Genomic DNA, 72089 nt, shown 5'->3' with positions numbered 1-72089 from the left:
ATGCTGCAGAATATAACAAAATCTCAGGTTGTGAGTCGGCACAAGAGATCTGGAAGAAGCTGGAAGTCACCTACGAGGGAACAAACAAAGTAAAAGAATCCAAGGTGAATCAGCAGATGAGACTGTACGAGCTGTTCGAGATGAACAATGATGAGGGCATTTCAGACATGAACGCAAGGTTCACCAACATCATTAATGAGCTCAAGAGACTTGGGAAAATCTTCACTGAGGAAGAACAAGTCAAAAAGATACTCAGGAGTCTTCCAAAAGACTGGCAAGCAAAGAAGACAGCAGTTGAGGAAGCTCAGGATTTAACCACCTACAAATATGACGAACTCATCGGTTCATTGCTGACCCATGAGATATCCATGAAAAACTTTGAGGTGAAGGAAAAATCTGATGACAAGAAGCATAAGTCACTTATCATGAAGGCTGACTCCACTGACGGGAGTTCAACTGATGATGAGGAGATGGCCATGTTCACAAGAAAGATGAAGAGGCTGTTCAGGAAGAACGACAAATATTCTAAAAAGCCTTACAAAAAGTTTGATAAGTATAAGGCTGACTCAAGCGACAGCAAATACAGAAAGGACAGCTCAAAGCCCATTACATGCTTTGAGTGCCACCAAGATGGCCATATTAAGTCAAACTGCCCCACGCTGAGGAAAGACAAGAAAAGTGGGAAGAAGGCAATGGTGGCTACTTGGAGTGACAGTGATGAATCTTCATCAACAGAAACTGAGGCCACCGAGTCAGCGAAGATATGCTTTATGGCTGACGAACTTGCTGAGCCATGCATTTCTGAGCATGCTGACCAATCTGATGAGTCAGATAATGAAGAGCAATCTAATGAGGTAATCTCACTCTCTCAACTCAGAAATGAAATGGGTAACGCCCTGAGTGATCTCTATACACTTGTTAAAAAGTGTAATAGGAAGATTAAAGCACTCAGCCGGCGCTGTGATGAAGTAGAAGAGGTCAAACTGAGTGACCTCAGATACCTTCTTCAAGACAACTCAGTTTTGCATGAAAATATGAAAATCATTCATGAGTCTGTCTCTGAAGTCCAGTCAGTTTCAAAGAAACTGAGGAAGGACGTCACAACCATTCAGAACCAATTAAAGGTTCCAAACAAAAACAATTTTCCGCTGAGAACTCAGTATCAAGGTACACAATACCAAGGTACTCAGCAGAGAAGAAATCCCCAGCGAAAATTCCAATGTGATTTTTGTGGGAAGTTAGGACACACTACTAAAGTATGCTGGCACGCTCAGCACTGGGGTGCTGACAAGTCAGTAAAAAATCCTAAACAGAAGGTCAGTTGTGACTTCTGTGGAAAGAATGGCCATACTGTCCATGTATGTCGTCATAAAATAAAATATGATGCTATACCTGTTGCACCTAACAAGTCAGGACTCAAAAAGAATTGGGTACCTAAAAGTAACTAGTTACAATGCAGGTAAGCCTGAGATGTGCCGAGAAGTCAAAGATGTGGTATATTGACAGCGCATGCTCAAGGCATATGACGGGTGATGAAACTCAGTTCATCACGTTTGAACGTAAACGAGGAGGGAGTGTAAGTTTTGGAGACAACAAGAAGGGTAAGATAGTAGGCTCAGGAACCATCGGAGGTAATCCTACTATTGAATCTGTCTCCCTAGTCAGCGGACTCAAATATAACTTACTCAGCGTAGCTCAGCTATGTGACAATGGGAGAAAAGTTATATTTGATGCTACTGGATGTAAAATATACGAGGGTAAAACTAATGAGTTAATCTTAACTGCCCCTCGGATAGACAATGTCTTTATGCTAAACCTCGAAAAGAAGTTTTCAAAAACTGTATGCTTAGTCACAAAGGAAGAAAATTCCTGGCTATGGCACAGGAGACTTGGTCATATAAGCATGGACCTCCTGGCCAAATTAGCAAGAAAGCAATTGGTTGAGGGACTGCCTGAACTTAAATTTCAAAAAGATCAATTATGTCATGCCTGCCAAGCTGGAAAACAAACCAAGCAATCTTTTCAAAGTAAAAACATTGTCTCAACTAAGCGTCCGTTAGAAATGCTACACTTGGATCTCTTTGGTCCAGTCCAGCCGCTGAGTCTGGGTGGAAGAAGGTTTTCCTTGGTTATTGTAGATGATTTCTCTCGGTACACATGGGTTATCCTGCTGACCAGTAAGGATGAGACCTTTGAGACATTTTCAAATTTGGTTAGAAAAATTGAAAATGAAAAAGACCTAAAATTAGCTCATATCCGTAGTGATAACGGTGGAGAATTCAAAAACCAAAAGTTTGTTGAATTCTGTGAAGCCAGCGGCATTGACCACAATTTTTCTGCTCCTAGAACACCTCAGCAAAATGGGGTTGTAGAAAGGAAGAACAGAACTCTGGTTGAAATAGCCAGGACAATGCTGGATGAGCATAGGCTTCCAAAGTATTTTTGGGGTGAGGCTGTTAACACAGCATGCTACATTCTTAATAGGGCTCTAGTTAGACCTATACTCAAGAAAACCCCCTATGAACTTTGGAAAGGACGAAAGCCCAATATTGGATACTTTCGTGCCTTTGGCTGTGGATGTTGTATTTTAAATACCAAAGATAGCTTAGCAAAGTTTGATTCGAAAGCTGATGAAGCTATCTTTCTGGGCTACTCAACAAACAGCAAAGCATACAGAGTTTTTAATAAGTGAACTCAAGTTTTAGAAGAGTCAATATATGTAGAGTTCGATGAAACTGACCCTGCAGGTAGATACCAGCCGCTGACCGAAGATGATCCAAACTCAGTAACCATCGCTGACTCAGAACCAGCTACTGAGTCATTCACGAAAAGGCTGACCAAGAGTAAGAGTGAACCTAAGATTACTTTTACTGACCCATCTACTTCTGCAGAGATTGTTGAAACAGGAACAGCACAAGACATGAATCTACCCAAAGAAATAAGGATTCCTAAAGGGCACTCCGAAAGTGCAATCCTTGATTCTGATGGGAATACCCTGATGACGAGGAATCAACTCAGGAAATACCTCAGCAATGTTGCTTTCGTCTCAGTACAAGAACCGAAGAATTTCGCTGAAGCTGAGTACGATGAATTCTGGATGAACGCAATGCAAGAGGAGCTCGATCAATTTCGAAGAAATGATGTATGGGAGTTAGTGCCTCATCCAAAGAGTCAAAAGACCATCGGAACAAGATGGGTCTTCAGGAACAAGATGGACGAACAAGGAAACGTAGTCAGGAACAAAGCAAGGCTTGTAGCTCAGGGCTACAGTCAGCAAGAAGCTTGCGGATATCTTCACGAAGCCACTGGCACGTGAGCAGTTCAGCATACTGAGAGAAGCAATTGGTATGTTTAATCCTCTTCAGTAAATTCCTGTGCTAAATGAATATTGAATGCTGAGTGAATTACATGCTGAATGATTTATTGTTTGCTGAGTATCTCCTTGAAACTGACTGAATATACAATACTGAGTAAACTTGCACACTGAGTAAATTAGTTTAGAACTTGAACTTAAAATCATCCTTAAATAATGCACTAACCACTCAGAATATCAAACGCTTGACATTCTAAATACTGAGTGATTAATCTGTTAGCATAAATGCCAAGCACGCGTATAACCTAGGATGACGTATTCGCCGTAATGTGTCATAAATGCCAGGATCCTTGTCGGTACATGATCCCAAGGCAAAACTGACACATGGATTTGGTTAAGATCCACACCGTTCAACTTGTCTATAAATTATGGGCATTTCCCATTTTTTACTCTTTACGCTTAACAAATTCTTAAGGCTAAGAAATTACTCAAATTTCTCTCTCTCAAATACCTCTATTCTCTCCATCTTAAAAGAATGACTAAGCTATCCTTCAACGTCTCCGGTGCCGGCCACCAAAAGTCCAGCTCCGATGAACCTTCATGAAACCCCTCTACACCGAGCAAGGGTAAAACTGGCCAAACCTCTGGCCAAGGGAAAGCTGTTAAGATCAGGACCTACTCAAAGGTCTTCGACAATGTACGTGAATGGAAGGTAGAACCCTCTAGATGGGTTTCAGAGCACTTTGTACAGAACGAACAGCCATTTGCTGAGTGGATTTCCAAGAATGAATGGACTGGGCTGTTCTCGGTCAGGGATGAGACATATCCTGACCTAGTGAGGGAATTTTACCACAACCTCAAGGTTGCCAGTGACTCCGCCGACTACCTGAGCACTGAAGTAAAAGGGAAAACCATCTTCATCAACCCTCTGTACATAGGAAATCTCCTCCAGCTCAAAACTGAGGGAGTAAGGCTGAGAAAGTCAGGAGATCAGGACAAGACCGACTACGTCCATACCTTCTGCAAACCTGAGGGTCACTCAGGAGAGATCTCAGCATCTTCAATGGGACAGCATCAGAAGATGGCTCACTACCTGCTGAGCTATTTCATTTACCCAAAGATCAACTGCACTACATCAGCAACCAACTTTGAACAGTGCTTCATATGGCACATGCTGACGTACACCCCCATCAACATGCCAGTTTTCTTAGTTGCTGGGTTCCTACGCAGCACGGGTACAATGAGGTTGGGATCAATCATCACCAGGATCCTCATCGACCACAAGATTGACCTCGAAGGTGAGGAATCTTTTAGAGGAACTAAAATCACAGCTTCCTCGTTGAGGGCACTTAAATTTGGACAGCCCTTGAAGAAAGGAAAAGCTGCTGCTGCTGCTGGCCAAGCTGATCAGACTGAGGAGACTATTCCTGAGCCTAAGAAAGGGCGAAGAACTAAGGCCCCAGTTTCTCGCAAGAGAAAATCTGCTGAGGCACCTAATGTTGTGTCTCCAGCAAAGAGGCAGAGGTCAGTTGGAAAGTCAGCTGAGAAGAGAAGTAGGCAAGATGAGCCTGACACTGAGGAAGCTGCTGAGCTATCTCAGAAGAAGCAGAAGTCTTCAACACTGGCACCTCTCGACGTCATGCCGACAGATTTTATTGTACCAGGTGCTTCTCATTTCACTCAATGCCAAGGTACTGATGCTGAGGAACCTGAGGTCCAGTTAGATGACCACTTCATCTCCCAAGTTGAGGAAGAACTTGATGGAGATAATACTGAAGAAGAAGAAGAAGACGATGAAACCAGCGGTCAGGATGACGCTGAGGAGTCTGAAGAGTATGACATCGAAATTGAAGCTGAGGACGCTAACACTGGGTTAGCTGGTGGAGCTGTGCAGACTGACACTGAGTTAGCTGCTGGAATTGAGCAAGTGGATCAAGCTGACCAGACCCATAATGAGGAAAAAGAACCTACTCACTCAGAAGAACCTGCTCATCATACCTCTCCACCACGTAGAAGGCGAAAGCTGGTTAAGGCCAGTGAGAAAATGGTCAGTGAACCCCCTTTGCAATCACCATCTATTCCTGAACTTGTCCTCTCCAAGACAACAAAGGATCCTTCTACCGTCCAATTAAAATTTTTCAAACGGCCCTCAACTTCCTCTACTACAACGCCGTTGGAAAAACAAGCCTCTGTTTCTTCTCAACAGGAACATGCCGAGCATCATACTTCCACTACTTCAACCAGTCAGGTTGAACCGACCACTGCTCATGCTGTCTCCTCAAGCATGGTGCTGACTCCCCATCCTTCTGCCGTCAGCACAGACAGTGTTCGAGTTAACACCTCTACAACCAATCTCTCTGCCGATCACACAACAATTCCTCCATCTCAAGTGCAGATTGAGCAAACTCATCCTGTCACTGACCAGGGTACTCCTCTCACACCCTTCTCTTCTGGTCATACGGATGTACATAGGGATGCCACTGAGTCCGGCAAGAAGCTCATCGACTCAGTGCAAGCTCTCATCCAAGATCTTCAACAGTCTGCTTCACCTGCTGCTGGATCCTCATTCCCAGAGACAACTCAGCTCTCCCAAGTCACTCTACTTCTCAATGAAGTCAAGGGACTCAAGGACCTGCTGAATGTCGTCTTATCATTTCAAGCCCAGCAAGCAAAGCAAGACTCACTTGCCAAGTTGGCAGAGATTCAACTGTCCACAATTCAACATCTGAACTCGCTACATCAGCAAGTCCAGAGGTTATCTGCTGTGAACACTGACTACGCCACTTCCTCAGAACTGAAAATGCTTTTTGCTCAGCTGCATACTGAGCAACTCAAGACAAATGAGCAAATGGTGTCCTATAGTCAGTGCTCAGTTGAGCAAATCAGTGAGGCTGTCAGGCTACTTAACCTGAACAAGCAAGAAATGGATACTGACGCGTTGAAGCAGAATGAATTGTTGTCCCTCGCACAACAATCCTTCAACCATATCCGTCATAATAATATTCAACGACATCACTATGACTCAGCACCTCTGAAGACATTCCACCAAGTCTTCGCTGGCCTCTCTGAAGCTCTCATCTGGCAAGCCAAAGCTCAAGCCTTCAGTGTAAATATGCTCAGTGCTGCTGATCTTCATATACCAGTAGAAGTCTCAGCTGATGGGGTTGCCATTTTTGATGGCGTGAACGAAAGTGCTGACAAACTAAAAGAGCTTTCACAAGAACTTTCTCGTGCTGTCTTAACCGATGCGTTCAAGCTCCCTGAAGTTGACAAAACGGGGGAGAAAGCGCAAGCTGCTAGAGCTCAGCATGAGCGACATCAGTACGAGCGAAGTCAGTCACAGGGCAAGAAAAAGAAATAGATAGACTAGCATGCTTAAGCCACATCTGTGTAACCCATTTTTGTCTAGTTTACTTCTTTTGTCTATATACTTGCTGACTTCTCTCAATATATATATCATACTTTATTTCCTGATTTCAATACTGAGTTATGATATATGCTTTTATAGTACTGAGTTACTTTGTATCTTCATCAGCCATACTTAACACTTATAATATTTATTGACTAAATGATATGCTGATAACATGTTTGACATCATACTATGATCTTATGAAACATTCTGATAAAGAACTCATTGAACAATAATTTTCTCAGCGCACTCTGTATATCTAAAACTTCCGCTTAACACTGAGTAAATAGAATATGTAATATAGCTGACCTACACCTAAAAACTGACCTTAGACTCGCTCATTTAAATTCTTAAATGATGCAATTAAAACTAAGTCAGTAGTGCAACCCTTACGGGGGAGTTTGCTGAATGATATAAGGTCAACTATCATGGGGGAGCTCATACTGAATGCCTTGCTGAATAGTTTTGCCAACATCAAAATGGGGGAGTTTGTTGAAATACCTTTCCACATAATTTTGATTTGACAAAATTGTTTAAATATAAATTATAACACATATCCTAAACACACTAAGTTTAAATGCTTTGATTTATTCTACTAATGTGTTTGTTCAATGTTGAGTTTATAAGTCATAAGGATTGGAAGGCCCAAGCCCAATACGGAAACCAAGGCCCAAGTTAAACAACTCAGTACACTCGACCCGCGTATGTCAAGACACTGCCGTTTTTGTTCAAAACGCAACTCAGCAATCGGAAGGATCTAGAAGACCTTCGGGAACAACTTCAAAATGAAGCTGCTGAGTAGTCTCGACAAAGCGTACAAGACAGCAGCTGGCAAAGGAAAACTTCCAGACAAAGTGTTTCCTCTTACGACACAGTATGCTGTCCAGTTGACTTTACCATAAAAGGAGAGACCATCTGCTGTGCTGACCGAGGACAGAAGATACACGATTATGATTGGCCGAGAGCTCTGTGCAAGTCAGGATGACAACGACATATAGCTGTTTCCCTCTAACGGTTATTTCGAAATTCGAAATGACCGAATGACCAGACGTTTCTATAAATAGTGCCATCACAAGCTTCACAACACACAGAACTTGATCAAGCCATTACGCTGACCAAATCTCTACAAGTTCTGCAAGCAAGAAGCAAAGCAAATTTCTTACACTACATTTTCATATTTGTGTAAAAGTCTAGAGTGATTGTAAATCGTCTAAAGTGTCTTAGCACATCTTTGTATTAGGATAAAAAAAACACTTATCATTTCTAAAAATAGAAAGGAGAGACTGAGTACTCGGTTTTAAGTACTCAGCGGAGAGATTAGGATTGGGTAGAAGTATAGAGGAAGGTACTCTTGTCATACTCAATTGCTGATATTGTAAAAGGTTTGAGGCTCTACCTTTAAAGAGCTCAGTAGAGGATTCGAAATCTCGGAAGTGTTCCGGGGACAGGACGTAGGCTTAGAAGAAGCCGAACCTGGATAAATCTGCTGAGTGAAGTATTTCTAAACCTTAACTCCTAATTTATATTGCTTGCTTTAAATAATCAAAACTGACCAAGTAAAGAGGTCAAGTTGAGTTGTGCGCGTTGAACGTCTGAGTTCAGGAATAGACTCCAAGTGCTATCTCCTGACTCAAGTTGAGGAACTGACCTAGTCACCTGTTGACTAAGCCAGTATCTTGCTGTTTACTCAGCGCCGCTGTTCAAACCTTTTTCTTTAGAAAAAGAAGTCTGCCTAAATTGCGAAAAAAGTTTAAATAGTTCCTAACCCCCTCTTGGAACTATACTTGCAACTAAACAAGGGACCAACAGAACTGCAGTCTCTTAAGTGTTGCTTGGACCCCAGAATGGCCTCCCAATGCTGAATCATGCATCAACTTCAAAAGTTTGACCTTTAGAGCTTCACTATTCCCAACCACTAACCGCCCCTTTCTCCTTAGCATAGTGCCATTCCAAGTATATGGACTGTTAGACTTGGGTCCTGCATCCTGCAATCCCTTGATGATCTCCTGCAGCTTGGTGTCAGTAACCCAACTAGCCTCTATCTCAGGTAACAAACTCCCCTCAGGAGTAGAAAGTGTCAATGCAGCAAATTCAGCCACAGGTAACCTTCACAATGCATCTGCAGCTACATTCTCATTTCCTTTTTTGTAAGTGATTTCAAAGTCATATCCCAGCAGCTTAGCAATGTACTTCTTCTGTTGAGTGGTAGTGATCCTCTGCTCAAGCAAAAACTTAAGGCTTCTGTGATCGGTTTTGATAACAAATTTCCTGTGTGCAACATAATGGTCCCACTTCCGGACAGCATAGACCACTGCTAAAAGTTCCTTCTCATAGACAGATAAGGCTTGATGTTTAAGAGACAGAGCCTTACTAATATAAGCTATTGGATGTTTTTCCTGCATCAGAACTGCCCCAATCCCCACATCACAAGCATCTGTCTATTATAAATTGTTTTTCAGGATTTGGTAAGGCTAGGACAGGAGCAGAGGTAAGTGCCTCCTTGAGTTTGTGGAAGGCTTCTGTTGCTTTTTCTCCCCAGTGAAACCCATCCTTCTTTAGCAAGTCTGTTAGGGATTTACTAATCACTCCATATTGCCTAACGAATCTTCTATAGTAGCATGCCAACCCTAAGAAACCTCTCAACTGTTTGATGTTAGTGGGCATTGGCCAATTTGATACGGCCTCAATTTTCTTTGGATCCGTCGAGACCCCCCTTTTATGGATCACATGGCCTAAATAGTCAACCGAGGTACTCCCAAAAGAGCATTTGCTCCTTTTAGCTAACAACTGGTGCTCTTGCAACTTAAGAAAGACTGCTTTGAGGTGGTGAATGTGTGTTTTCATATCAGGACTATACACTAGAATGTCATCAAAGAAAACTAAGACAAACTTTCGTAGATAAGGCTTAAATATTTCATTCATGAGACTCTGAAATGTTGAAGGGGCATTGGTCAAGCCAAATGGCATTACCACAAATTCATAGTGGCCCTCATGGGTTCTAAAGGCAGTTTTGTGTATGTCTGTTGGGTCCATCCTAATTTGGTAATAGCCAGAAGTAAGGTCAATCTTAGTAAAAACTGATGCTCCATGTAATTCATCGAAAAGTTCTTCAATCACAGGTATAGGAAATCTTTCCTTGACAGTCCTTCTATTTAACTCTCTATAATCTACACACATTCTCCATGTATCATCTTTTTTCTTGACTAGCACCACCGGGGATGAATATGGACTGACACTATGCTGGATTGTGCCATTGTCAAGCAATTCTTGCACCATTTTTTCCACAACATCTTTCTAGTGTTTGTAGGGACGAAGGTTGACTGGGGTAGATCCCTTTTCAAGGGGTATTTTATGATCATAACTTCTGTGTGGGGGTAGGGAAGTGATTTTTTCAAAGAGGAACTGAAATTCATCAATTAAAGGGGCCAATGCATCAGGGGTTACATGGGTGCTACTTTGGGTAGTATTTTTAGAGATTTGTTGTATCTGGGCTAAGAAAGCTGTGTGGCCATGCTTTAACATTCGAAGCATATTACCTTCAGAGATAAACTTAACAGAAGTATTTGTCATACCTTGTAATGTGCATTGAGAACCATTTCTATCAAATGACATGATCAATTTTTGGAAATTCCAATGAATGTCCCCTAGTGAGGTTAACCATTGTACTCCTAAGACCATTTCACATCCTCCCAATGTCATAACTAAAAAGCTTGCTACAAATTCTTGACCCTGCATAGTCCAACAAAAGTTAGCTACAGTGATCCTTACAAGATCTATCACCTTCAAAACACAGCCTAATGCTTTAGCCAGGGTAAGATCTAGAACATTAAAGGTGCTACCTGAATCAATCAGTATGTGTAAGGCCTTCTTCTTGTAATTCCCTTTGAGCCTCATAGTTGCAGGAGCTGATTCAAGCAAACTGCCCATTGCACACAGGGAAATAGTGGGTATCTCCAGTTGGCTGCCCTCCACTTCTTCTCCTCCTTCAGTATCTCCTTCTTCAGGGCATTCCTGAACTACGATCATGTGCATGTATTTCTTTTTGCACTGATATCCGGGAACGAATTTTTCATCGCACCAAAAACACAGGTTCTTAGAGCGTTTGTCCGCTATTTCTGCTGCTGTCAATCGCCTAGTGGTATGAGTATTTGTAGGTCGAGGGTTGGTGTTTGGTGGTGGTTTATAGGGGCCATTTATGAGTAATTTTGGGACTCCTGGGGTAGGAAGGAGGGGTGGCTTGGAATGGTTACCTTGAGTAGTGGGTGGGGATGATGGAAAAAGTAATCAATGGTTTGTTGTTAATGGATTTGCTGGGTCTGGTAGCTGTAAGGTAAGCATCTTGCAGTCGAGCTAATGCATAAGCATGTTGCACAGTTTTAGGGCCCTGCATCTGTAAAGGATAGCTATACTCATCCTTAAGTCCGCTTAGGAAACAACTCAGCACATACTCTTCCGGAAGGTTCACCTTATGGGAACAAGTATCAAAAGCTTCTATATACTCCAACAATGATCCTGTTTGTATTAGCCGCTTGAGATCTGCCATGGGATCTTTATAAACGCGCTCCCCAAATCGCCCTTTAACTGCAACTACATACTCTTCCTAGGGTGGCTCATCCACTTTTCCTCTATTCTTCAAATAAGACTGATGCCAGTCAAGTGCCTTGCCTTCTAGATGCAGAGATGCAAGCTTAACACGGGTGCTAGCAGGGGTGGTATCAATCTGAAAAAATCGGTCGCAACGGAAAAGCCAGTTTTCCAGATCAGTGCCGTCAAATCGAGGAAACTCGACCTTGGTGAACCGGGTTGCGAGATGATAAGGATTTGAGTTATGCTCTTGATGGTGTTGGTCTGAGTTTTGGTTCAAGTTAACAGAGGAATTAGCATTAAGGGTGGTGGTGTTCATACCTATAATCAAGGTTTTGAGTTCGCTGATGATGGTGCCCTACTGCTTGGAAATGAGTTCTGAGAACGTTTGCTCTTGTTTTTTGTTGTTTTCAACTATCATGCCTTTCACCATAGATTTGATGTTTTCTTCCATTTTTTTAAGCTCTTGAGCTCTGGTTTCAGTCATTTTGAAGGTTTGGATATGGCGGGATTGAAATCATAGGGGAGGAAAGAAGCTCTGATACCAAATGATACCCAGAGAATTTCAGAGAGAAGAATAGAGAAGAATTCAAGAGAGAGAAGAAGGATTCTGCTATTTCATTTCTTAATTTGGGACAACACCCAACCCAAGGCTAAATAGCCGTTGTACAAAAGTGACGCAACACAGCTGCTACGTGTACAAACATCTCTCTCCTCTAACTAACTTAAGAAACAGACAAAATAACAAAACGATAGTTCAAAAGCATAAAACGCAACAACAGTAAAATATTAAAACTTGACAAATAAACTCAAACAACAGAAGAATTGGTAGCAGCAATGCTGCACACAACAAGTGTGTTTCACCATGTGGCACGAGAATTCCCAACACAATGTTACGTCAATTACCAATGTATTTATGTTTTTATTGAACAAATTTCAATATATGGTAGAATAATAACTTAAAATTTAAAAACGAACAATTTTAGAACAAAAGTTGTAAAAATAAATTATGGTTTACCAACAACAAATTTAAGTTAATACAGATTAAATAAATTTTTTTAATAGATTGGGATCTTTTCAAAATTAAGTTTCAACTTAATCTCAACCATTAATTATAAAAAATTTAATTTTTATATTCTAGAAATTAATTATTCATTTATTGAATAATTAAATTTCAACAATTGCTTTTATAATTAATGGTTGCATGATCTCTTAAGTTGAATTCAAAACTTGAGAAGTTCCAAATCCTTCTTTAAGTACTCTTTCCGATCTTTAATACACATTCATTTAAGGTTCTAAACCAATAAACTATTTGTTAGAATTAAGGGATAAGGTGCAAAAATACCCTTAATGTTTGGAGTCAAGAGCAATAATACCCTTAACGTCGAAAATGGCACAATTAAGAACCTAACGTTGGAAACTTGGTCCAATTTTAACCAACCTAACAGCTTTTCTTTAACACTGTTAAAATTTACCAAAATATCCCAATAATCGCAGATGTCGCCATGGCAGAAAATTTACCAGAAACAGTGTGAGATATATTATAGAAGTTGCTTTTGAAGTCCATAATCTAGCACAAAGTGGGTCTGAAAATCATCCTATTCTCAGATTATAAATGCTAATTTAATTTCAACTCACCTTCAAAAACAAAGAAAAAGAATCTCCTGACTTTTTTTCCGCCTCAATGGGATGTTTTTGCTAAAAATGGAAGATTGTTATTGTTTTTTGACAATCAAAATTACTTTTGATCCATGTTACTCCATCTTCCTCTTGATCTGATACCTCTTGCTCGTATGATATCGTTGGGTCTCTCAACGGTTTAATTTGTTTCTCTCTTGGTTTATGTTGTGTTTACCGAGTTGTTAAGTTGGGTATCTGTGAGACTTCAATTGGAAATTTTGTGTCAATTTATGCCCCTTTCCTCTTGAGTCCTGCTGGTTGAAGGTAACCATGGCAAAATATACCTGCTATTACATAAATGGAGGTCGACGAGTGAACTGTATGAAAAGGAAAGGAATGGAATTGAAAATGGTGAAGTTAGATCGATAAGAGGTTACAAGAGGTTACAATGAATTAAGCGATTTGAAAAAAGCTTGTAGACAATCAGATTTTTATTCTTTAAGATTTTCTGAGTTAAACAGAAATTTTAACAGTGTTAAAGAAAATCTGTTAGTTTGGTTAAAATTGGACCAAGTTTCCAACGTTAGGTCCTTAATTGTACCATTTTTTGACGTTGAGGGTATTATTGCTCTTGACTCCGAACGTTAGGGGTATTTTTGAACCTTATCCCTAGAATTAAAATTACTAATTTACTCTAAATACTTCTCTCTTGAAACTTTATTTACTATGCAAAAATTCTCATTCTTCTTGAATGTTCTACCTTAATTAAAATTATTTGTACTTATAGTAATTATTATAATAAGTAAGAGTAACTTTGAGAAAGGGAAGGATCAAGGAGGTTTGGGGTTTAGGGATCTCCATTTGTTCAATTTATCACTCATGGGAAAGCAGGGATGGAAACTGCTTCATGATGACTAGTGGAGAATTTCCGATTAGCTTCCGTCCCTGTGGGGGCGTCGTTGGGTTCGACGGGGGGAAGCTCCGATGCCAAAGTCAATATAGAATATGGAGGGATAAACGGAATTGACAAAGTAGGATTGTTAGGATTGTGAGAATGTGTACCTTGATGGCTTGAGATGCAAGCTATATATAGTCATGAAGTTGTAACCTTTAGTAACTAGAAAGTCTCCATTAATGCACCATTAATGGCGGTTACTGGTTTCCTTTAAGTATGTCCGTTAGCTCATTAATAGCTCATTAATTGCCTTTATTGAGGAATTGGCTCAGCTGCTCAGCTGGCGGATCGAAGGGTGATGGCGAATCTAACGTAGGTTTGACTACGGATCTCGTGTGGCGGAGCCTCGGTGATCCACCCATCGGATGTCGTTGCTTGACACGCTATGGCCTTCTTTGACCGATTCAATACGCGGTCGTTTGGGTAAATATCTCCTTTGATCCCTCGGATAATATCCCAATGTTATCAGAAGCCCCCCTAAAGTTCCTTTAAAGTCCTTTAGGGCTTTTGAGCTTCTTCGCGCGCCGCCATTATGATTCGCATTGATGCCATACGTTGGGTGACAGGTGTCATAGGCGCGCTGCTCGAGGGAAGAGAAAACACCTTCTTCCCCTTCCCCTTCCATTTTCTCTTTCTTTCATGTCTTTCCCTTTCGTCTTCCTTTGAGCTTTTTACAGAGCTTTTTTCGGAGTTTCAGAATCCTCAAAGCCTTTAACTCTCATGTAAGTGAATCCTTTCGCTCTATTTTCTGAATGTTTAGGAGTTCTTCTTCTTCTTCTGAGTCTACTTTCGAACTGTTTAATTTGACCACTTCTTCTGAAACTGAAATTAGCTGGACTACTTCTTCGAAAAATTCCGATTCTTCCGAAGGTACTCCCAGTTGCGACCTATCCGAGTTGTGTAACTCGGTGGGTAGTAACTATAGAACTCATTTGGGTAGGACTCAGAATCTTCCCGTCGCCGTTTCTCGTATTACTCCGGTAATAGGTTCTAAGCAGTTTTCTGGGATGGAGGCTTCTTCTTCAGCTCCGTCCAGGAAAAAGGCGCCACGTGCGGAGTCCACTCCGTCTCGTATGAGCGCCGCAGATCAAGCGAATCTGGCGGATCGCTTTCCGTGGATTAAGAATTGTGAGTCCAAGTTGGCGGCTGCTCATCAGTGACCCGCCTGTCCGCCAAGTGGATATTTGTCTGTGTACAGTTGTCATGTAGAAAGAGGGTTCCGGCTTCCTCTTCCTAAGATGATGGCGGACATCTTGGCATACTTTGGGATCACTGTTTGTCAGCTGCATCCGAATGGCTGGTCAGATCTGGCTCTGGATTGTTATTTGGCTTCGAACTTAGGGATAGTATGTAAACCTCGTGTCTTTCGATCTCTTCACAAACCAACGAAGCGCAAGGCCGAATCTTTCCTCACTTTCGCTAAATTCAAAACTTATTCGCCCTTCTGCGGTAAGATGTCAAATGTCCATCTTTGGGACGAAAGATTTTTCTTTGTAAAGATAAGAGAGGGCGAATCCCTAGGATTTCCGTCGGTTTGGAATGCCAAACCTTTGCATATGGCTGGAGACATGCGTATATTGATGGACAGCGATGAGGAAGTGGCGGATATCCTGAAAAGTATCAGGGCGGATGCCTAGACATACACTGACGCCTTGGACTTTATGATGAATGACATTCCTTTGATCCGCCGGGAAGGGGACAAGATCTCTTACGTGAAGTTTACACAACTTGATGAAGGTAACTTTGTTTTTCCTTGAACCTTGATTATTTTATTGTTCCCTTGTCAGGGTGAGGCCAGTCGCGCCCTTATAGAGATACGCATGAAACAGAAGAAGGAAGAGGCTCGAAAGAAGGGGCAGGTAGCGGATCCCTGTAAGAGTTCTGAGAAACGTCCCGCTGGCGATTTGGTTGATCCTCCTCTCCCAAAGAAGAAAAAGTCTGTGTCTAGCGGTGGAGGGAAGCTACTGGCGGATGCCATAAGAGCTGAGAAACCAACGGCGAGGCTTGAAGAGGTGTGTCTATCTTATTATTTTCTCTTCTCTTTACTTGGATCTTATGTTCTGCTTTTTAATGCTTGCGTAGTTGGTGAAGCCGGACTTAGGAGGTTACTGGTCCACCAAATATGGCGACAAAGGATCTCTAAGGAATGAATCTGTCATCAATGATCTGGATGAAGCTCTTGGTCAACTAGGGGAGGTCCGGGAGAGCCAGAATAAGATCTCGGGATCTGCCCATGTCCAGATGGGAAAAACAGAGCTTCTCACGGTAAGTTCCTTCTATCCTTTTTTGCATTTTTTGGATGAAAGAGTGATCTCCTTTAGGGAGAGTTTGCTGTTTATTCTTTTGCTTGAATTGGCTTTTGCTTTTATAGGTATACACCCGTATGCGTGCTATGGAAGCGGATCTCCTTCAAGGAGTGGCGGACAAGGCAACCATAGAAAGGTTGGAGAAGGAGGTCGATGTTGCCAATGCGAACGATGCTTCCGCTATTGCCCTAAATGAGAGTAAGGATGCTGAGATCCTTAGATTGAAGGAGAAGATAGATGCGGACGCTGAAGCGTATAAGGCTGCCTTACTTGACACAGAGATCCTGGTAGGGGAACGAGCTTACTATTATGGCGAGTGGATCATGGCGTATGTTCAACTTGCTCATCCTAAGATTGATTTTATGAATCCGGAGTACGTGGTTCCTGACGTGGAGGTTTGCCTTAAGTATCGCAAAATTCCAAACGTCAAGGACTACATCCGTGATTACATTCGCAAAGTGATGAATGGATCCGCCGAAGAGAGTAAACCCCTTGTCGATCTTGAACCAGAGGACCTTGCTGAAGTGTCTCAGAAGGCGGGTGATAAGAGTGAGGAGTTGATAACTGATTGTACCATTCCTCAGGAGGGTACTATTTCTGTAGAGAAGGAAGCCCCACTGGAGGGCGCATCTAGTGTAAAAGATGCTAAGGAGGATACTCCTTTAGTTGTTTAGTTCTTTTGTAAAACTAAGTACAATTTTTAATCCTTGCTATAACCATTTACTTTACGCTTTATGTTTTTCAACAAGTAAATCTATAGGTTTTAGGATTGAGTTGAAGTAGGTGGCCAGCCATACCTCAGAGTGTGAGCCTTTGTGAAGGCTTGGAGCTTTTATTCCTTTAGAGGAAGTTAAGCTGCCTTAGGCGATCGATTGGCTTCCTGTCTTTGAGGTGAATCGATCCGCCACTAGGACTTTGGACTCTTTTTTGGAAAGAGTGTATGAGAGTGTAAAGATCTCACGTCTGAGAAATGTTTTAACTCTATCTCTGACGGGGATCAATTTGTTTCCTATCTTTGAGGTAGATAGATCCGCCGTTGAGATTGTTCTCCTATCTTTGAGGAGAAAGCATTATCCTATGTGTGGGAATGCGTTTGTTGGCCCCCCTTCTTTTTTAATCTGGAATATTTATATTGCTACAAGAAAATACTTAAAAAAGAATTGATAGGACAAAAGTTGATTTTTATTGAATGGCGATGTGCCTTATTACAGCAAGTGGGTCTTACATGTGAGCCTCATTAAAACCTTTAATAAGAAAAACCTCATGGGATAAAAACTTACTAAAGGAAAAAGAGTACTCAAGTCCTTGATTACATTCTATTTTCTGGTGAAATATTTGCGGAGGTTCTGGATGTTCCACGTACGTGGCAGTGTGTTCCCCTCCATGTCTTGAATTTTAAACGTAACGGACCCAATCTTGGTGATTATTCTGTATGGACCTGTCCAGGTGATCCCCAGCTTTCCTTTTCCTTCCACAGATTGGATTTTATCCGCCTTTCGGAGCATGAGATCTCCTACATTCAGATTTACAAGCTTTGCATCGAGACTTTCTTTCAACCTTTTGCCATTTTCATCCTCGCAATAGAATGCAACTCTGTCACTGGGGACCTATATTTCAACAGGGATTACATCTTCCACGCCGTGAGAAAGGGCGAATGGTGTCTCGCCCGTGGCCGTTCATGGAGTGGTCCGGTACGCCCATAGGACGCTCATTAACTGATCCGCCCATTTTTTATCATACTCCCCCAACCTTTTCTTTATTCCTTTAACGATCGTCTGATTCGTAACCTCGGTCATCCCATTAGATTGCGGATAGTAAACAGAGGTGAACCTGTTTTGAATGCCCAGCTTTTCACAGAAAGTTTTGAACTCTCTACAATTGAATTGCGTCCCATTATCAGTGATAATCATGTGGGGAACCCCGTACCTGCCAACGATATTATCTTTGACGAACTCCACTATTCGTTCGGCACTGATAGAGGAGACTGTTGGTCCCTAGTAATTAGTTCCAAGGGGGGGATAAGAACTAATGTAACTTTTTCGCTTTTAATTATGATGACTTAATGTTATTTTAAGAGTTTGTTAACTCAGCGTGTTGGTCAGCACGGCCGATTGATTAGTCAGACAGTTTTAGTACTATGTTGACTAAGACTGTTTGACTTGAGAGTTGGGAATTGATGCTTGGGAGGTCAGCTTCCAACTCAGCACTCAGATTTACTCAGTTTCAGTTTTAACAATTTATAAGCTGAGTAAATATCACAAGCAACACATGCACACACACACATATATATATATATATATATTGAGAGAAAGAGTTTAGAAGTTACTCAGCACGACTTATCCTGGTTCAGCCTCTCTGCCTACGTCCAGTCCCCAGTTCCTCCTGGGATTTTCAATCCAATACTGAGCTCTTTCAAGGTAGAGCACAAACCCTTTACAAGGCAGTGAGCATGCAAGAGTACGTCCTCTATTCGTCTACTCAGCTCCTACTAAGTACTACAACCCAGCACTTAGATTTTTCTACCACTGAATGCTTACAACCAAGCACTCAGCATACACTCTCAATATAACAATTGATAAAACACTTGTTCTCCTTTCAGTAAAGAACACTTTAGAAGATTACACAGAATCACTCTAGCATTTACACAGAGAATAGAAGATTTGGTTTAAGATCTTTGTATTTGAGTGCTTTGAAGATTTCTCTCTTGGATTTTTCTTTTTGTGATACGGCAATGATCCAAGGTTCTTGATTGTCCTTTTATAAATGGAAATCTGCATATGGATCATTTGAATTGTTTTAGCCGTTAACACCAAAATGGCTCTTTTAGGGAACATCTTCTGGTCAGCTTCAGTTTTACAAGCCAATCCTGTCATCTGTTTTCTTCAGGTGTCAGCCTTGTCTTCTTCCTACAGACTTGTCTTTTTGTGGCAGTTGTCTTTTACCAATAATCCATTGACCCATGTTTCTTGGAATTAGTCTTCTGTGTATTTTCGAGGCTTCAATTATTGGTGCAGAAGATTGGCAGACTTTGTCCTTTAGTGAACGGATCCTTCATGCTGTCCTGACTGTCACTCAGCTTCATTCATTATCTTCGAATGTTCAACTTCCATGCTGAGTTCCTTCTTAGTCAGCTCCATTCTGTTTATACAATTCTGAAGGAGTCTTCTAATTTAGTCAGCTTCGTTCTGGGAACTTTGAAGGAGACTTCTGATACTCAGTTCTACTTCACTTAGCTTCTATTCTTTCATGCTGAGTTTCGTTCCACTCAGCATGGCTTATGCTGACTTTTGTCCTGTCTAACTTTATATATATATTTGCACTCAATATTGAACAAACACATTAGTACAATTAAATCAAAGCATTTAAATTTAATTGCCTCTTAATCATGGATGATTTTGTCAAATCAAAATCTTGTGGAAAGGTGTTTCAACAAAGACAGCTTCGGCCTCTACCCATTTAGTAAAGTGATCCACAGCCACCACCACATACTTTCTTTGTCTTTTGGTAGGAGGAAAGGGACCAATGATATCAATTCCCCAAACTGCAAAGGGTCGACCTTCGATGATGGGCCTTTGAAGGTGTTTAGCTGTGTGGGATTCATTTGCATGCACCTGGAAATTATGACAAGACTCCACTAACTTTTGGGCATCAAGTTCTGCTGTGGGCCAATAAAATCCTGCTAACCTGGACTTCTTCAAGATGGAGGCTGACGCCTCGTGGGCTCCACATGTGCCTTCATAGAACTCTTTGAGGATCTGTTGTCCCTCTTCTGTCACGATGCATTTCAACCAGGGATGGCCAAAAGACTTTCTGTATAAGCAATCATTTATCACGGAGAAATAGGTGGCCTTCCTTACCGTCCTTCGAGCTTCTTCTTTGTCCTGTGGCAGAGTGCCATCTACCAGGTACTGACGAATAGGTGACCTCCAATCACTTTCGACGGATGTAAGTAAGGATACCTTTTCTGAGGCGAATGCCGGTGCTGTCTTGACCTCGAACGGGCACTGTAGATCCGCCCAATGCTCCTTGCTTGAAGCCATTTTAGCTAGGTGATCAGCCTCGGTGTTAGATCCTCGGGGAACATGGATCAGGTCCCACTTGGTTTCCTTGGCTTCGAGGTGGTTCAGTAATTTCTTAACCTCTTCAACATATTTGGCCAGAATGTCATCTTTCACCTCAAAATTTTTGATTACCTGGTTGACCATTAATTTGGAATCACTGTAGATTACGATCCGATCGGGAGTGATTTCCTTCAACAGGCGTAATCCCAATATTAAGGCCTCGTACTCCGCTGCATTGTTGGTTGCGAGGAAGTCCAATTTTGCTGCGTAATGCAGTTTTATATATCGGGGACCTTTGATCACGATGCCTATACCTGCGCCTTCCGCCGAAGAAGCCCCATCTGTATACATCGTCCATTCTTCGACCTTAGATTTGGGAAGATTCATACCTTCCTCAGTGAATTCATTCACAAAGTCTGCCAAGACTTGACTTTTCAGAGCAGATCGACTTTCGTAACGAACATCAAATTCGCCTAAGCGAATCGCCCACTCCATCAATCTCCCCGAGGTTTCTGGCTTTTGCAATACTTTCCTCATGAGTATGCTGGTGCGGACTATGACAGTATGTGCCTGAAAGTAGGGCCTGAGGCGCATTAAGGTGGTGACAACGGCTAGTGCCATTTTATCCAATTTGGAGTATCGGGTCTCGGCGTCTTTTAACACTTTACTCACATAATAGATTGGATACTGCTGTCCATCCTCTTCCCTTATCATGACTGTGCAAACAGCTTTATCTGTAACTGAAACATACATGTAGAGATTCTCACCTTTCAGGGGCTGACTCATCAGAGGTGGTTCCGCGAGAAATCGCTTGATCCCTTCGAAGGCTTGCTTGCAGTCCTCATTCCACTCCAATGTCTTTTGTTTTTTGATCACCTTATAGAAGGGTTGACATCTGCGAGCCGAACAAGAGATGAACCTGCCCAAGGCCACGATACGCCCATTCAGATGTTGCACCTCTCTGATGTTTTGTGGTGTTTTCATATCCAGAACTGCTTTAACTTTATCTGGATTTAGACTCACTCCTTTCTGGCTGATCATGAATCCCAAGAATTTTCCATATGTCACCCCAAAGGTACATTTCTTTGGATTCAGTTTAATGTTGTGATGTCGGAGTACACCTAGGATCTCTCTTATATCATCTGCGTGCTTTTCCACAGTGGAACGTTTGATGATCATATCATCCACGTAAACAGAAAAGTTATTACCTTTGCTTTCTTCGAATATTTTGTTCATCATCCGTTGATAGGTAGCCCCTGCATTTTAAGCCCAAAGGGCATGACTTTAAAGCAGTAGGTGGCTTGGTGAGTCACGAACGAAGTCTTGATTCTGTCAGAAGGCTCCATCGGGATCTGGTGATAACTCGACTTCACATCAGTGAAGGAATACATGGCGTGTCCCGTGGTCCTATCTACTAAAATATCAATACATGGCAGAGGGTAGTTGTCTTTGGGACAAGCTTTGTTGAGATCGGTGAAGTCAATACACATGTGGTATGATCCGCCTGCCTTTTTTACTAGCACCACATTCGCCAGCCATTGTGTGTAAAGTACTTCTTCGATGGCGTCTGCCTTCTTAAGCTTAGCAATCTCCCCTTCTACTACTTTCTGTCTTTTAGGACCATGATTCCTTCGCTTTTGTGCTATTGGGACAGCGTCCTCAGCAATATTGAGCTTATGAGTGATCACATGCGGATTAATTCCTGGGAGGATCTCATCCTTCCAAGCAAAGACATCTTCTGACTCATGGAGAACCTTTGTAATAGCCCCTTTAATCTCACCTTTTAGCCCTTTAGCAATTCGTACTTGCTTTTCATCCGCCATAAGGTACATCTCTGTTTCACCCAAAGCCATTGTGACAAGTTACTCCTCGTCCTCATCTTTAGACTGCGGGCGAATCATTAAGGATGCCGAATACGTCTCTTGAGCAACTTTTTGGTTTCCTTTGATCATTACACCTCCCTTGGCCATGGGGATGTAAATAGTTAAGTGGCATATGGAGATGAGAGCTGCTGCCTCCGAGATGAAGGGTCGTCCAAGAATGATATTGTAAGCTAATTGACCATCTAGGATGGAGAATTCCAGATCTCCCCTCCAGACTTGATCTTCATCTACTAATTCACAATCTAGTGTTACCTGTCCTTTCATTTGGATGGTGTGTCCTATTACTCCCAAGATGTCCACTATGGTGGTTTCCACTTGGATGGGATCGACCATAAGCTTGGCGAATGCCCCTCTTGTGATGACATTGCATGAACTTCCGGTGTCAATCATTACTCTTTTCATCTCCCATCGTTCTACCATCATGGTAATGACCAGAGCATTTGTATGAGAAGGAATCTCCGGGCCTACGTCCGCAAAAGGGCGATTAAGTGATGCCCTATCCAGAGCAGTGGTTTTCGCTTTTTTCAGTACAGGTTGATATCCTGGTCCGCCCGCTATGACATTGATGGTCCCTTTCGCCTTCTTTTTCTGATTGTCTCTTGATCTATCACCATCTCCCTTCTTGCTATCATTTTGGACAAACCTGTCTAGCTTTCCCCTTTCGATGAGCCTTTCTATCTCTCTGGCAAACTCACAACACGCGTCCGTATCATGACCATTTCTCCTATGGTATTTGCAATAATTTTTGGGATTTTTCCCGGTGTTGGTGTACTCCCCCCCTTTTGGTTCGGGGTATGAAATGCTCCGCTTATGCTGGTTGTTCTCTATCCACATTAGCACTTTGCTTTTAGAGTCGTTTAATGGTGTAAACGACGACATGTATGCTGATTTGTTTTTAGAGCCTCTACGCCTGCCTCTGGATGACGAATCTGGATTCTTATCTTTCTCTTTATCCCGTCGGCGAGATTCGCCCTTGTCCTTCTTAGGCGGAGATACTGACTCCCTACGAATATCATCCACCTCCATGAAATCCTTGCATCGTTCTATTAACTCTGCCATATCTCTAGGCTTCATCCTGATCAGATCTTCCTGCAAGCTTTTACATGTGGTGTTTTTCACTAGAGCTTCCACCGCTATGGAGACATCCACATCGACAATTCGTATACACAATTTGTTGAAATTGTCTACATATTCTCGAAGGGGTTCATTTGCTTTCTGTTTTAATTCAAAAAGCTTCCGCGATTTGACCACTAGAGGGATACATCCGGCGAATTTGGCACAAAACTCTCTACTCAACTGATCCCAGCTGTCTATTGATCCGGGAGGTAAAGATTGGAACCAATCATAAGCAGGTCCTCCTAGTGTGGTGATAAACATCCGGTATAATACCGCTTCACTGGCTCGATTAAGGCTAAGCAACATTCGGTACTTTCTGGCATGGGCCTCGGGGTTGTCCGCGCCCATGTAAACGGGGATATTAGGAATTTTAAAGTGTCTATCCGTCTCCTCAGCTTCGATCCACGCCGTAAAGGGCGAATCACAATTGGCGAACGGGTTATGCCTGACATTCTCTTCATTCTGGCGGCGCACCTCAGCCCTAACTAGATCTACCAGATTGCCTTGATCCGCTCTGGGACGTCTCCTATTAGGGGATCTACTCGGAGATGATGAAGAGCTTGGGCCGGATGATGGATCTGATGGCGAGCGCCCACCTCCACCTCCAAGTCCGCCAGGAGGCGCCTGTCTAGCCTCCCATTGGTTCGGTGTTGGTTGTGGCCTATCCGGACGAGGTGTCTCAACTGGTCTCTTACTTCTTCTACGACTGTAGGGCAGGGGAGATCTACCCCGTCGGGATGACCTATGTCTTGGAGGTGATGGTGATTTTGATCGCCTGCCATTTCCCTTCTTCCGCTTTTTATGCCTTCGTCCTTCCGATCCGCCTTCTGGGAGATTCGACCGTGGGTGACTAGGGGCACCTGATCCGCCCAGATTCACTCTAGGGTTTATTGGTCCCTCAGGGAAAGTTCGATCATTCCTTCGACTCCCTTCCGCTCCATCAAAAAATAGTTGCTGATTGAGTGGTGGGTTACCGGCTGCGACGGAAGTAACCACCGTAGAATCCGTAGGTTGAGAGTGAAAGAATGAAGAATCACGAGCGTTTGGTCCTATGGCAACATTTTGCCATTGGGATGCCGTAGGAGTTGGTGCTGTACGTCGAAGCGGGGGAATTAACATGTACGACCTTAAGCGGCTTTCCATCTCAGGGCCCAACTCTTTTCCTATGGATCCCGCACATATTTCAAGAAATGTATCAAGTGACATACTCCCCTCACCATGTACCGTAGGAGCTTCAATCCCTGAGGAGGGATCAACGCGACTAGCGTTCGTAACAGGATTGGCTGATGGTGTTACTAAGGGCGTTTCAATCCCTGAGGAGGGATCAGACCCTCCACTCATCATGTCTTATAATGTGAACGAAACCCTTATTTGGTTAGGGCTCCACGTTCACCGCACCAATTGATCACTAGTGGAGAATTTCCGATTAGCTTCCGTCCCTGTGGGGGCGTCGTTGGGTTCGACGGGGGGAAGCTCCGATGCCAAAGTCAGTATAGAATATGGAGGGATAAACGGAATTGACAAAGTAGGACTGTTAGGATTGTGAGAATGTGTACCTTGATGGCTTGAGATGCAAGCTATATATAGTCATGAAGTTGTAACCTTTAGTAACTAGAAAGTCTCCATTAATGCACCATTAATGGCGGTTACTGGTTTCCTTTAGCTCATTAATTGCCTTTATTGAGGAATCGGCTCAGTTGCTCAGCTGGCGGATCGAAGGGTGATGGCGAATCTAACGTAGGTTTGACTACGGATCTCGTGTGGCGGAGCCTCGGTGATCCGCCCATCGGATGTCGTTGCTTGACACGCCATGACCTTCTTTGACCGGTTCAATACGCGGTCGTTTGGGTAAATATCTCCTTTGATCCCTCGGATAATATCCCAATGTTATCACTTCATAATCCGAATTCTATGGTTAGTCACTTGTTCAAAGCTAAATATTTCCTACTACCCCTTTTTTATCCTCCAAATTAGGCAATAATCCTAGTTTTGTTTGGAGAAGTATATGGGGATCCATAGAGCTCTTAAAATTGGGAATCACGTGGAGAGTAGGAGATGGTAGGTCAATAAATGTGTGGAAGGACCTTTGGGTACCAAATGTAGAAAAATTCACCATAAATTCTATTGGAGTTGAAGGAATGGAGGAATTGAGGGTTAATGAACTGTTTATGGAAGGTACTAGGGTGTGGGATAAGGAGAAAGTGCAAGGATGCTTCTCTGATGAGGAAGTTCAGAAGGTGTGTGCGATTCAGTTACCTATTAGGGAAGTGAGCGATGTTCAGATCTGGCACCATACGAGGGATGGGAGATACTCGTCTAAGTCGGGGTATAGAGCAATTGAGAATGAAACACATAACAGAACGCCGATTGAAGGGTGGAAGATGTTATGGGAGCTAAACATTCCTCCTAAATGGAAATCTTTCGTTTGGAAGTTGTGTTCGGGCTGTTTACCAACCAGAGCCAATCTCAATCGACGACATATTCCCGTGCCATTGATTTGCGTTACTTGTGGAGAGGAGGAGGAGACTTGTCGACATTTATTCTCACTTTGTTGTTTTTGCAGGTGAATATTGGAGGGAAGCGGGCTTACTGAACCCATCGGGCAATTTTAATACAGCAATACAATGGCTGACGGAAGGCATTTCAAACATAAACAAAGAGCTCTTGTCAAAAAGAGTCATGGTTCTGCTCGTGATATGGAGGCAGCGCAATAATAAACTATGGAATGAGGTAGAAACTACAGCAGCCGAATGCATGAGAAGAGGTTACGTGCAGCTACAGGAATGGAAGGCAAAGAAACATATGATCAACGAACCAACGGCTCCAATCTCCGCGGGTGATAGTCACACAGGCGAGGAATTGATGTTCGAAGGCCAGGGGCAGACCTCGACGACCGCGGAAGCTGCACAGGCCATCGAGCAGCGGCGGGGATTTCAACCTCCTGTTCCGATGCCAAATAATTGTACAACAGCAGGTCCATCTTCTTCAGCGCATCCACAGCAGGAAATAAAGTGGCGGTGTCCACGCACAGGTTATTTGAAATGTAACGTTGATGGCGCTCTCTTTTGAGAGCCTGAGATAGGGGGCACCGGAGTCATAGTACGGGATGACACAGGTACCTTTTTGGGCTATAATAGCATAGCTCGGGAGGGTCTGTTCTCACCTTTAATGATTGAAGCTCTAGCTTTGAGAGACGGCATTCTTTGGACGATCACAAACCAATGGGTAAAAGTGGAGTTTGAATCAGATGCGTTGAATGTGGTTAACGCGATTGGTAAATTAGAGATAGATTTTTCGAATTTTGGTTCTATTATTCAGGATTGCAAGGTTTTACTTTCAGAAAACCGGGATTTCTCGGTATCATATGTCAAAAGATTAGTGAATGGGGCTGCTCATTTAGTTGCTAGGCACTCCCGTTCCAATGCTAATTCATCTTGTGCTTTTGTAACGCCTCTCTGACTAACTTCGGTTCTTGAACAGGACAAATTATCCGGTTCGTTTTATTGAAAGGTTTTCTATTTTTGATTCAAAGAAAAGAGTAACTTTGAGAAAAAATTATAAAAATTACATTGATAATATAAAACAAAATAGTACCAAATTAATAACCTTAAAATGACATCTATTTTTTTTGGTAGAATAAGTTTAGGTAAGGGTAGGTCTACCCACTCCCAAGGTCAGGGCAAACCACAGACCTCGATGAGGGTTTACAGTGGAATTTACAGATCACCTACCAATGAGGGCTAAATTTTAACGGAACGGAGAGAGATACTATTTGTCATTTAAACTTTATTATATTTTTGAAAAAAATATATAAGAAGATAAAACTCCATGTATTCTCAAGATATTGTAATCACCAAAAAATCAATTTGCACTCCACTTTTTTTTTTTTGAATTTAAGGTTTCTAGTTTTTAGAATATAAATTAGGGAAAATTACAAAACTAGGTCAAATGGGAGGCACATTTACATATTAAACCCATTTACTCAACCTACTACATATCTAGACTAATTTTGTGTGACTTTTCCATAATACCCCTAACCTTCCCACTTCCTCCCTTACGCGAACGTTCTCTCCCCTCTTCTCCTTGGTTGCGCAAAACGGTGGCAGCTCCTCCATTAATGATTCCAAGACTTTTGATCTTCCTATCTTCCTTTAAATTCCACGAAATCTGGTTCATTTCTCCAAATCACAATGAATTTCTCTTCTTCCTCTCTTCATCTCTTGATTCTGCAACTTCCTAATCCTAGAAACCGAAGTCATGGTTCTTCATCTTCCATTTCCTGCTCGTTCGAAAAAATGGTGATTCTACGTTATTTTCATCGTTTTTCCCAGTTTATCATATTGGGTTCATCAAAAAATGTAAGTATATGCTGTTTTTTCTGCATTTTCTCCCATAAATCCACTTAGCATATGCGGTTATCGCGAGGTCTTCAGGGAGAAATTTATCAATTTCTCTTCGCGAATCGTTGATTACGCGAAGTTTGCGAGGTAATTCGATAAATTTCTCTCGCAGACTCCACGAATTCAGCGTTTCGCGAAGCCAGAGCGTCACATTTCTCCTCGCAGACTCCGCGAAATCATTGTTTTGCGAAGTCAGAGAGTCACATTCCTTGCACATTTATATTCGCATACTTAGCGAATCGTCGTTTCGCGAAGCCAAATCTTCCTTTTTTCTGACTAACACGATTAAATTTTTCTGAAGGTGGTTGAATACGTAATATTCATTCCTGGAAGCTGGTGTGTTAGGGTGCCATGAGAGACATCCATTCAAAAATGCCTGGACTTCCAACCATCAGTTGTGAATAAGAGTCTACACCGTGGGACACGTCCATCCCTCTGTGGTTAATAATAGCCTATGTATAATGAAGTGATTTGTTAGGAGTTTATTGTGGCAATCTTAGTGAATAGTAGCCTATGTATTATGAGATGATTTGTTAAGAGTTTATTGTGGCAATCTTATTGTAAATTTTGATAATGTTATGATTTTAATGTTAGAATCCTTTGTTGTTTGCCATTTTTTGTTATATACCACTTCGCGAATTAGCTACAAAACATATACAGGCTTCGCATATGCGAATTAAATTCATCAAATAAATCAAACTCTAGCTTCGTAGGCTTCGCATATGCGAACTAAATTCATCAATTATTATGAACATTAGCTTCGCAGGCTTCACATAATATGGAATTTGCGAAGTCGGACGGGAGGGGACGAGACGCGCGTAAATATTGAGGGTATTATGGGAAAGTCACACAAAATCAGTCTAAATATGTAGTAGGTTGAGTAAATAGGTTTAATATGTAAATGGGTCTCCCATTTGACCTAGTTTTGTAATTTTCCCTATAAATTACCAATCAAGGAATTAACTAATAATACTTACAGGATTGGGATATACACTAATAATACGTGTAAGTCATATTTTTATAATATATTTTTTTAGAAGAAGATCGAATTGTATTAAATTGCAATAGAATTTTTACAAAAGATCTCCTGTAAAAAAAAAACAGGTGCCTGAAAATTTTCAAAACAATTAGCATTGAACTGTGCTGAGCGGACTATCATATGAGCCGCACCATTCGCTGACCGGGAGACAAAAGACAGAGAATAATAATTATAACTAAGTAATAATTCTCTAATATCCTGAATGACGCTTATGTACTCCAAATCGTCCCTACCGCCTCTTTCTAGACTATCCACGACCCCTTTTGCGTTAGTCTCAAACTGAACAGCGTGGTAAGACAACGATGGAATCTCAACTGCAATTGTGCTAAGAGCCGCCACAAACTCGCTCATGTGACTGTGCATCACCACTCCCATCCCGAACTGTTTCGTCGTTGCGAACAGAGTTGCATCAGAGTTACACTTCACCTAGCCGATCTGTGGCCTAACCCAACTAGGCTTCACCATGACAGTAGCAGGCCTTCTGACTCGACTACCCGACTTGCTGTTAAGCGTTCGCATTTAGCCATAATAATAGTGAGTTCGCCATTGCCACGGGTAGTGACTTCGACCTTGCATTCCACAGTAAATTATTCTGTTCAGCCCAAATCATCCACAAAACAATCACTACCCTGCTTGCTTCCTCACACAATACTATTTCACAAAGGTTTAAGAACCACTCCTCCACCCAATCCCACTCTGGTCCCAGGACGTTAATCCTAGCCGTAACCCAACAGCCTTATGCAAAAGAACACCCAACAAATAGATGTCATTCATATTCAATATCAGTATGATGGGTAAATTACATATGTGGTGTACAACCTTTACATGTTTTCACACTTTGGTGTACAACCAAAATTTTTTCACACTAAAATATACAACCTTCTGCTGACCTCCCACTAAAGTGTACATCTGATAAAAATGACCGGTCAATGTTGCCAAGTCAGTATTTTGACCACTTTAAAAGTAAAAAATTCACACCCCTAATATGGAATTACTAAAATGCCCTCAGCCCTTCCAAATTGAAAAAAGTAAACTCATTTCCTCTCTACCTTCATTTTCTGTATCTCTACCTGCAATCCCACTCTAGATTACAACTTTAATTTGAACCCCATTGATAGAAAATCATCCCTGAAAACGCAGGCATCACTAATTTTATAGATGGAATTGCAGAAAGGCCTAAAAAACATTAAAGGTTTGGTCGATCTAAACAAGAATAGCTTCCTCCATGATTCTTTCACTCCATACTCCTCCATTACCCATAAATCAACATATTCATGTTGACTATTACAGATTAGACAGAGTTCCCCTCCAAAACACAAACATCGACCTGAAAATTCAGCATGTTACTGTCATAATCAGGCTGATACACTTCCCGAAAATTCTTACTTGTAATATCAAATGCTACAATTGAATTCCTCTCACCTAATTCAGGCCAATGAGGCATAGCCCAGTGCAAAGAGTTAGAAGCAAAAACTCCATATCCTCTCATATGCAAAACCTGGTAAAATGGTTTATGCAAAAATCTAAGCTAAAAGGTAAGCCCTTTATTTTCTTCCAGGAATCGTTCTTCAAACTATAAACCTTCACTGTGTAATATGATTAACTTTATTTTCTTCCATGAAAATGAAGGGAGAGAGAGAGTGAGTTTATTTTTGACGAGGGTATTTTAGTAATTTTATATTAGGAGTGTGAATTTTTGACTTTTTAAAGTGGTCAAAATGCTGATGTGTCAATGTTGACTTGCATTGACCGGTCATTTTCACCGGTTGTACACTTTAGTGGGAGGTTACTAGAAGGTTATACACTTTAGTGTGAAAAAAATTTGGTTGTACACCAAAGTGTGAAAACAGGTAAAGATTGTACACCACGTATGTAATTTACCTTCAGTATGACAGAATACACAATTATCAGAAATATTAACATGCTTCACCACTAATCGACTGTGGTAAGGTAACATATAAGCACCAAATTTTCATAAAAATATTTTTACCTTTGGTGGAACCATCAGTTTCCATAGTCGTTTCCAGCCCTCCTCTTTGTCATGTATGACTCTACTTCCTTGGATTCCATACCCGATTTTGTGGAGTATTGACCTGTCACTGTGTAGTGCCAAATCATCATGGGTAGACAAAGGTATTACCATTGCTGCAATTGCTTCTACTTCAGCGGGTTCAAACCAGTCCTCCAGCTTTCTCATATCTTATATGCGTGTCCTGAGAATAAAGATCTCACCAACCAAGGCTGTTTGATTAGCATTTATGCATACTGATCGAATCCGCGATCTGTCCCCAGTACTTACCCATGGATCAATTCAAACCGAGACTCCATCTCCTTTTCCTATCTTCCACCTGACACTATGCTTTAATAATTCCACCGAACTCCAAACACTCCTCCAGAAAAAACTAGGATTATTGCCTAATCTAGAGGAAAGAAAGTTTTCCCTTGCAAAAATTTTAGCTTTGAATAAACGACTTACTAAAGTGTACGGAGTATCTAAGAATTTCCACTTTTGCTTGCCTAAGAGTGCCAAATGAAATGCGTGTGAATCTCTAAAACCCAACCCTCCCTGCTCCTTCCTCTCACACAGTCGTTCCTAACTTCTCCAATGGATATTTCTGCTCACATTAGCCTTCATACCCCACCATCTTTTGTATTCATCACACACACACTTCAGAATTAGGAATGTGCTCATACAAAATGTGGGAAGAGTCTAGGCTGTCGATTTGAGCATCACTTCCTTACCAACACTAGAGAGAAATAAAAAAGACCAATTCTTCAGCCATTTTGTCAATCGCTCATTGAGAAACCAAAATATCGTTTTTTTGGACCTTCTAATCAAAGAGGGAAGCCCCAGATAGTGACATGTGTCAAGTAGGGAGTGCACTCCGAGCATACTACAAATCTGATCCCACATCTCGAGTTTCATACTTGAACAAAAGAATATTCCTAACTTAGCTAAGTTCACAGACTGGTCTGACACCACCTCAAAACCCCGGAGCATCTCAAACACCGTTCTACTCTTACCCTCCGAGGCATTAAAAAACAAAAAACTGTCATCAGTGAAAATTAGGTGAGATATGCTTGGAGCATTAGAGGAAATACAGACTCTAGTTAATCTACCCTCATCCTCAACTTTAGCTACCAGTCAAGAAAGAACCTTCGCTGGTCACCTTATCGGAGTCCACACCCAGGTGTAATAGGCTCTACTAGATTTTGATTCACAGTTACAAAGTAAGACACATTAGAGACGTATCGCATAATCCAATCCACCCACCTGGTGCAAAACCCCAGTGGAGGAAACATCCAATCAAAAGTGTTATTTGGGGTTGTCGTCTGTAGTTGGTAAAGATAAAAAAGAGATTTTGCATTTCATTAAAGATAGAGCTTGGAAGCGAATTTGGACTTGGCATTCTAAGCTCCTTTCTAGAGCGGGCAAATAAATGCTTCTCAAAACTATTCTTCAAGCAATCCCAAATTATACAATGAATGTTTTCTTCTCCTTGTGGGTGTTTGTCGTGGTTTAGAAAGGATGTTCAATTATTTCTGGTGGTGTAATGAGGGTAAGGAAGTTAAATGGATGTGTTGGGAGAGAATATGCATTCTAAAGGAGGCAAGAGGGATGTGTTTTATACATTTGCTCGATTTTTCAACCATGCAAAGCTTAGAAAGCAAGGATGATGCTTTCTTACACAGCCCTTTCCTTTAGTTGCAATGCTTTTTAAAGCAAAGTATTTTCAAAATTATGATTTTCTTGTATCAGAGAAAGGTTCGAATCCGAGTTATGTTTGGAGCAGTATTTGTGAGGCCAAGTCAGTTTTATTTCAAGGGCACAAGAGGAGGATTGGAACATGGGAAAATATTAGCGTGGGTCACGATATCTGGCTTTTAGGGATTAATACTCGCAAACCAACTACTATGTTTCCTGATTCAAATGTAATGTTAGGGTGAGTTCGTTGTTTCAAGTGGGCACTCGTCGGTGGTATATGGATCTTATTCATGATGTTTTTAATATGGAAGATCAAAACAATATTATGAACATTACTTTATCAAAGAGTGAGAATCCTAATGAGTGGTTTTGGTTCCTCGAACATCATGGTCATTGTTAAGCCCAAAATATACCTAAAATATCATATATAAATACGTTAAATTTACATTAAAATCGTGCTAATTATATTCATTTAGCGTACTTTTATGTCTTTATATACTTCTTTGATGCAAGGTACTTAATTATTTGGTTAAATCCAAATAGGAGCTAAAACAGAGCTAAAACGAGGGAAAAACCGTTACGTGCCAAAAATACATATTAATCAGAAGACCGACTCAAGGAGACAAGAAGCAGCCGAGAGACGGGGAAGAATACCACTGTCGCGACTGAGATTTTCAGAATCTCAGTCGCGACACGCTGATGCCAGTCACCAGAAATCCGAAGTTTTCAACCTTCTTCCGTGCCCCTTGTCGCGACTGAGATTTTCAGAATCTCAATTGAGACAGTGAAGAATTCTGCACAGCTTTCACATGTTTAAATCCAAAAAACGCGTCTGTTCGTTTGGATAAAAGCGACCCTTCACCAGCGGACACGACCCTTCAATTACAACCCTTCACCAACTATAAATAAGTGATCCATTTCAGAAATCAATGTTGGGAAAAAGTTAGAGAAATTAGAGAGTTGTTATTATGTTGAAGAAACTCTGATTCAGAAAGAGTTAGAAAGTTAGATTTCATTTCTGTACAAACAAACTTGATGTACACAAGTTGTTATTAGATTAGTTATAAATACAGTAGTATTAGTTTAGTTTCAAAGGGAGATCAGAGACAAGTTTTCATTATGGTAGTGGACCTAGCGATCTCTATTCCGAAGATTCAGCGAGAAGAACTAATGGCTGAAGCGCAAAAGGGTCTGACAAACCTATGGAGTTTGAGGGAAAGATTGACAACCCGGATCTCAAAGATTTCATCAAAATGCTATCCATGTTTCTTCCTCTATGTTAACTTGTGAAGATTAACAATTCACTAATAATACATTTATTTTATTCAATACATTCTTCCTGTTGTTATTTTGATATTGTTCTGACAAAATGATTTTCAAAATGATAAATTGGTGTTTTTATTAAAACGTTTTATACAATCATATTTACAAAGAAACTTTGTTGAACACTTGAAAGAATTAGTTTTTACGGATGATATGATCGTGATCGCGACTTATCGGATATAAAATACTAATTTGATTAAGGTAGAAATCTGCTCCGATCCAGAGAGATTTCTACGGTTCAAAGCCATCTAATTGCATAAATTCTTGTATTATTCCATATTCATAATCTTACCAAAGTTATAGTTGCTTTCTTTGCTTAATGAAAATAAGTTTTATACCTTTGATTTATTCCAAATACGAAAGCGTCTGTCTTGTAATCAAAATCTCAAGACAGAATTGTTCTCTAAAGTTCAACATATAATTCTCATTTAATCCTAACCAATACAAACAAATACAATTAATTAAACGATTTTCTTAAGTTAAAACCTAAAGTCGTGAATAAAACTGAATTAAAATAAGTTTTAGTTAAAAAGCGTTTTCTGTGGGTTCGATATCTTTTATTACTACAAGCGTATACCGTGCACTTGCAGAAATCGCTCAACAGTCGTTATTATGTTAAAAGATGCTATAGGAATCTCATTCATACTAATCTAGACAGGAGAGCAAGTAAAAGGAAGATTTTATGGCGTCTCAAAATTCCAGTTAAGGTTAGAATTTTTCTTTGGCGGGTTGCTCATGATATTATTCTTATTCTTGATAATCTTTTGAAAAGACATGTTAATGTTGAGCCTTATTGTGTCTAGTGTGGTTTAGCTCTTGAGGCGAATTTACATATTTTTTTGAGATTGCAGTTTTTCTGATCAAGTCTAGATGTTGTCTGATCTAAATTTATCGGTTGGAGCTTTGGCTGGCGATTTTCATAATTGGATGGAGATTATGTTCATAGGTTTTTCGCTTAAGAAAAGTGGCATTTGGTCTATGATTTTGCGGAGTTTATGGTATGGGAGAAACATGAAGGCTTGAAATAATGTTCAAATCTCGGGTAAATTACATATGTGGTGTACAACATTTACCTTGCTTCACACTTTGTTGTACAACCTTCATTTTTGCATACAAAAGTCCACAACCTTATGATGACCTCCTACTAAAGTGTACAACTGGTAAAAATGATCGATCAACCTGGTAAATTACACACATGGTATACAACCTTTACCATATTTCACACTTTGGTGTACAACCTTCATTTTTTTCACACAAAACTCAACAACCATATGACGACCTTTCACTAAACTGTACATGAGGTAAAAAACCGGTCAACCTACCATATCACTGATTTTTAACCAAAAATGAGACCCATCCATCTTATTCAACCCATTTTTGGTAGATATATGAAAGTTCAAGAGAATAAGGAAGCTTTAGGAACTTTTTTCGAATATGGAAATTCAAAATGTTTGATAAAATTTGAATTGTTTGACCAAATTATCCTAGTTGTCAGATAATGAAATTCGAGTTGTTTGATAAAATTCAAATTGTTTCTAAAACAATAAATAAATTTGAATTATTTCTAGGGAGATAAAGGGAGAGTTAGAAAGAGAAATGCAAAGTGAGAGTTAGAGAGAGGAGAAAGTGAGAATTAGAGAGAAAAAATGGGTTGAAAAAGATGGATGGGTCCTATTTTTTTGTTAAAAATTGGTGATGTGACAGGTTGACTAGGGTTAACCGGTCATTTTACCTGTTGTATGCTTTAGTGGAAGGTCATCATAAGGTTGTGGAGTTTTGTATGAAAAAATGAAGGTTGTACATCAAAGTGTGAAACAGTATAATTGTACACCATATATGTAATTTACCGGGTTGACCGGCCATATTTATTTGTTGTACACTTTAGTGGGAGGTCATCATAAGGTTGTGGACTTTTGTGTTGAAAAATGAAGGTTGTACACCAAAATATGAAACAAGGTAAAAGTTGTACACCACGTATGTAATTTATCATTCAAATCTCTTTTAATGATGTTTTTCAATAGGCCTATCGCAGTCTTAAGAATTGGTTGGATGCTTAGTTAAGGTCCACTAATGTTTGCAAACCCTTGCATACCTCTACTGATTCTACTCAGTTATTGAAATGGTGCTATCCATCGGTTGGTAAATTCAAAGTCAATATGGATGCCTTTATGATTCAAGAGCTAGATTTTTAGGTATTAGGGTTGTTATTTGAAATAGCGTTGGTCAGTTTTGTGGTGCTCTTGCAAAAAGGCTGCCTAGTTTGTATGTCCTCGTGAAGATTAGGGAGGTTTTGAGTTGGATCAAGCTAAAGGGTTGGATGGAGTAGAGTTGGAATCAGATGCTTCTTCTGTTGTGTAACATATTTTTGATTCTAGATTTCGGCCTGGCTATGAGGTTATTGTTGAAGATTGTAAACGACTTTTGTGTAGTTTTGCTATCAGTCGTTCTACGAATGATGTTGCCCATGAACTTACAAAGGTTGCTCATTCTCCGTCAGAACCAACAGAGTGGTTTTCTAACCCTCATCTGTTTATTTATTATGTACTGTTTTCTGATTCTGTTTAATGAACACTATTTTTCTTTCAAAAAAATCAATTAAAAATATAGGCAAATGATATATACAGCCCTTAGGGTTGTATATAAGCATTAATTATTCACATATAACAATAAAAAAAAATTTAATTCTAAAATAAATATTTATTTGTATTGGAAATATAACAATCTATTATGAATATATGTATTTAAATATTTAAGCATTTAAGTATCAATAAATTTTATGTATTGAAAAACTAAATGAACACTAATAATATGAATTTTTGGGTTTGATTTACAGTTCTAAGGGCTGTAAATATCGAAACCCAAAAATATAAATATACACATATGAACATAAAAAAACACTATATATATAATAATAATAATAATATATATATATATATATAAAGATTTTAGTGCATGAGCAATTTTGATACAAAACTATCTTATTCACCAATTTGGTGCATACTGGTGTTAGTTGAAGAGTTAACTAATAGTATCATTCTCTCTTTTTCAACACCAACATGATGTGGGTTGAATATAATCTAAAGTATCTAATTATTTTCATTTTTGACTGATTGAATTTGATATTTTATTTGAAAATATTAAATTTCTGGTTATTTTTAATCATATTAAACTTCTAATTACTAATAAAATCAATTTTAAATATAAAATTCGATTAATAAAATATAATTTATTTCATTATATTCCAAATTTATATTAACAATTCAAAAGTTACATTTTTACAGATTAAAGGATAACATTGAATTAATTTACAAGGATTGAATCTACTAAAATCGAATAATAGGAGGACTCACAATGTTTATTTACCTTTACAGTAAAAAGGAAAAAAAATCAATAAAAATCTGATTTCCAATTCTGTGGTTTATTTATAAATTATGTCTATATACATAAATCCATACATGCATAGTACAACTCTGAAAATTCTAACTACCTTATTTACCCAAAGGACACAATTGCAGTTCCATTTCAAGCAAGGGTATTTATGTCCTTTCTGAAACAAATATTTCCTCCGTACGTACGTTCCCTCCGCCCTTCCTTCTTCCAACCGCGTCCTGGACTCGGAAACTCACTTTGACTCAGAGCAGCCCTTTTACCCAAAAAAAAAAAAAAAATAAATAAATAAAAATTCCAGTTTCAGAAAAACATAAAGGGTAAATTACATTCATGGTCACTGAACTGTACAAATTTGAATATTATCGCCACTAAACTTTAATTTTTAACGATATTACTGAATTTTACATTTTTAACACCGTTGGCCACTCAACTTTAATTAACTCTTCAAAATGACCGTTAATGACCCTCAAAATAAAAATATTCAATAATTAAAATTGTTCATAATAATATTTACCACGAAACCACATTTTTATTTTCCAAAATCACATTTTTTAGAGTTTTCTCTCCCTAAAAATTTGCTATCTCTCCTAACCAAACAATATATAAATGACCTCAAAACGAAATTTTTCAAGATTTACTTTTTTTTTTATAGAAAATTTTTCAAGATTTAAAGTTTCTTCTAATATCGTTAACTCTTTGAATGTATTATTTTGAACCCGTCAATGGTCGTTTTGAAATATTAAATGGCCACTGATGTTAAAAGTGTAAAATTCAATAATGATACGGTTAAGAATGTAAGTACAGTAGCCACCAATATTATAAGTGTAAAATTGAGTGATCATACAATTAAGAAGGTAAGTACAGTAGCCATAATGTTAAAATAATGTGCATGGTGTAATTTACCCACAACATAAATGTAACAAAAAATGCAAATAATAAAACTGAAAAAACGTGTGGACGGTGGAGATGGCCTCTCCTCCCTCCAGTCAACCATTCATTTTCTCCTCCCTTTTTCTCTCTCCCTCTCCCTCTCTCTCTCTCTCTCTCTCCCTCTCTATACATATATAAATATTAACACACACACACATAAGTAATATGGTAACTCAGAAATAGATACAGAGCACCCAAATTTTAATTCCTACATTTCTTTTCCCTGTTTCTCTGTTCTTTCTTTCTTCCATTATTCAGCAAATCAAAGGTTTTTATTCACTTTGATTTTACTGAGGGGAAAGAGGGGGCAAAAAAAACACATGGCACTGACTAAAGAAATCATGGGTACTTGTTTGATTGAGAAATCACCATTTTTATCATCAAATGATAATTTTCCCAAAAGGAATCTGTTTTTTGTCACTCCATTGGGGAAGAAGAAGATGAGTTTAAAGAAGGGTGTTGTTGTGGCAGCTATTAGTGAAGATCTGGTAAGGGCTAATAATAACAACAGTAATGAAATTAATGTGCCTGAAAAGGCTGTGAGATTCAAGGTTAGGGCTGTTGTTACTGTTAGAAATAAGAACAAGGAGGATTTCAAGGAGACTATTGCTAAACATTTGGATGCTTTTGCTGAGAGAATTGGCAGAAATGTTGTTTTGGAGCTTATCAGCACTGAACTTGATCCAAGTAAGCGTCTTTTTAATGTTAAAGTTTTGATTTTTATTTCTGGGTCTTAAATACTTTTGGGGGTTTCTATTCTCTCTTCCTTTTTCAGCTTTTAATGGCTGATTTTGGTATAATAGTACCTCCAAAAGAAAAGGAATAGCTATTCAAGTACTTTTTTTTTAGGTTGATTTAAAAGAATTTTCTTTTGATGTTGTAGGAACAAATGCCCCAAAGAAAAGCAAGGAAGCTGTGTTGAAAGACTGGTCCAAGAAACTAAATGTTAAAACAGAAAGGGTCCATTATACTGCTGAATTCATTGTTGATTCAAACTTTGGATTGCCTGGAGCAATCACAGTAATCAACAAGCATCAGAAAGAGTTTTTTTTGGAGACTATTACAATTGAAGGTTTTGCTTGTGGTCCAGTGCATTTTCCTTGTAATTCCTGGGTACAATCTAAGAAAGATCATCCTACCAAAAGGATTTTCTTCTCCAATGAGGTACTTTTACTTTTAAGACTTTTTTTAGCAGCCTGTCAGATTCAATTTCTATGTTCTTCCTCAACAAAAACTATTTCTAAAGGTCAAACATGACATAATTTTGGTTGAAATGAAACTATTCAATGCTTATGTTTTCAATTGTTAAAGTTAAAATCTTTTTACTTGGTAATTTAGATTTATGATCACATGTACCAGATTGCCTCATGTGCAACACTTCAGCAGGCAGTAGATATTGCCAAAGATAAGACAACAAACTTTAGGGGTGATAATGTTTTTTTATAGTTTTATGGGTCACATTTCTCCATAAACTATAATATAAATTGTCCAAGTTGTTTGTTTCTTGTTGTGATAATTAGCAATTTCCAATAAACAAATTGAGGATATGTTGGTGTCAAAATCTGAACTTTCATTTGCTATAATGTTATTTGAGCAGCCATATTTACCAAGTGAGACACCAGCTGGGCTGAGAGCATTAAGAGAAAAAGAACTAAAAGAGCTTAGAGGTGATGGCAAAGGAATTCGGAAATTATCGGACCGAATCTACGATTACGATGTGTACGATGACTTGGGAAACCCAGATAGGGGTATTGATTTTGCTAGGCCAAAACTAGGAGGTGGAAATGTGCCTTATCCAAGACGTTGTCGCACTGGCCGTGTTCCTTCAGCTTCTGGTTAGTTTGATCCTTGTTTTACATGAATTTTTATGCCTATGATGTGAATGAATGTACTAACTGTTTTGTAATGAATCCAGACGTAAACGCAGAGAGTCGTGTAGAGAAGCCAATGCCAATGTATGTACCAAGAGATGAACAGTTTGAGGAGTCCAAGCAAAACACATTCTCGAATGCGAGGCTAAAGGGCACGCTCCATGCTCTTATTCCATCGCTAAAGGCGAGCATTTCGGAAGAGAATCATGATTTTAGCGCGTTTGCGGACATTGACATACTTTACAGAGAAGGGTTGCTTCTTAAAATTGGAATTCAAGATGAAATCTGGAGAATGTTACCAATACCAAAGATGGTTACCAATTTAACAGAATCTAGTGAAGGACTTCTCAGATATGACACACCTAAGATACTTTCCAGTGAGTAAAGTTTCAATCTTTTTTCCGTTTTTCATGTCGGCGTTGTTTGATAGTAAAATTCAACACGTTTTTCTGTTGATTTACACTTTTTTTCACTGATCAAATCTCACTTTCTCAAGTGGCCACACTCATTTGTAGCATCTAAAGTTTTCTTTCTTGGTGGTCCACTCTCATGTATCATCATATAATGGCTTCCAAGTCAGCTAAAAATCATTGAAGAATAAAAATCTGAAGCTACTTTTATAACATTTGAAAAAAGAAGAATATGTATGTCCAGCATTAGCTGAATTATTATAAGAGAAAATAACATCCACCATTTCTTGTCTGGTTCAGAATATTTTTCAGAAAAATGTGTTTATATATAATACACTTTGCTCTTGTCATTTTCCATTATGATGTATATTATAAAGTATAATCAAATCAACACAATTATCATGTGTCTATATAATACATGATTACTTAACCAAAACCAAATGTTACTTTTTGCTAATTGTAGATGTGATTGCCATGTGCAGGGGACAAGTTTGCGTGGTTGCGAGATGACGAATTTGCCCGTCAAGCAATTGCAGGAGTTAACCCTGTCAACATTGAGAGCCTCAAGGTTTTTCCACCAAAAAGTAAACTTGATCCTGAAATCTATGGCCCTCAGGAATCTGCTCTCAAAGAAGAACACATTATAGGCCACTTGAATGGCATGTCGGTTCAACAGGTAAGATGATCGCATGGTCAAGTAAAATGTTATTAGTTCTGATTTTACTAATTAAGTTGAGATGTAATCATATCTTTTGTGGTTATTATTTCAGGCCTTGGAGGAAAATAAACTGTTTATGGTTGATTATCATGATGTGTTTCTCCCATTTTTGGATCGGATTAATGCTCTTGATGGTAGAAAATCGTATGCTACTCGTACTCTATTTTTCTTGACCCCTGTTGGAACGCTTAAGCCCGTTGCTATAGAGCTTAGTCTTCCACCGGATGGGACAGACTCCCATTCGAAGCGAGTAGTTACACCTCCTGTTGATGCAACATCTAATTGGCTGTGGCAGCTGGCTAAGTCTCATGTTTGCTCCAATGATGCTGGGGTTCATCAGCTGGTTAACCATTGGTAAGATATATAGTTAAAAAAAGTGAACTCAGTGCAAAATTTGATCATTTATCGATATTTCCTAATACGTTTTTTGAATTGTTTTGTTGATGACTATAGGCTGCGGACACACGCGTGCATGGAGCCATTTATATTATCAGCACATAGACATTTGAGCGCGATGCATCCAATATATAAACTATTGGATCCTCACATGAGATATACATTAGAGATCAATGCATTAGCTCGTCAAAGCTTAATCAATGCTGATGGTGTTATCGAGTCTTGTTTCACTCCCGGACGCTATTGCATGGAGATCAGTGCTGCTGCATATAAGAACTTTTGGCGATTCGACATGGAAGGCCTTCCTGCTGATCTCATCCGCAGGTATCTATCTATCTATATATGACTATCCATATCCGAAAAAGCACCATAGTAAATAGCTTGAGTAAGTAAATTAGGGGAAGAAAAAAAGAACATCGATACGGGCCAATAGGGACCATAGAAAATAGAGACACAGAAAGAAGAACAGGATCTGCTAAGGATCTTTGGTTCTTTTCTGAAAAGAAACTTATGTTTGGACATTTTAATGTATCTTAATAATGGTCCTTGTTATTTTGCAGGGGTATGGCTGTACCTGACCCTACACAACCACATGGCTTGAAGCTACTCATTGAGGACTACCCATATGCTCAAGATGGACTTTTAATCTGGTACGGAATAGAGGACTGGGTTAGAACTTACGTGAACCATTACTACCCGGATTCTAGCATCATTTGTCATGACAGAGAGCTACAAGCTTGGTATGCTGAGTCTGTCAACGTAGGCCACGCGGATCTCCGCCACGCTGACTGGTGGCCAACATTAGCCAGTGCCAACGATCTGGTCTCAATCCTCACTACCCTCATCTGGCTCGCGTCTGCTCAACACGCAGCACTCAATTTCGGGCAGTATCCTTACGGTGGTTACGTGCCTAACAGACCACCATTGATGAGAAGGTTAATCCCGGACGAAAACTGCCCCGCATATGAAAGTTTCCATGCTGATCCACAAAAGTATTTCCTGTCAGCATTACCAAGCCTGTTACAAGCAACAAAATTCATGGCTGTGGTGGACACATTGTCAACACACTCGCCTGATGAGGAGTACTTAGGCGAGCGGCAACAACCATCGATTTGGTCAAGCGATGCGGAGATGATCGAGGCATTCTACGCGTTCTCAGCAGAGATGGGACGGGTGGAGAAGGAGATAGATAGGAGAAACAAAGATCCTAGGCTTAGAAATAGGTGTGGTGCAGGGGTATTGCCATATGAATTGCTAGCACCTAGCTCAGAACCTGGAGTAACATGTAGGGGAGTTCCAAATAGTGTTTCAATATGATTCAGAAAAAGAAATAGTTGCATCTACCACAGTAATGGCTGAAGAGTGAAAATATATAAATAAATATATATATATATATATATATATAGAGAGAGAGAGAGAGGACCATTCTAATAGAATTTGTACCTACATATTTTGTCTGTTTAGAGGGTTATAACATAGAATTGTATATGAATATAGAGTGGAATAATCATAATGTTACTTCTTTTAATATGCTGGCCAATTATTTAGAGTGATTTTTAGTTAGTTTCTGGCTTTCAGTCTCAAGTATCAAATTTTTTTTTAAAAGGTTCTGCTTGTTTCATGAAAAATATGTTTTAGTAAAATATTTGTATTATTTCTAAGAAAAACTTCACCTTTGAGAATGTGAATTTATAGTTTTATTATTTAAATCAACTGATACAAGAACAATTATTAAGTGTCCGTTTGTTTCTATTTCTTAGAACTAATTTTTGCCTTTCAAAAAGTGTGGTAAAATTTTGAAACACCTGCTTTAATAGAAAAATCAACTAATATCTACTATCAGCGATAATAACAACGACAAAGGAAGCAACGCTTGATATGTAGGCTTGAGGGGGTTCAAAAACATCTCAATTTTCAGTGTACTGGAGGGTTGTTAGTGTTGAACAAAAAACGGATTCGCAAGTTGGATGAGGTTCTCCTTCAAGAAGAGATTTTGTGGTACAAAAAAATCGAGAGTTAAGTGGATTTGCTTCGGGGATAAGAATACATCCTTCTTCCATAGCTCTACTGTTATTCATCGGAGGAATAACAAAATTGAAGGTTTGGTTGATGGGAGTGGTAGTTGGGTTTGGGATGTGACTGTTCTTAAAGAGATGATTGCTGATTTTTTCAAAGTTCTCTACCTTGAGGAAGTTGGAAATCGGAACATATTTACCACAATAATTGCTTTCTCTATTTGGGGTTCGAGTGATCTTGCCCGTTTAGCTCAACCTTTCACTACTTTTGATGTCTGCACTGCTTTGTTTGACATGTCACCTTAAAAATTCCGAGTCCAGACGGTTATCAAACTATTTTCTACCAGAAGCTTTGGGATCGTATTGGGGGCACAAGTCTGTGATTTGGTTCTGAATGCTCTGAACATTGGGGTGGTCCATGCTGATGTTAATGAAACTCTCATCAATGTTATTCCTGAAGTGTCAAACCCCGACAACCTTATCTAGTTCGGGCCCATCATCTTATGCAATGTTCTTTATAAGCTAATAACTAAATGCATTATGAATTGGCTGAATCCCTTTTTTGAAAACTATCGTCAGCTCGTGTGAGAGTAGTTTTGTGCGTGGGTGGAAAATCTCTAATAATGTGATCCTTCTTCAGGAAACTGTTCACTCCATGCACTTCAAGTCAGGGAGGATAGGATTCATGATTATGAAACTTGACCTTGAGAAGGTTTATGATAGGGCCATCTAGCAATTTCTCTGGGATACCCTCGAGGTTTTGGGGTCTCAATACTGCTTGGGTGAATTTTATTATGAATTGTGTTGCTTCTTCTAGTATGAGCCTGCTTTGGAATGTGGAGAAACTTCCTGGTTTTGTTCCGACTAAGGGTCTCCGGCAAGGGGACCCTCTTTCATCGTATCTTTTTGTTTTATGTTTGGAGAGGCTTAGTTATATGTTACATGATGATACTTCAACTAAGTAATGGCAACCTATTAGTTTGTAGATGATATTATTGTAATGTCTGAGGTTAGTATTGATCAAGCTAAGGTCATCTACAAGGTTCTTAATCGCTTGTGTGAGAGGTCGGGTCAGAAGGTCAGTGTTGCTAAATCTAGAGTTTTCTTCTCTAAGAATGCTCATTTCCCCTCGAGGAATGATATTTTTTATGTTTTGGGCTTCATGGAAACGCATGACCTTGGTAAATATCTTGGTATGCTTTGTTATTCATAATAGAGTCTCCAAGGAAATCTACGGTTATATGGTGGATAAGGTGAATGCTTGTTTGTCGGGTTGGAAAGCTAAATGCCTCTCTCCTATAGGAGCCTCACTTTGATTAAATTGGTCACCTTGGCTATTCCCACATATGTGATGCAAACTATTTTTTTGCCTTATAGCATTTATCGTCGTGTTGATGCCTGTAATAGACGCTTCTTGTGGGGAGGGGTTGATGACAAGCTAAAAATTCACCTTGTGACTTGGGAGAGGGTCTGTAAGCCCAAGCGTGATGGCGGGCTAGGTATTAGGGAGACTATAAGTTCCAATTTATCGTTTCTAGCGAAGTTGGGATGTCATATGATTTTTGGCTCTGATTCCTTGTGGTGTAAGGTGATGACCTCCAAATATTGTGCTGATAGAGTGGGGATGAGTATATTTTACACTACTTCTAATCAATCATATACCTATTGTGAATGGGGCTCAAGTGCTTGAGAAAAGGGTAAGCTCGGGTTATAAACAATGGCAAATTGCCAAGTTCTAGACGGAGAGGTGGTGTGGTAATACATTGCCGCACCGCAGCAGGCGACTAGGACAATCCCCAACAGTTTAGTGCACGCCACTATTGCGGATATGTGGAATCATTCTGGAGGTTGGAACTGGGACTTGTTCGCCCTTTATCTCCCATAATATGTTATTTTTAAGATTGCCTCCTATTTAATTTTTGATGGTATTGATCAACCAGAGAACTAATATTGGGCATTGTCGTCGAATGGACTGTTTAGCATTACTTCATCATATACGCTCTTGGGGGGGGGGGGGGGGGTTCTTATTTTAAAGATAAGAATGGCATGTGGTTTGGAGTATGAACATAGCTGAGCAGCTAGAATTCTTTCTTTTTCTTTGTGTGCATAATTAAATTCTTTGCAACGAGAACATATTTCACTAGAGCATAGCTTCTATAGTGACTTCGCTTTCTGTAGTGAATCTGAGATGGAATTGCATCTCCTTCCGAACTGTGGCAATGCTGGGAGGATTTGGACGTTTTTGTTCCTACCCATCTAAACACGTGGCTCTATGGTATGAATTTGGCAGATTGGTGTGATTTTAATCTAAATGCTTATGTTACAATCTGTGCGGTTAGTTGGCCGATTATTTTTGCTACATGTTTATGGTGGATTTGGCGATGGAGGAACGACGAAGTCTTCACAAGAACCACTTCGGATTTGGACCGTTCATATTTTATTTTCCGTAAGGTTCGGGATTTCGTTAATGCTTTCCTTATGACTACAAACCCCTTCTCCTTATAATAAAGTTCTTGCTTGGATCAGTTGGAAGCCACCTGAGCATTGTTTGGTTAAACTGAATTCTGATGAGGCGTGCAATGGTAGTCCATGAAAAGCATCTATTGGGGGGCCTTATTTGTGACTGCCATGGTTCATGGCTGGGCGGCTTTGCTGCTAATAGGCATTTGCCCTGCTTTTCTGACAGAGCTTTAGGGGTTCTTCTTCATCGTGCAACTTGCTTGGAATAAGGGTTACAAACGAGTCATTATTGAGCTTGACTCGAAAGGTTTGCTCTCTTTTATGTCTCGGACAATCGCCCCTATCCACCCATTTCCATAGTTGATTTCTCGGTGTCAGAAGCTGCAAGACAGGCCTTGGGAGATACAATTTGTCCATTCATATAGAGAAGGTAATCATGCATCAGACTCGATGGTAAATTCTTTTTTTGGTCATCACGGGGTTCATGTGCCTCCTACAGACATCCTTGATATTCTTTTTGAAAACCGTATGGAATGAGTCTTGATATGTGGATTTGTTCTTAGTTTGTCTGTTTATTTTTTTCTCTCCTTTTTGCTTTGCTTGTCCCCACCGTTTTTAAATATATATTTAGAATTTTTTTTAATAAAAAGTGGTGATAAATATATTTATAAAGTACATAAATAATTTTTTAGGTAAAAGTTTAAATTATTAATTTTAAATAATTTTTTATTTAAATATTAAAAAAATGTTATTACTACACTAAAAATTAATTAACTTTTAATATTTTAGTTTTTAGTACGGAATTAGATTATCAAACAGCCTGTTAGATTAGGTCAAAAGAATATTTGACTACACAAAATATCTTTTAAACTTGACAAATGATTTTTAATTATTTTTTGAGTAAATTATTATAACAGTCTTTCTTTTGTACTTTCTTTTTGTAAATATATATTTTTTTCATATTCTTTTCTTTTCTTCTCTGGCGTCTTTTTGTATTTCCTTTTTACTTTTTATTTTATTTTTTATAAATAATTTATTAATCTTTATATAAAAGCAGAATATCCTCAAAGTCAAAACCCTAGCATGATATTCTATATATATTTTTGCTATTAAGGTAAAATTAGAAATACAAAATCTGATTTTATCTTTCCATTTATACATATTTCATATTTATACTAATTTGGATTCTACAACCAAAATTTCCATAACAACCATGAAATTATGTTAATTGGATTTTAAATTTAATCTTTCTCCTATTTAATAGATCCATTATATCTGATCATTGTAATTATCTAGATTCAATAAATCTAGACACTATTTATTTTTCTTAATTCATTTTAATGTGATCATCTAGGTTCAGACAGTATTGACAAAGTGAAAATTTATTTTTGGGTAATTAATTTATTAGTTCCTATATTTTGATAAAACACACTGTTTAGTCTCTGTATTTTCAAAAACATATGGTAAGGTCCCTAACCTTTTTCTCAGTGAACTGTTTAGTCATTCCGTCTGTTTGTTAGATTTTTTACCGTTTATGACTTCGGAAATGACTAAATTACCCTTTACTATTTACCTTCAAACTTTAGAAGAGGAAATCCAATTTAGAAGAAGAAGCTATTTGTGTGGAGAACAAGAAAAAGAACAGACTCATTGCTTACGAATTTGAACGATTAAGAAGAAAATCAAGAAGAAGAACACTCAAAGTTGATTTCAGATGGATTAGAGTTTAAAGGAAAGGAAAATAAAGGAAAAGAAGAACGCAAATCCAAATTGACTAACAAAATTTTCATGAGAGTCTAACGGTAGGGACTAAACAGTTCACCGAGAAAAACGTTAGGGACTAAACAGTTCATTGAGAAAAAGGTTATGGACTTTATCATGTATTTTTGAAAATACAGAAACTAGACACAGTATGTTTTGTCAAAATATAGGGATTAATAAATTAATTAAGTGGACTGCTATACGTCGCCCCTATTTTACTTATCGTCGCACCCTGTTGGACGTTTATGCCCTTTTCATTTTTCATTCCCAAAAACTCAAATTCTCTCAAAACTCAAAGGATTTCCAAAAACCCGAAGAACAACACGAAGCAAAATCATGCATCCGTAAGAAACAAAAGGAAAACAGCAAACACATGAACAAGTTAGTTTCGTTTTTTTTTCAAGAATTTCGATTTCAACGAGTTCCGTCTCCGGATCGGAGACGGAACTCGTTGAACATTGCCTAAACGGGTAGGCAACCCGGTTCGGCCCTAGGCCTAATCGGGTGGCCTACAAGTTTCTCCTAGGGAGAAACTCGTCGGCCGCCCGTTTCTCCTAGAGAGAAACGGGTCAGCCATCAGTTTCTCCTAGAGAGAAACTGGTAGGCCACCCGATTCGGCCTAGGGCCGAACCAGGTTGCCTACCCGTTTTGGCCTATTTTTTTTATTTTTTTAAATATATAGAAAAAAATAAAATATGATATCAATTAATTTAAACGTATAATTAATTTTTTGATGTTTAATTTTAGGTATTAATTTTTCGGAAACATAGATTTCATTTACATAACTTACCGACCGTATTGAACACGAGATAGAAAAAAATATAATATCAATTCATTTAAACGTATAGTTAATTTTTTGATGTTTAATTTTAGGTATTAATTTTTCGGAAACGTAGATTTCATTTAGATAACTTACCGTATTGAACCCGAGATAGAAAAAAATATAATATCAATTCATTTAAACGTATACTTAATTTTTTGATGTTTAATTTTAGGTATTAATTTTTCGGAAACGTAGATTTCATTTAGATAACTTAGCGTATTGAACCCGAGATAAAAAAAAATATAATATCAATTCATTTAAACGTACAATTAATTTTTTGATGTTTAATTTTAGGTATTAATTTTTCGGAAGGTAGATTTCATTTAGATAACTTACCGTATTGAACCCGAGATAGAAAAAAATATAATATCAATTCATTTAAACGTACAATTAATTTTTTGATGTTTAATTTTAGGTATTAATTTTTTGGCAACGTAAATTTCATTTAGATAAATTACCGTATTGAACCCGAGATAGGAAAAAAAATATAATATCAATTCATTTAAACGTATAATTAATTTTTTGATGTTTAATTTTAGGTATTAATTTTTCGGAAACGTAGATTTAATTTAGGTATTAATATTATATCAATTCATTTAAACGTATAATTAATTTGATTTCCTGGTTATTTTTCAGACTTCAAGGGATGATGACGGTGGGTCCGGACCTCGGCATACAACTAGCCGTGCTGTGACTGCATCCGCTCGGAGACTTCGGATACATATGAGGTCGATTGAGGAAGCATTACGGGCGCAGGAAGATGCTGAGCGTGGTGCAGTTCAGCAGCCGAGTGCTGAGAGTTTTGGAGTTCATCATCACGATGTTGCTGATGATCAGATGGACATAGCTGTATCAGTGCCTCCTCGACTAGGTCATTTGGCCCCCTCTGTGTATGTCACGAGGGGTCAGGACGGACGTTTTATTGCTGCTGGGTCGTCGTCGTCATCCGGTAAATAATTTGAATTATTTATTCTGCTTTATTAATTTTATATACTTAATTTTTATTAACATTTCAATAGTTAAAATGTAATACGTTTAATATAATTTCAGCGGGTACATCCAAGCATTTGAGGGATGCTCGTGATGACGATTGGGTAGTTAAGGAAGAGGTCCTCAGGGGTCCTATTGATGGTTCTATGATTCCCAGTTTCCTGGGACATGTAGCAGTTGGTATCTGGAGAGGGCAGGAGAGGAGCGTCCTCAGGTGTCAAACGAGATCAGGGTACTGCAGTACGCTGGTGAAATGGTTCAATTCAACTTCTGAGCAGACACAGACGCTACTACAAGCATCTGCATTGGCACATCTACCATCTATCATGTACCCTCACATCGACGCGGCTCTGATATCTGCTTTTGTAGAGCGTTGGCAGCCGGACACGGCATCATTTCACATGCCTTTTGGTGAGATGACCATTATGCTACATGATGTGTGGCAGATTTTGCGTATCCCAGTGCAGGGGAATATGGTGACTGCTGACTTGGGTACGGATGAGCTTCAGGAGGCTGTTTGCGATTTGTTCGGGGTGTCTGGCGATGAGTTGCTGATTAGCCATTACCAGTCTGGTGGTGTACGTGCTAGTTCCATCATCGATTTATGTAGTGTCGGACGGGTTCCAAAGACTGAAGCGATTGGTTAGATGTGGCTTATGTTGGGATCCACGTTGTTTGTAGATAAGAGTCGTAACCGAATCCGGCCCGCGTGTTTACTGGAGGTGCAGGGTGGGGCAGATACAGTGAGTGGATACTCATGGGGCTCAGCTGCACTAGCATACTTATATCGGTACTTAGGTATTGCTAGTAGAGGAGACTGCAGCCAGATGACGGGTTGTCTGACTCTTCTTCAGGCATGGATTTACGAGTACTTCCCATGCTTTAGGCCTCATAGGGAGGGATTACCAGATGACCCCGACGTACCTACGGCTTTCATGTGGCCATCTTATGTTACGGATAAGACAAAGGAACGGGTGATAGCATTTCGACGCCGGCTTGATAGGTTGACTGCTGATGAGGTACAATTTGAAATTTATTACTAACTATTATGCAATTAAAATATATTACTTTTTTGTACTCGCTAATATATTTGTATACGTACGCAGGTGATGTGGCTCCCGTACAATTAGAACCATCCCACCTAATCCGATTGATTGCACTATCAACCCCGTCAAGGCATAATGGACTGTACAAATCACGATTAGCAATCAGTTCATTTCTTAGGCAATGTCTAACTACTCGCCAACTGTGTTCAGTTCCAAAAATAAACGACGAAACAACACGGAAGCCACAATTTCCATCAGCCATAACATCTAGATATGATTCCACATATGGTTTAATTATTCCGGGTATTTTATCTGAATGTGCATAATCACTAATATCAGCTTGACTGCCATCTGCATTGTTGTTATTATATATTACAACATTATTAAACATATAATTGCATAAATAATAACAGTAAAGATAAGTAAGTGTATGAAACATACCAGTGGTTCCAGCATTATATAGGGATGATGATGTGCTTCTCCCATAACTCCGAGATGAACTAGAAGACCGACCACGTCCGCGACCCCTGTCACGATACTCCCAGGAACTCGGCATCCATTTCGTTGATGAACTACTCTTAGGTCATCCTCGAACATTTATTTTGACCTCCGGTTCACTGTATTTGGCTTGCTCTGGGTGTAGTTGATTGTGAATGATGATAGAAATGTTTCGCATAAAGCTTGGATCGCATTTTCCAACTTCCTCAACCAGTGAGTGAAAGTATCGTCATTCCTCTGTCAAATGGTCTGATTCGACGTTGGCATCAGAATTACCACAACCGTATACAAGTGTCTTCCAGAAGACGTGGACACTGTCAACACTGATCGCGTCACCAAAATCCATACATTTCCTAATCTCACATGCACATGAGATTTGATGGGATGTTCTCACCATACAACCGCAGCGCTCGTTCACTTCATCACTCAAACCACACATACGTCCATACTCATCACTAATCAGCTGCAAACAGTGGTAGGATACTCTGCACGACAGGTAGTTCATCGGATATCCTGAAAACACGACGCTTGAACGCTCTCTTGACTGCTCAAGACCGAACCTGATAAGAAATAAAACATACTATCAGTAAAAGATGTACTAGTGAATGCAAAATAAATAAAAACATTTTACAGATTGATTGTACTATATTTGATATTAGTCACTTGCGATTCAATTTCCTTGCGCACTTTCATCCAGATCGTGTCGAGGGCGCCAGTAGATGAATTTAGCCATTGCTTCAAACCTGCATGTTCACTCTCCACCCTACAAGATGTTGTGTTTCCAAAATGTAGTACATTCTTCGTCCATGCAACCACGAACTTCTCCTTGTGCACTAGCCACGTATCCTGGACGTAGGAGACAACACGTGGGTATTGCCTCGACATCGTATCCATCATCAATCTCACATTCTTCTCATATTCATCTATAGTTTGGGATTGCATTATCCTTCTCCATCTTCCATTCTTGAATGTACTGGCATATTGCTTATTTTTATTTAGTAATCTGTAAACTTTATCTTCTACATCATTGTTAATATGCCACGTACACAGCAAGTGTGCTGTTTGTGGGAAAACCTCTCTGATCGGACTCATCAGCCCCAACTCCCGATCAGTCATGATAGCAGTCGGGTTAACATCAACCCCAATCAAAGACCTCAGATTCTCCAAGACCCAATGATAGTTGAACTCAGTCTCATCCTTAATAATCGTATAAGCTATCTTAAAGTTGGTGTTACACGGACTCATCCTAACAATCTCAACAAATGGCATTTTATACTTGTTAGTTTTATAGGTTGAATCAATGCCAACGTACCAGTAATACGTCCGAAATAATGATACTGATTCTGGATGTGCCATAAACAAATGCGTCAACACACCAGAATCGGGATCAGATAATGTCGAATGAACGTACCCATTTTCATATGCTAGATGAAAGAATTGACTAGCCACGTCTCTGCCCTGAAACCCTTCCTTCCTCAATCTTTCCCTGTAATTGTATACATGTTTAATTGTTGGATGGTCCCCTGGATTCTTTTCCTGTATTGATTCCAATATAGCACACGGCTTTGCTTGAGCCGAACTCATATCACGAACAATTTTTTTTGAGGCGGGGCTGAGTTCGCTTGTTTGTCTGTGTCCCTCTGGATAAACAATCATTCCATGATTGTGCATACCTGTTAGCCCAGTCTTAGCCGATATCCTCCAACCAGAACCGTTTGAGTATTGTATGGCTTTAATCTGAAATCTGCATCGACACGCTTTAGTTTTAGTTCTCCTTTTTAAACAATCTTCAGCAATCTGCATAACTCCTCTATAACGTTGACCTCGTGAACATTTCAAGAGCTTCTGCTTTCCGCCATGTTTGAAGGATGAAATTACTAGCTCGAATCCATTCGCAATTGCAATGCTTTTAGCCCATACAATAGCGTCAGAGCTTGTAGGAAATACAGTATCCGTTTGGAAATGGACAGAATAATCAATCCCGTCGCCATATTCATTTTCTAATGGCACCTGAAAGTAAATGCATATTATATTAGCTGTAAATATTTTAACACGTACAAAGCACGTAAATTCCAGGTGAAATACAATTAATATTAGCATTCTAAAAATCAGTTGTTATGATACAAAACACGTTAACATAATATTTCTAATTTATAATAATCTTAAATATTGTTAACACTTCAATAAATATATACATTGCGGATAAAAATTCATTAAATGTTAACGTAAACTTCAGCCATACCTATATTAATTTATGAATAAAACTAGATAAATTTACGTAAATGATAATTATTAACGTATCATTTATAATAATTATGATTTACATACTAAGCTATTCAAATTAATAAATTATAGTGTATCAAAACATTAAATATTGTCCCGTATATAGTCTGAAATTGACAATTCAAAAAATTATAAAGTATATCTTAAATTCATAATTTATATAATTTAAGCATAATTTTTATTAATATTATTTATCAAAATAATAAAAAAAGCATTAATACCACCCGTTTTCTCATAAAGAAAAACGGGTGGTGCACCCGTTTTTCCCTAGGGAAAACGGGTACAGAACCCGTTTTTCTCTAGGGGAAACGGGTTCCTCACCTGTTTTTCCTAGAGGAAAACGAGTGGCCAGCCCGTTTTTCCCAAGGGAAAACGCGTCCGGACCCAGGTTTCCCCTGGGATAAAACCAGATCCGTTTTCCCTAGAGGAAAACGGGTAGGCCACAAGTTTTCCCCTAGGGAAAACGAGTGAGGAACCCGTTTTCCCTAGGGAAAAACGGGTTCTGGACCCGTTTTTCCCTAGAGTAAAACGGGTCCGACAACCATTTTTTCTAGGGAAAAACGGGTCCACCACCCGTTTAAGCAAAATTCAACCAAAAAAAAAATTTCGTTTTGATTTCAATTCGTTAAATTTCAATGGTTTTAGGATTACTTGCTTACCTCGTCTTCAAAATCGTCCTTCTCCGGAGTTTTCGAATCCATTTTTCCTCAAATCAGCGACTAGCCACGAGAAGCCACGAGATAGAGAGAATATGAGATTTTCCAATGAAAAATGAGAAGGGCGATATTGTCCAAAAGGGTGCGACAATAAGCGAAATGGGGACGACGAATAGTAAAACCCTAAATTAATTACCCTTTATTTTTTTGGACACTGCTAAATGGCTAGAAAAATTGAGGATAGAATGGATAGAATCTATTAAAATATCATAATTGCCCTTTTATAAAATTAGATTTTTTTTAATTCTTTTTAGTTATTGAAACTTGAAATTAAAATACATTTAATGTTTTATTGAAAATAGTGTTGAATTAAAATAGGATCCATCATTCCTATTCCTATTGTAGATCCAATATTGATGTACCGGATTTCTAAGTGAATTTGAAAAGAAAATATATTAATTATTTTTTAATTATTGGAATGAGTAATAACTAGTTAATTTTAGGAATTAATTCATCTCCAAGATGTGATAATTTTCATTTAATTCTAATACAATCAAAAAACTAAAAATTAGTCCTTATATTTTGATAATTTTAATTTAAACTTCTCTATTTAATTTTGGGATAAGTTACCAAATAGGACTATGGTTTTTAGGGAAGTATCAATTTAGGTTCCACGTATAAAATAGCACCAATATAGGTTTAACGTTTAGAAAAGAGTATCAATTTAGGGCTCGATAACAGATTGGACACATCATTCCTATTACTCCGTTAAGTTCTGATTTCTCCCTCCACGTACAATTGAACTTAACGGAGTAATATAAATGACGTGTTTCGTTCCGTTATCGAGGCATAAATTGGTACTATTTTTTAAACGTTAAACCTATTTTAGTGCTATTTTATACGTCGAGCCTAAATTGATACTTTTTCAAAAATCGTAGGCCTATTTTTTAAAAGTTCAGATCGATTAGGCTCAGTTCGAGTTTGAGATCGGCTCGAGCTTTAATGAGCCCGAGCGTCTTTGGGTTCGGCTCGAAAGCTCGTGAGTAGGCTCGAGAGTTTTTTATTTCTATTATTTATTTTTATTTTTTTAGTTTAAATATATTTTAATTTTGCAATTTTTTATTAGTTATTATAATTAGTAATTTTAAACCACAAATAAATATTTGGTCCAAAACTCAATTTGAAACTATATGGTTGTAGACTACATATTAAATTAAAATTTGTTAGATTCTATATTTGTTTAATCTTATTACTTTGTTTAAATTTGTTGTACATTGTATGTTATATTTGTTTTTTGGAGTTTAAATTTGGTATTCCTTTAAGGCTGCTTTTAGATAATAAAATGTTAATAAAATACAATTAAGTATATTTAAAACTTAAAAAAAAATAAAAAACGAGTTATCCAACGAGCTTCGAGCTCGAACCGAACCTATACCGAGCTCGAGTCGAGCTCCAAAATTCCAGGCTTGACGAGCTTCGAGCTCGAGCTGAGCCCGATCTCTGAACTTATCGAGCCGAGCCTACCCCTATTCGGTCTCGGTTCGGCTCGTTTGCATATCTAGTTCAAGTATTTGAAATTATGGTTTAAAGCAATATGATGTAATTAGGAGTGTCAACGAGGCATATATTCCATGTTATCGTTTTCTCTAGAAGATTCATCTTAATGGAGATGGATAATATATATTGACTTGATAAAAGTTTAATTAGTTTCAACTTAATTTTTAAAAAAGACGAGCTTGCTCATGATGAATCTCAGGTTAAAAACTCATGATTAAGCTCGATTACAGAGTCATGAATAAACTTATGAGAAAACTAACGAGCTAGTGGTAACAAAGCTCGTGAACAAGCTCAATAAAAGTTTGTGATCAGCTCACAAACAAAATATTGAGCTCGAACTTGTCAATATTCTAATGAGCCGAACATGGGTATGCCAAAGCTCGGCTTCATTACAACTAGGGCTGATCGAGCCGATCCAAGCCGAGTTTTGGCCTGTTCAAACTCGCCTCATCATAATGTTAACAAGCTCGAGTCGAGCTTCGAGCTCAAATTTGTGTTTCAACTTGGCTCGTTTAGAAGATCGTTTGTTCATGAGATGCTCACGAGCCATCTCGTTTATCTTGTTAACGAGTTTAGTTCGCGAGCTGCTCATTTTTATTTTAATCACGAGCTTTATTACGAGCAGCTCGTTTCTTTTGTTCATAACGAAATAATATCAAATAAAATAATAAAATGTTTAGCAAATGAAATAATACAGTTTTACATGAATAAACATTAAAAACCTCATTGTAGTTATTAAATAAAAAAATACTGCAAGGCGAGGAAAATTTTGGACAATTAAAAAACACTGGCTTTGCAAATTATCTGAAATTTAAGGTCTAATTATAAATTAACGAGACCACATGTATTTTTTGGCTCAAATTGACTCGTATATGATTTAACTGCAAAATTCATACAAATACATATTATTACTCATTTGTAAACTTTTAAACAGGGAGTACTATCTTACCAATCGACTAAACCACAAAGTTTATTTTTATATTTTGTCAACAAAATAATTAAATGAATAAAATTTTGATAAAGAATAAAATATTATAAAAAGAGATAGTCCTAAAATATTAAAGTCATAAAACTCATTTTACTCCTAAACTAAAATTTCAAAGTCAATTAGGACTTTAAACTATCAAAATCTTTAATTAGGTCCGCGAATTCAGTAAAAATCATCAACTGAGTCTTCATCATATCCTAAAATCAGAAACTGTGACTATTTGATATTAACTGTGATGATCTTTGTGTTGGCTCAAAATAGATTTCGGAAAAAATATCTAAAATTATTCAACCAAATGATTTTCGATGATAATTCAATTAATGATTTTTTGCTTAGAATGAGGATTCAATTAATAATTTTTGAATAATTTAAGGATCAAATTGATGATGTTGATAATTTAAACGACTTTAATTTTGAAATCCTGTTATGCAAATATTAAATAAGAGTTGCTATACACATTTATTTTCATAGAATTAAAAGTGAATTTTGATACTTAAAAATTACGTAAAAAGTATAATTAAGTCCCTGAACTTTATTTGTTTTAAAGATCAAGCCCCTGATCAATTATTTTTTCAGAGCCCTTAGTCATTGATTCTGTTATAGATTTGGCCCTTATTGAACTTTTCATTGAGTCTGAAATTTTTCAATTATTCCACTAGGTTCTTCCAAGCTCGATCTTCTCCTCTCTTATTTTGCGATTTTCAGCATTAGAATCATCGTATCGATCTTCTCTTTTCCTAAATTCGATGAAAAAGTTAAATAAGGGTCAGATCCATAATAAAATCAATAATACAAGGCTCAATGTAAAAAAATAATTGATCAAAGATTTAATCTTTAAAAGTTTAGGTGCTTAATTATGTTTTTTTATCTAAAAATTAAAAGAAAATGATTAGTAAATATTATATTTAATATAGTGTTTCAGGAAAAAGGAAAAAGTTTTTTTTTTTATAAAAGTAAAAAGATTACTATAATGCATGAATAAATGCTCTCAGTTTTTAACGAAAACACAATTATAATAAATGCTATAACTTTTACTATTTCCAATATATGAATAAATATAAAATATAAAAATATAAATTCTGTATAAGGGTAATTTGGTATAAAAACTTTTTTCCTCCCATTCTATCCGGATATATTCTATCCGGATAGCTTTATTGTATTTTTTTTAAGGGAAAAATAAAACTTCAATAAAACACAGTTAAGCGGTTACATTCTCGAAAACAAGACCTCAAATGAGAGACGGACAATGACCCCAAGAAGGGAGATAATGCAGTGGCACTCGGACAATTAATTGTTTATGTAATTTTCCTTCTATCTTTTCATATTCCGCAAACAATTTAGAGTTCCAATTTTTTGTTATTTAAGAAAAATTTACATATATATTGAGGGTAAATTACATCCATGGCCACTGAACTTTATCCATTTTCACATTATGGCCACTAAACTTCATTTCTTCCTGCTATGGTCATTGAACTTTACAATTTTTAACACCGGTGGCCACTTAACGCCTCAAAACGACCATTGACGGCTAAAAATAAAAAATCCAAAGCGTTAATGATATTCTAAGGAACTTTAATTCTTGAAATTTTTTGTTTTGAGGTCATTTAGGTGTTGTTTAGATAGAAGAGAGAAAATGAAGTTTTAGAGAGAGAAAGCTCCAAAAAATGTGATTTTCGAAAATAAAAAATGTGATTTCATGGTAAATGTCGTTCTGAACAACTTTAATTCTTGAATATTTTCATTTAAAGGTTGTTAACGATCGTTAACGATCATTTTGAGAAGTTAGTTAAAATTGAATGGCCATCAGTGTTAAAAAGTATAAAGTTTAATGGCCTTACCGGGAAGAAAAGAAGTTGAGTGGCCATAATGTGAAAATGAGTAAAGTACAGTGGCCATGGGTGTAATTTACCCTATATATTGAGGAGCTTTTGATTAATGAGAGTTTTTACGTGAATCAATATTTGTTAATGTTTGTGATATTTTATACAGCGTTAGAGCCTACAGTATAGTCATCATGTCATCAAGAAGATGTGTGGATGAAGTTTATCAGCGTGAGGAGATTCAACAACTTGAAGGCCGAACTATTTACAGATGAGGGGGGAGAGAGAGACGTGTTTATTGGTCCATAACATGGTTTCGACAAGGAGATCGGTGATGACGAGGCAGAGGAGTGGATCAAACATGGCGATAGAGAGGTTCCCAGAGTAATCGTCGAATTCGAAGACTCCAACACCACGCCGCCTGCACCATTCCTCCCATTTTTGTTGAACGTCGTATTATCATTTGAATCATCTTATAATTCAATCTTAACACGATTTTTTTTTTTATGAATAAGTGGCGTTTCGAGCTGGATAATGACATCCTCTATTTTCACATTAAAGATGGGGTTTTCCAGTAATACAGAAGTCTATTACGTAGAGACTGTATGTCACACCAGATCCAAAATAGAATCAGATATGATGGTAAGAATTCACCACAGACGTCTACGAGTCGGAAGCAATGTCTCACGATTCAACAATAATGAAGTTTACTTAAAAAGAAAAAAAAACCAAGCTTAATCAACCGAGCTTTGTTAAATCATAATTCAAAATATACAAGTCTGAATTAAGTAATTACAAATTCTTTTAAAATCTAAGGTATAGGAATAATCTCCAATTAAAAACTCCGGAACTGAATCTTAAAGAAAATAGTTGGAAAAATCAATTCAATCTCAAAAATATGTAATCATAACTCTCACATCCGAAGTTCAAATGAGGTGATTCAAAAACTACTGGAAACTTAAGACTGAGATCAAAAACTTCCTTTCATATTTCAATAGCTATTTATGTCCGTAATAGGTCGAAATATGGCTTAAAAGTGCCAGGTATGAATCTGATTTTTCACAAATACGAATTTGAGCTATAAAAAATCATACAACTCCAAAATTTAAGCTTATATTTACCTTAATTCGCATCATAAGGCCACAATTCAATATCATATTTTAAGAATACACAAATAACCTCACAAGGTCATACTAACATCAAGTTAAACTTAAAAAAAAAACATAAGTTAAACTCAAATGCACTTAAAATGTAATTATTTGTTGAAACACCTTTCCACATGATTTTGATTTGACAAAATTATTTAAGTTAATCCATGATTAAGAGGCAATTAAATTTAAGTGCTTTGATTTAATTGTACTAATATGTTTGTTCAATGGTGAGTATAAGTATAAATGAAAACATAATCAAAAAGTAAGACAGGACGAAGTCAGCGTGAGAACTCAGCATAAGCTGAGTGGAGTGCAACTCAGCAGAACAGAAGAAAAGCAAGCTTCAGAACAAATATTTAAAGATGAAGCTGACCAAAGAAGCTGAGTGAAACGCAAGTCCTTCTCTAAACTAAAGCTTGCAGACGAAGCTGACCACAGAAGCTGAGTAAGAGTAACTCAGAAACGAAGAACAAAAGCAACATCAATAAAGTCAAGCTGAGTGTTCGTCAGGACAGCATGAATGATCCGTTTGCTAGAAGACAAGATCCGACAACTGTCTGCACCAATAATAGAAACCTTGGAATTACGCACAGAGTCAATTTCGAGATGCATGGGTCAACTGTCCGTTAGCTAAAAGACGAACTGGCATTAGAAGACACACCTGCGGGAAGAAGACAAGCCTGACGCCTGCGGAATTCAGACGACAGGATTGGCCTGCAAATCAGAAGATGACCAGAACAATGTCGCAAGAAAGAGCCGTTTGAATCCAATGGACAATTCCTGATTCAAATGATTTTGTCTCCAGATTTCAACTATAAAAGGACAAGTTCATGCTTGGATCCTTAGCCGATTTTGCCAAGAAAAATACAAGAGAAAAAGAGAAAAGATACAAACATAGGTAATCATGCTTTAGATTTTATTCTTGATTGATTGATTGATTGTTGATTGTTTGATTAATTAAATGTTAAGATGCATGAAGTTAAGTGTATATATGTGTATGTATGTACGTATATATATATATATATATATATATATATATATATATATATATATATATTTATGTATTTATGTATACAAACATAGGTAATTATGTTTATTGAGTAGGCAGCTCACCTCTTGCCACGTTGAAATTTTCAGGCTAGGTTCAGAGGTTCTCCTATTTGCTAGATTTTCAGGTTTTCCCTGCATTCAGATTGGCCAGCACAAGCGTCTTATTCCTATTAGCAATTCCATAGACATTTATTAGAATTATATTATATTATATTATATTATATTATATTATATTATATTATTGGATTGGATTAATTGCTTAAATTTAAGTGAATATTTATGACCGATAAAATTATTTGATTGGTTATTTAGCCTTTTGGTTATGAGATTTAAATAAACGGTAATAAATGAGAAGCCTTTATGTAGTTATGTTGTGTTTGTGCTTAATTATGACAATTGTTTGGTTTCCTATATATATTTTCAATGTGACCCGGGACAGGGGTTACATACGAAGAGTGCTGAAGAAGTGGATGAATTGTGAATGACGAGGTAAAGCGCAATCAAAATGAATCTCAAGGGCTCTCCACAGAGAATCTGTAAAAGAATAGCTAATGAACAAGTGGTTAATGGACTCAGCATCCCTACCACAAAGAACGCAACGAGAGGCAAAAGATAAGCCTAGACGTTGCAGGAGGTCGTGAGTCGGAACCCTTCCATGCAAAACTCTCCAGGATGTGAAGGAGCGCGAAGGGGGAGTGTGGGCATTCCAAACAAATTTATACCAGTCCACCGAGTAGTAGCGAGGACTGATAATCGAATAATACTCTTTGGCAGAGAAAATACCCTTCGTAGAGGGCTGCCAAGCGCATAAATCTAAATCATCTCTACCCCTGTGAATAGATCGAATACTGTCTTGAACAACCGAAGGCAGAGTGTCTAAGCCAAGCCATTCCGAATTGACCAAAAAATCATCAACAGAATTAAAGCGTGAACGTTTATCATGATGATGAAGACCCAATATGTCCGCCACCGATGGAATGATCCACCTATCAGTCCAGAAATTGAGCGTTGAAGACTGGCCAATCCACCAAAAGGTCTGGTCCCAAATGGATGAATAAACAAACTTACAGGAAGACCAAATCGAGGAAGGAGCAATGGTAGCTTTAGGCACACCAGAGACAGCCATGAATCTAGACTTCATCAAAGAAATAGCAAGAATGTTGCCTTGAATTAAATCTCAACACATTAAACTAGTAAAATCAGTATTTTTAATATATTTTAAGGATTAGAATTTATAAATTAGAAGTCTAGAAAATATTTTCTAGGATTTATGATTTATGAATTGAAGTATAGATTTTTTAAATTATGGTGTAAAATTATAATATATACAAAAATAATGACATATTAAAAATTAAATTTGCTAATATGACGTAGTTGTAATTTTATACTTTATTATGATATTCATGTATTCGACCACTTTTAGTACAATAATTCCATTCCATAGTACAATAATTCAAGCCGAGATTTGGGCTAAGTTAGATTTGGGCTACACATTTTGTGTTGGCTTAGTTAAGCTTTGCCCAGATCTGGTCCAGCCCGTCCAGTTAACAAGTTTACTTTCAATTAAAATCCCTACACCTTCCCATTAAACCCTTAACTTTTTATTAGGGATATATTAATCCCTAATCTTTTATTATTGGTCTTATTAAGCCTTTATTATAAAAAAAAAAAAAAACTGTTTTGAAAATAAAACTCTTAAAAGAGTGTTATTCGTTTCACATGCGTCGAAATTTTTATTCTTCACAGTTTGAAATTAGTTTTTGATATGTGTAATGTGGTCATAAGAAAATTGTACAAATATTGTTTCAAACTGTACAAAATATAATTTCTAACACAGATTAAATGAATAATATCTTTTTAACTGAGTTATATGTTTACAACTAAAAAAATAAATTATATGTTTACAACTAACTGATTTGATAAACAAGGATTTAATGCGACCAAAAAAATAAAGAGGAAATTACATATAAAAACACTTTTGAAAATTATTTTACAGTTTGATAACTCTTTTTTTTTTTTGCTTTTATCATTTTCTGTTTTTTCTTAGATTTTTGTCATTCTGTCATTTTTTATTTCTGCTTTTATCATGATTTCAGTTATTTTTAAATTATTTCCAATTAAAAAAAACTCAACAGTTACAATGTTAGATGATACAACTATTTTTTTTTTTTCAAAAACTTAACATTTAAAGAAATTCTTTTTATACTTGCAAATAGTTAACCTTTAACTAACATGTAACTAACCTAAAAATAAATTTAGAAGCTTAATAGGTCTAGGAACCAAAAAATAAATAAACAAATGTTTCAGCACTAAGCTGCTTTCACGGTATTGTTCTCAATTTTATAGGCTTTTCGTTTTATTTTCCTTTCTTCCTTTTGGCAGTTGTTTTTTTTACGTAAAGAAAACAGCAATTCCTTAAATAAATAGATATCCACCAATAAGAGAAAGCCAAACTGAGAGCCGAACACCCGAATAAGAGAAGAGCAATCCAATTCGTTGGCTGTAGAAAAAAAGAACTCTAAAATATCGAAATAAAGCTAACAAGGATCTAAATACGATAAACAAGATTTCAACAATATATTTAGCAAAAAAAATAAGAACACCAAATATGAAATTTGTAAGGAGACGAATTACATCTAAAACCAGATCCTTGAGCCGGTATAGAGTTTCTTGAACTTCTAGAACTTTTTGGGCTTCATCACTAGGCTAAAAAACGAGATCCGGGAAATAGACCCAAAGAACACGCACGAACCAATAATGGATGTATGGAGGTACTGAATCCAGAACAATAAAAGCAAACATACTGATGACGGAGACAAAGAGATTACCATTAAAGAGATTAGCTTTCCCTTTCCCTTTCCCGCAATCCACTACCTTCCAAGATTCTGTTAGATCTGGTTAGAGATGGTGCTACTCCTTCCGAGATAGAACACACCCTAAGTTCCCTCTTGTCGGAGTTGCTGAACTAGACCTTATCGTGAAACTCCCCCATTTAAACCAGAAGACTCGGATCCAAGAGGAGGACGGAAGAAATAAAGGAAAAAAGACAACAAGAGAAAGAAAAAAACTCACTTGAAAGAGCAAAACCTAGAAAGAAGGAGGAGACTCTTTCTCTCTATGATATGGAGTTTGGTTTTTGTTTTTTTAGTTAACAGAGCTCTTGCAAAAAAGGTTGTTAATAAGAGTTAGCTGATCTAGCAGTATTCTGTTAAATTGTAACATTTTTCATATCTTATATGAGTATGGCAAAAGGCATCCTATACTGGGATTTGTCTAACAGAACTATCCAATAATTCCTAAGTTGATAAAAAATTCAATTTTCTACTTTCACCTTAATTCCAATTATGTAAAACATAGAAAAAAGTCATTTTTGTTTTGCCAATAAAAGTATTTAGAGATCCAAAGAGGAACAAATAATTTTTGAAATGAAAAATGCATTGAAATCTTATTTATATATTCATATTTGTTTTGAAATAAAAAAACATTTATATTAGTTATTATTTATAAATTTTTATTATTTTAAATTATTTAATTTTTTAGATTTTTTTATCAATATTCATATAACACGTTATTTAATGATATTAACGATAGCTTTTTTATAAGTAATTATTTTTAGATTTTTTTATCAATATTCATATAACACGTTATTTAATGAATATCGGGTATCCCTCTAACTAATTCTTTGAGTAAGTATCTGGGGGTTCTCCTCCATAGTGATAGAGTCTCCAAAGCCTCATTTAAAGAGACTCTGGACAAAACTAATGGTAAATGTGCCAGTTGGAAAGCTAAAACTCTCTCTCTTGCGGGCCGTCTTACTTTGATTCATTCTGTCAATTGTGCGGCTCCTAATCATATTATGCAAGCTTGTAGATTGCCTGAGCCTGTTCTTAATGATCTTGATAAAATCAATCGGCGTTTCCTTTGGGGGGACTCTGCGGAGGGGAAAAAGATCCACCTTGTTCCTTGGAAGGAGGTTTGTCAACCTAAAAACATGGGAGGCCTGGGGATAAGACAAGCCAAGGACAATAACAAAGTTTTATTAATGAAGCTTCTGTGGAGAATATGGCAACTCCCCTCTTCTCTTTGGGTTCGTTTTCTTTGTGGGAAATATAGAAAAGATAAGATTTTTGGGGGCCCCAAGGAGAGAGTTGTCAATTGTTCTTTTCTTTAGAAAGGGCTCAGTACTGTGTTTTCAGAGTTTTGCTCTGGGATAGGTTGGGAGGTGGGGAATGGTAAGTCCATCAGCTTCTGGAATGACATCTGGATTGGAGGCAAATCTTTATTAGAGGTGTGCAGCTCCCCGCCGCCTAGTAATATCCGCAATTGGAGGATCGCTGATGCGGTGGATTCTGAGGGGGATTGGATTTGGTCTAAATTTGACTCTTTTTTTTAGTCTGGATACGCTCCTAAGGATTAGAGGGGTTAAGATAAGTAACAAGGAGGAAGATAGAGATAGTCATTGTTGGGCATTGACAAACAATGGGGCTTATACCTGCAAGTCTGCCTTTGAGGCTTTCAACCAAAATGGTACGGGTCCTCACTCTGAAGTTTGGAAAATCATTTGGGCTTTAAAAATTTCTTACCGCATTAGGAGCTTTCTGTGGCTTGGTGTTAAGGATAGGCTGCTCACTAATTCGGATAGAAATAGATGGCATCTGGTGGATTCAGGTGCTTGCAGCAGATGCAGGTGGCATGTTGAAACTATTTTCCATGCTCTTAGGGACTGTACTAGGAGTAAAGAGGTGTGGAGAAAAGTTCTCCCTCACCACCTGATTTCTACTTTCTTGGCTCACTCTGATCATGACTGGTTTACAGATGGAGTTAGTGGGAAGTTGTTGGCTAACCTTGAGCATGGTGATATTTTCTTTGCTATTGTCTGTCACCAGATTTGGAAGTGGAGGAATGATGAGATCTTTGGAAGAAAAACCATTCCTATTCCTAATTTAGTTGAGTTCTTCTCGGAAAAATTATTCAATATTACTGATAGCTTCAAAGGAGATTCTCTTGCTAGGTCGACCCAGAAGAAGACTGTTCACCTCCTTGGTTGGTGGAGGCCTAGGGAAGGGGTGGTGAAATTAAACACGGATGGATCTTGTCTTAAGGACGGTAAGATTGCTGCAGGAGGTGTTCTGAGAAATGATGGGGGTGCCTGGTTGTCTGGGTTTGCTCAGAATCTGGGTTTGGATTCGTCCTTTTCGGCTGAGCTTTAGGGGATTTTTTCTGGCCTTAAACTTGCCAAGAGTCTGGATTTGAAGAAATTGATTGTAGAATCTGACAACCTTGAGGCTATCAAAATGATTTCCGATAAAAAATGCTATTTGTTTAAATAGCCAAAATCTAATCAAAGGAATTAGAAGGTTTTGCTCTTCCTTTGATTTCATAAACTTCAGCCATATCTTCAGAGAACATAACCGGGTAGCGGATCGTTTGGCGGCTGCTGGGCATGAGAGGATGTTGGGCGTCACAACCTTTTCTTATCCTCCTGATTATCTTTCTTCTCTTCTTTTGGAAGATGTGGTGGGGGTTAACTTCCCTAGGCTAATCTCATACTAGGTTTTTTAGTTTTCTTTTTTTTCCTGTTCTTACCAAAAAAAATCAATTAGCTTAGCTAATAACTGACAATGATTAACTAATAAGAAACAGTTTACTGTAATAACTAATAAAATTAGTTGAAATCAAAGAGATCCGAAATGTGACAATTATTTTAAAATTAACAAAAAACAAACATGTAACTAAGGAACATATGATTGGATAGAAAAAAAAAACACATTCTCCCAAAACGGAAAGGGCACAATTAAACTTGCTAACTCGTGAGCTTATGAATTATCCGAACTTCGAACAAAAAATACAAAAATATCCACAACCTCATATATGAGCTTCTCAATCTGAGAAAAAAAAAAGACTTCTAAACTTATGCTTTTTAGATGAAAATATAATATTATAAAATATATTATATATCTCTAAAGTTTATATAAACTTTAGTCCTTAAAATATATTTAAAAATAATAATTTAATTTCATATAATTCCGATTATTATTTAACATAATTGTAAATTTTTAAAAATGAATTTCTTTCAAAATTTGCCTCCAAAAACTTTTAATACTACAATTCCACTCCATAGTACAATAATTCAAGTCCACTTTTAGTAGGCTAAGTTAGATTTGGGCTACATATTTTGTTGGCTTTGTTAAGCTTGCCCAGATCGGGCCCAGCCCGTCCAGTTAACAAGTTTAGTTTCAATAAAAGTCCCTACATAATTCCCATTAATAAATACAAAAAGGAAAAAAAAGTACCCTAAGTCCTCTCATCTTTCATGTTTTAGTTTAATCCCTTAATCTTTTATTGTTGGTCTTATTAAGCCTGTAATAACAAAAAATAATAATTTAATTTTGAATATAAAACCTGGTTAACTAAGTGTTATTCGTTTTGTACTTTTTATAGTTTGAAATCGGTTTTCGATGATATGAGTATAGAAAACTGTCAAAACGTCGTTTCAAAGTGTAAAAATAATAATTTCTAACACAGGTTAAATGAATAATGTCTTTTTAACTGAATTAGATATTCACAACTAACTAGTTTAGTAAATATAACCATGAGGTTGTGGTGGAGTGATAAAGACTCATTCTTCTTTAACCTAAGGTCCAGGGTTCAATCCCATATGTAAATACCTTTTGGGCTTACAACTTGTACAACACACACTTAGGAAAAGTATTTTTCAAAAGTTTTTGAAGCTTTGAAAAATTCTTTTTCTAACAACTCGTATTTCCATCCGAGTACTCTTCCTCCACGGATCATATCCTCTGATACTATTTCTACTCTTTCTCCACGGATCATCCTCTCAGTCTTCTTATACTAAGGATCTTTCTCCGAGTCTTCTTACTCTTCCATAATATACCATAATATACTATAATATACCATAAGGAGGGTCCATATAGGATCCACTTGCACCACCCCCACATGTAAATGCCTCTTGGGCTTACAACTTGTACAACACATGCTTAAGACTCTAACCTTCGACCGTTTAGTCCAAGAGGCTATGATACCATGTCATGAACTAAATGGTTAAACTGATAGTTCAGGCACAATCATAAATTTTATATTAATCTCTAACAAGTAGATCTGAGCAAGGAGAGAAACTCAAAGAAATAATAAAAAAAACTCACTTGAAAGAGGCAAATGAACCCACTTGAATGGTTAGCTGATGTAGCAGTATTTTGTCATATCTTATATAAGTATGGAAAAAAAACATCCCATAATGGGATTTGTTGTCTACGGGGTGTTAATCAGATAGAATAGTTCATATACTATTCAAACTTAGTTCAAGAGGGTTTGAGATCGGCTTGAGACATTAACGAGCCAAGCTTGAGCTTCCTTAAGCTTGGTTAGAAAATCACAAACAAGCTCAGTAGGGGTTGATTGGTTGATATCCTTAGGGTTAAGGAGGTTGGGTAATTCTCCAAGTATTTTGGTCTTCTCACGGTTGTTGGTAAATTGAAAAAAATCATTTTCGGGTTCCTTAAGCACAGAGTATGGAAGAGAGTAGGAGGGTGGTAGGAGAAACAATTATCTTGAGACATGAAAGAAGTTTTTATCAAGTCAATTGCACATGTAGTTCCTCAATATATTATAATTTTTTTTTCTTCGATCAAGTCGGAGGAAGAAGTTGTCTTGCTAAAGTTGATATTATAGTTGTTATAGGGGAAAATTACAAAACTAGATCAAATGGGATGCTTATTTACATATTTAACCCATGTACTCAACCTACTACATATCTAGACTGATTTTGTGTGACTTTTTCATAATACCCTCAATATTTACACGTGTCACGCTCCCTCCCGTCCGACTTCACAGATTCGATATTATGCGAAGCCTACGAAGCTAATGTTTGGGTTTAATTGATGAATTTAATTGGCATATGTGAAGCCTGCAAAGCTAATGTTTGGGTTTAATTGATGAATTTAATTAGCATATGCGAAGCCTGCGAAGCTAATGTTTGGTTTACTTGATGAATTTAATTAGCATATGCGAAGTCTGGATGTTTTTTGAAGCTAATTCGCGAAGTGGTATATAATAAAAAATGTCAAACAACAACGGATTCTAACATGAAAATCATAACATTATCAAAATTTACACCAAGATTGTCACAATAACAACATTAAAATCATAACATTATCAAAATTTACAACAAGATTGCCACAATAAACTCCTAACAAATCACTTCAAAGTGAACCTGACTAATCTGATGCCATTTTTGAAGCGGATGAGTAATTTCTCTCTCTACAGGAAGTCCAAACCTTTTGGGATGAGAAATATAAGTCCAGACCTATTGGGATGGACGTGTCCCATGGTGCATACCAAGATTGGCACAATCTCTCTTAACCAACCATTTTAAAGTGAATGTGCCAATCTTGAGGGAAATTTCTCCCTATACAGGAAGGAAAGTCATCTCCCCTGCATCCGAGGACGCCGTCTTCTAGAAAGGGATGTTATGTAATCAACCACCTTCAGAAAAAATTAATCGTGTTAGGCAGGGAAAAAGCTGATTTTGGCTTCGCGAAATGAGGATTAGCGAAGCATGCGAATGTAAATGTGGAGGAAAAGAGGTGATTTTACTTCGCTAATCGATGTTTTCGCGAGGTATGCGAGGTCTGAAACGTGACGATCTACGTCGCATATCGATGCTTTTGCGAAGTCTGCGAGGGAAATCATGAACTTTTCTACTCGCAGACTTCGCGAACTAATCGATTAACGAAGTAGATCGTCACGTTTCAGGCCATTTCTCTCCGCAGATCTTCGCGAAATCATCGACTATGCGAAGTGTATTCATGAAAAAACGTAGAAAAAATAGCAGATACTTACATTTTTCGCGCCTTTCACCCTTAAAAGCGATAATAACAATATGATAAACTGGGAAAAACGATGGAAATAACGTAGAATAACCATTTCTTTGATGGTAACAAGAAGAAAGAAACCAAGTAACGAGCAGGAACAGGAAGATGAAGCATATATGGATTTTAGATTTTTGTAGAGCTTATTATATTATATGCTAGAAATATCATTTTGGAGGGTGTGAAATAGTCAAACGATTGATATGATTAAGCATATATGGATTTTAGATGTTTCGTGTAAGCCTTTGTTGTTTTTATCGAATGATCCTCCCATAAAATGGGGCTCGAGTTTTATTAATCATAATTCTTTAGGACAATTACAAAACTAGCACCTTTTAAGGGGCTAGTTTTCTTTTCTAACTCATTTTGAGAAACTCACCAAAACTAACACATTTCATTAACAAAATTCCAACCTTGCCCTCCTCTCTAACACTCCGCTCCCGCTCTTTAACATTCGAACATCCATCTCTCTAACCTAACACCCGACTGTTCATCTCTCTAACTTTCCGTCGATTCATTGCCCGATTCTGTACATTTCATCCGGCGAATCTCTGTTACTTCGAGTGGACATGGCGAGAACACGAAGCTCAGACAACGAATCGAATTCAGAAGGAAGGACGAAAAAGAGGGTAAATAACTTGACTTTACATTTGCATTTCTCTCTTGTATTTGTACATTTGTTGTGTTTGAGAAGGAATATTTCGTTTCGTTTCGTTTACTTCTTCTGGTGTTAGGGTTTATCTGCGTTCATCTGGTGTTAGGAAGTCATTCGGTTTGGTTGAAATTCGTCGATGTGTATGTTCATCGGCAACCTAATTGTAGATAGTACATAGATATAGACAGACGAATGGCCGATAGAACATTCATATCGACGATCTATTGCCGATAGAACATTCATATCGACGAGCTAATTGTCGATAACTCTCTTATTTTAGCATACGCTAGCTCATTCTAGCTCAAAGTTATAATTAGCTTAATTGTATGTTCCCTGATGATATGTCTACAATATTTTTCAGCATGATCGTGTAGACAAGAGGAAGAGAGATGAGCATGGCTCTCCTTCGAAGAAGAAAGCCAAGAAGAAATCTGAATATAAATACAAAAAAGTATTTGGAACGGAAAGCGTCATCGCAGTTAGGTGTAACCTAGAAGCAGCAAAACATATAAAGGAGTTTTTAACACCAAACCAAGTAAATCTATTTAGGAAGAGTTGCTTCGGGCAGTATTTGGATATGACCAATACAGTATTTGCAGGAGTCCTCTGTCATACCCTTTTAACAAGGGAGATCATACGTGAAGACCTCAAACCCAGGGAGCTTTGCTTCAAAGTTAGAGGTGTTGAGTTAAGATTTGGGGATTGGGAGTTTGGACTCCTAAGTGGGTTACGGTTTGGAGACATGGAAGCATTTACCGAAAGGTTTAGTGTGATAAATAAGCCATATAGATTTAGGAATAAGTTTTTCCCAGGCATCCCTACACCAACCTTTAAAGACGTGGAAACAATTATGCTGCAAACTGCTTGGAATGATGAATCTGATTAGGATGCAGTTTCATTTGCCATGTTGTATTTTGTCATTGGCTGTGTGTTGGATAACACTGCCGCGAAAAAAGCTCTTCCTTGGGTGTTGGAACTTGCTGAATTTCCAAGATTGTTTAACGAGTTCCCGTGAGGTGTTTGTGCCTGGGATGTGACCTACAGGTCTCTTGTTAATGGGATAATTGGTGGAAAAGACCGAATTGATCAATTGGTCGCCTATAGGGAGAATTTTAGGACTATCCGTGTCTCATACAACCTATATGGTTTTGCACACGTATTTCAGGTATGATGTGTGTATATTCTGTATACTAGAAATGTTGGTAATAGGCATAAATAATGAATTGGAACTTTGTTGCAGGCTTGGTTGTTGGAAGTATGGGATGCCACCCACGCATGGTATGAGAAGAAAGGCACTCGCATCCCACGATGGCTACGATGGAAAAAGACCGGTATCGCTAAATTGCCCAAAGTTCTAGCCATTTTTGAAGTAAGTTGACCAATCATTGTGCCTATATGTGTCACCATTGTGCTATACATCTGACTGACTTGTACATTTGTACATTTGTATTTTTAGTCGGGTATAAAACCAAATGCCACGCAACTTACAGCTGAAGACATGGAGAAAGAAAGCTCATGGTATGAACATCTAGTAAACCATGTGGATGGTCTGCCGTGTAATTATGACCAAGTGTTTACCGATTTGGAAAAGGGTCAAGAGGAGGAAAAGGGGCAAGAGAAGGAAAAAGGGAAAGAGGAGGGAAAGGGGCAAGAGGTTGCAAAGGGGAAAGAGGTGGAAGAAGAGGGGAAAGGGGAGCAAGAGGATGAAGGCATGGAAAAGGAGGAACATGAGGGATTGGGTACATATGAAGGGGGAGATGTTGATGTAGAGGATGACAGTGAATCTGAGACTGATAATGATGAAAATGCCTTCATTGTCTCTCCTATAGTACCTATCCAGAAGAAGAAACAATCTGGTCTGGAACGACTACTGAGGAGGATGTTTGCTGAGCATGAGAAGAAGATGAATGACAAGTTTGCTGAGCAAGAGAAGATAATAACTGAACAGTTTGGTCAGCAAGAGAGGATAATGAATGACCATTTGTCTTCCTTTATAAATAGATTGTTCGTTGTAGAAC

General features: G+C 38.1%; 1 protein-coding gene across 1 annotated transcript; it reads left to right on the top strand.

Moving 5' to 3' along the window:
• Nucleotides 1–38198: 38198 nt before the first annotated feature.
• LOC136223028 (linoleate 13S-lipoxygenase 3-1, chloroplastic-like) lies at nucleotides 38199–42958 on the top strand. Its single transcript, XM_066010809.1, has 8 exons — nucleotides 38199–38722; nucleotides 38919–39199; nucleotides 39633–39870; nucleotides 39951–40283; nucleotides 40799–40992; nucleotides 41087–41388; nucleotides 41488–41754; nucleotides 41991–42958. The coding sequence occupies exons 1-8, from the start codon at nucleotides 38356–38358 to the stop codon at nucleotides 42745–42747; spliced, it is 2739 nt and encodes a 912-aa protein (XP_065866881.1). The 5' UTR covers nucleotides 38199–38355; the 3' UTR covers nucleotides 42748–42958.
• The last annotated feature ends 29131 nt before the right edge of the window (nucleotides 42959–72089 follow it).

Source organism: Euphorbia lathyris, chromosome 3, assembly GCF_963576675.1.
Source record: "Euphorbia lathyris chromosome 3, ddEupLath1.1, whole genome shotgun sequence".
NCBI classification, from domain to species: Eukaryota; Viridiplantae; Streptophyta; class Magnoliopsida; order Malpighiales; family Euphorbiaceae; genus Euphorbia; species Euphorbia lathyris.
Note: the sequence above shows the minus strand (reverse complement) of the source record. Positions and strands in the feature narration are given on the sequence as shown.

What these genes read in the sequence shown, in the direction of transcription:
- LOC136223028 (XM_066010809.1), top strand. Translation starts at nt 38,356, where the DNA reads ATGGCACTGACTAAAGAAATCATGGGTACTTGTTTGATTGAGAAATCA. An exon ending in GGATTTTCTTCTCCAATGAG is followed by an intron (nt 39,200 to 39,632) that starts GTACTTTTACTT and finishes TTATTTGAGCAG; the next exon opens with CCATATTTACCAAGTGAGAC. An exon ending in CCGTGTTCCTTCAGCTTCTG is followed by an intron (nt 39,871 to 39,950) that starts GTTAGTTTGATC and finishes TAATGAATCCAG; the next exon opens with ACGTAAACGCAGAGAGTCGT.